The sequence below is a fragment of the Enoplosus armatus genome, chromosome 7 (genome assembly GCF_043641665.1).
Source record: "Enoplosus armatus isolate fEnoArm2 chromosome 7, fEnoArm2.hap1, whole genome shotgun sequence".
NCBI classification, from domain to species: domain Eukaryota; kingdom Metazoa; phylum Chordata; class Actinopteri; order Centrarchiformes; family Enoplosidae; genus Enoplosus; species Enoplosus armatus.
This window is the reverse complement of record NC_092186.1, coordinates 23,492,975-23,550,776: the sequence shown is the minus strand read 5'-3', so window position 1 is coordinate 23,550,776 and position 57,802 is coordinate 23,492,975. Positions and strand designations below refer to the sequence as shown.

The 57,802-nt window shown below is 42.8% G+C and overlaps 6 protein-coding genes across 7 annotated transcripts; 4 read left to right on the top strand and 2 right to left on the bottom strand.

The window, feature by feature from the left end:
- Window positions 1-1,414: 1,414 nt before the first annotated feature.
- slc25a24 (solute carrier family 25 member 24) lies at window positions 1,415-12,617 on the top strand. 2 transcript variants are annotated; one of them, XM_070908458.1, is made up of 10 exons: window positions 1,415-1,828; window positions 3,851-3,977; window positions 4,086-4,173; window positions 5,983-6,094; window positions 8,533-8,691; window positions 8,896-9,048; window positions 9,191-9,298; window positions 10,100-10,267; window positions 10,418-10,568; window positions 11,356-12,617. In XM_070908458.1, exons 1-10 carry the CDS (start codon window positions 1,649-1,651, stop codon window positions 11,535-11,537), a joined length of 1,428 nt encoding a protein of 475 aa, XP_070764559.1. In that variant the 5' UTR covers window positions 1,415-1,648; the 3' UTR covers window positions 11,538-12,617. The 2 variants fall into 2 exon arrangements, with proteins under 2 accessions (XP_070764559.1, XP_070764558.1); XM_070908457.1 differs by having other exon boundaries at window positions 1,530-1,822.
- On the bottom strand, window positions 12,599-14,930 carry LOC139287437 (transmembrane protein 69-like). Its single transcript, XM_070908460.1, has 3 exons — window positions 14,854-14,930; window positions 14,556-14,600; window positions 12,599-14,442 (listed from the first exon to the last, which is right to left on the bottom strand). Exons 2-3 carry the CDS (start codon window positions 14,598-14,600, stop codon window positions 13,681-13,683), a joined length of 807 nt encoding a protein of 268 aa, XP_070764561.1. The 5' UTR covers window positions 14,854-14,930; the 3' UTR covers window positions 12,599-13,680.
- A 2,672-nt stretch (window positions 14,931-17,602) lies between these two features.
- tm4sf4 (transmembrane 4 L six family member 4) lies at window positions 17,603-21,606 on the bottom strand. Its single transcript, XM_070909182.1, has 5 exons — window positions 21,436-21,606; window positions 20,405-20,494; window positions 18,799-18,944; window positions 18,096-18,282; window positions 17,603-17,620 (listed from the first exon to the last, which is right to left on the bottom strand). The coding sequence occupies exons 1-5, from the start codon at window positions 21,604-21,606 to the stop codon at window positions 17,603-17,605; spliced, it is 612 nt and encodes a 203-aa protein (XP_070765283.1).
- Window positions 21,607-22,919: 1,313 nt separating this feature from the next.
- LOC139287885 (glutathione hydrolase-like YwrD proenzyme) lies at window positions 22,920-33,624 on the top strand. Its single transcript, XM_070909093.1, has 12 exons — window positions 22,920-23,030; window positions 23,870-24,023; window positions 24,102-24,255; window positions 25,214-25,420; window positions 27,084-27,236; window positions 27,323-27,410; window positions 28,504-28,675; window positions 30,293-30,449; window positions 30,938-31,120; window positions 31,286-31,370; window positions 31,688-31,783; window positions 32,790-33,624. The coding sequence occupies exons 1-12, from the start codon at window positions 22,931-22,933 to the stop codon at window positions 32,933-32,935; spliced, it is 1,695 nt and encodes a 564-aa protein (XP_070765194.1). The 5' UTR covers window positions 22,920-22,930; the 3' UTR covers window positions 32,936-33,624.
- Window positions 33,625-36,424: 2,800 nt separating this feature from the next.
- On the top strand, window positions 36,425-43,017 carry tm4sf18 (transmembrane 4 L six family member 18). Its single transcript, XM_070909094.1, has 4 exons — window positions 36,425-36,604; window positions 40,021-40,089; window positions 40,777-40,919; window positions 42,265-43,017. The coding sequence occupies exons 1-4, from the start codon at window positions 36,425-36,427 to the stop codon at window positions 42,461-42,463; spliced, it is 591 nt and encodes a 196-aa protein (XP_070765195.1). The 3' UTR covers window positions 42,464-43,017.
- Window positions 43,018-44,274: 1,257 nt separating this feature from the next.
- Window positions 44,275-55,946, top strand: cp (ceruloplasmin). The gene is made up of 24 exons (XM_070908462.1): window positions 44,275-44,435; window positions 45,977-46,221; window positions 46,312-46,524; window positions 47,699-47,872; window positions 47,957-48,048; window positions 48,578-48,740; window positions 48,824-48,962; window positions 49,091-49,230; window positions 49,720-49,860; window positions 49,971-50,015; window positions 50,113-50,327; window positions 51,289-51,439; window positions 51,556-51,768; window positions 52,522-52,726; window positions 53,246-53,385; window positions 53,557-53,685; window positions 53,769-53,875; window positions 53,965-54,020; window positions 54,188-54,259; window positions 54,598-54,689; window positions 54,820-54,959; window positions 55,051-55,107; window positions 55,684-55,789; window positions 55,898-55,946. Exons 1-24 carry the CDS (start codon window positions 44,275-44,277, stop codon window positions 55,921-55,923), a joined length of 3,222 nt encoding a protein of 1,073 aa, XP_070764563.1. The 3' UTR covers window positions 55,924-55,946.
- Window positions 55,947-57,802: the final 1,856 nt, after the last annotated feature.

Genomic DNA, 57,802 nt, shown 5'->3' with positions numbered 1-57,802 from the left:
ACTGGGATTTGTTACTTTGGGAGTTAAAAAGTTAAATTTAGTAGTGACTGAGAACACAACACAGAACACCTTATGTGTAACCTTCTCCGGCTACACAAGTATAAAAATATCTGTAAACACATATCAAAAATCCACAAAAATCCAAAAATATAAACAAGGTTAACGCCAATGATCATAAGTTGCTCATATCTCAAGTTCACGACTCATAACTGCCGTGTCACTATAGGACACACTAAATACAGTACTGTGTTTGTTAACCTAAAAGTTAGCAATTAACGCGCTTTTTAATGTACTAGTCCAGTAAAGTCCAATTCTAATGCCTCTGTCATTTACTTTTTAATGTATTAATAAATGCAGACATATTAGCTTCAAGTATCCCCTGCTTTTATTTTGTAGTAAGCATGGATTAAACGGATGTACAGTGATGACAGCTGTGAGTTTGACGGGAGTTCAAAGAAGCCCGCCTCGTCTCTCCGTCGCCCCCTGGCGGTCAGGCAGGACAACAGCAGCACTGATTGGACAGATTACAACAACAAAGTGAAACCAGCTGCTGTTATGTAACATTTGTCGCCACCCCGTGGTGCATTCTAGGTCCTGCCATGACACTAATTTTGAACTGGACAAACCAGTTTCTTTTACTCTTCAATTCATTTTTTTTTTTTCTTCGAAAGAAAACCCCATGACAGTTTATTCACCTATTTGCTACAACTGTATTGAACATTGAGCCCACATGACTCTTAGATATTAGATATATATCCAAGATAAAAATAGAAATATTCAACATAAAACATAAACCTGCAGAATTCTCTCCCTTAGAGTTTCAAAAAGTTATTGGGGAACAACACGAGTTTAAAGAGATCGTCGATTGAAAAACACAAGTTATTATAGAAGTTAATCTGACGTTCACTTCTGCAGATTTCCAATTGTCCAAAATGCCAACTTCACCAAAGCGCCCCCCCCCCCCTCTCTCTCTCCATATTCATTTCTTTGTCTCTTTCGTCTTCAAAGCAAGGGGCCCTGAATTAAAAAGTTTTGCCTGGACCAGATGTCAGATTCCTGTGGGTATGACTCACTGAAGTGAGTCCCCACTATGGGGGCAGGAACTATACTGGTACTGGTATGAATCTGCATAAGACAGTTTGAAAAAGCAGAAACGGAGGGCTTGGGGGGAAATGCGCGAGGAAAGGAACGCCATTTGAAGGGAAATAAAGGCAATTTAGGATTAAAGCAGCTTTCTCCCGCAGGCCTACTGTCTTGACGCTCATATATGGAAACGTAGGCCGTGAAATGATATGCGGTCTAGCGTGATCCCGCTGAAGGGTGTGTCTCTGTGATGTGTGTGTATGCGCAGTAAAAGCGGAGGTTGTCTCAGGCAATCTGAACCGACTCTCCCCACCCTTCTGCCCAGCGCCGCCAACCTACCTCATCCGCAAACAGCCTCTCTACACCGAGTTACTGGGACTTTACTGCGACTCCCCCCCTCTCTCTGAAATCACACGGGAATCTTCCGACTGCCCCCGAACCAGAAGTGCCGTCCACAGGACTCGCTTTCTTTGCCCGTTTTTATTGTTGTTGTTGTTGTTGTTGTTGTTGTTGTTCGTCCGTGCGGAGCTTGACAGGCCAAGACTCTCCGTTCTTCGGTTCAACAATGTATCAAGTCGTGAGGAAGCTGTTTCTCACGGACTGCCGGTGCGCCGAAGACGCGTCTGCAGCGTACGAAGATCTGTTCGCCAAGCTGGACGCCAACAAGGATGGCAAAGTGGACGTGTCCGAGCTGAGGGCGGGCCTGGCCGCTATGGGCATCAAAACTGGGAAAGGAGCAGCTCAGGTACAGGATACACAGTACACAGCACACACGGAGGCCCTGCAGGGGGAGAAAGTACTCACAAATACTTCATGTAGTACTGCACTCCTGAAGGAACTTGGCAGGCTGCGGCATTAACCCGAAGTAACCCTATCTCTAAATTACAGGCCTCAGGGAGAGTAATTAAGTGTATTAACCTTCTCCTAAGTACAGTTTTGAGAGAACTGGTACTTTATTGTTTGTTTTACTTCAGGACTGCAAGCTGACAAGTATTACCATCATTGGTTCTTCTGTCGATTTGTGCTTTTGGTTGATCGATTCATCGTTTATTCCATAAAATGTCAGGCAGTGGTTAAAAGGGCCTGAGATGACATCTTCAGGTGTCTTGTTCGGTCCAACCAGCGGCCCAAAACCTTCAGACATTCAGTCTGAACAGAGAGAGAGAGGCAGCAGGTCCAAACATCTGAGATGTCGGAATCAGTAAATACTGGCCCCTTGTCATGATTTCAGTTCCATGTTAGCGTAAAGGTTTCGGTTCAAAGTTCATTCTTGACTTTGGGTTGTTTCCAAAGAATGCACTTTGGAACTTTGAACCTGAACCTCTCACCACAAGGTCCATTTGGAAGCTGCTCTGGAGCCCTCGATCACATATCGTCACTGTGAGATTTAGCATGCCACCCTTCATTATATATCCAATTTCACTTTCTCCAACTTCCAGGATTTTCACTGGTGCAGTAAAATTTTGAATGCAGGACTTTCTTCTGAGCGGGGGGGATGAAGGAGCCGTGTTTGGCCCTCCCTAATTGCCAACGTTGAGATGCCCTGAAGCAAAGCGCCCAACCCCAAATTGCTGCATAGTGTCTGTTCACTGTCAGACCAGACGGTGGTGAATCTGGAGTATTTTATCCACCTGTGATGGGCCTAATCCCAAATTGAAACCCCAACTCTGGTCCTAAATCTTGATGATGGTGCCCAGGAAATGTCACACGTCCCCTCCCCCCCCCCCCCCCCCCCCATCTTACATCAACAAATCACCTGGAGCACACGTTTATCTCAACGATCTGGCTTCTCTAGAAATCTGGTTTCTCCACAAAAAACAACAGCATTCTCAGGCAGGTAGAGAGCCGCAGGGTGGGTGAAGACAAGGTGCACCGGGACGCCTCTGAAAAGCGTCTCAAAGTTCAAACTGCCGGTGCAGGTGAGCTTTTTATTGTGGGCTGCGACTTTGAGAGGAAGGTCCCACCTTTGCTGATCAAACAGTCTCGCATTCCTCACGCTCATCAGCGAGCCCGGTAGCTTTGAAAGTTCGAGTCAGGAAAAGAGGTCGCTGCTGTGTGTGTGACCAGGAGTTGTAAAACAGGAGCTCCCCCCCCCCCCCCCCCCCCCAATCCATGCAGGTGGATGTGATAATGATATGATAAAGAGGTAATAAACATGCGAGCTGGCTGCTTTTCAAACTGCCTCCTTCGGCCAAGTGGTGTCCTCAATTCAGCACAACAATTCATCTCTTCATCTTACCCTTTGCTATAATTTGGACAGAGATGCTATTTAAGTCAGATTGTTTTATTAATTTCCATGTGGATTACACCTATCTGCATGGCTTGGATCACCCTTGAGCTTTGAAACTGTTCAATAGTAACATTGAGGCTCAGGTTTCAGCTTCTGAGGAACTGACCTTGAATCGTCATGTGCACCCGCAGTGTAGCACGACAACTGAACGAAATTCTCTCTCGATCTAGGACGATCCCTTTACAAACAGGGATAGTTTTCCGTCACCATAAAAAGTGATCAAATTCAGATGTAAATGGATGAAGGCAAAGCTGGAAATATTAAAGATTGACGGACAGCATAGACCATGAAAGGGTAAGAAAATGACAGATAGTTTGACCAATTAAAGGACGGCTCTTCATGCTGCAGAATCAAGCAGCATGAAGAGGAGGTGGCAGACTTACTTCTAAAAACCTCCCCCACCGTCCAGTGAGGAGGTCAGACGCCCAGCGGCCATTGCTAATATTCTGTGGGGGGTTTTTTTTTTTTTTTTTTCAGAAAATAGTTTCCTCTGGGGACCAAGACAAAGATGACGGGCTCGACTTCAGCGAGTTCTCCAAGTATCTAAAGGAGCACGAGAAGAAGTTACGACTGACCTTCAAGAGCCTGGACAAAAACAATGACGGTATGGTGTAATGACCACACCGAACGACAAGTAATTGTGACGTGTAATAGTAATAATCTATCATGTTAGTGGCAGAGAATTTACTGTGTCCCCCCCCCCCCCCAACAGGTCGAGTAGACTTTCTGGAGATAAAGCAATCACTTGCCGATCTGGGACTGGACATCAGCAAAGAGGAGGCGCAGAAGATCCTTCAAAGGTATTTCTGCTCTCTTATTTGCAGCTGCTGTCGACTTAGGAAGGCCACTCTGCAGCACTTGGTGTGCTCTCAAGAGTCGGCCGAGGGTTAGACGTACTTATTTCTGGAAGAAGGGCTCGTGAGAATAATGCGTTCCTCTTACTTGTGGACGCGAGCAGCACCCTCACGGACTCGCACTGAAAGTGAAAGAGAGATGTCAAAGGTGGGGACCAGTGTGAGGGGACTGATAACCAGTTCAGTCTGTATTCTGGCTCGGAGGCGGGCTGATGGCGCATGATAAAGAGCTGGTGGTCTGAGTGCGCAAACATGTAGGAATAAGATCATCAATGGGGGAGTTTTCTCTTAGGCTTGGTTAAAAAGGAAGTGGCCAGTAAACTCGCTTCAGCTGGCTTTGGTTAAGAATCATGTACGTTTTGTATAAAGTATCTTCCGAGTGAATATGTAAAATGTAGTATAAGAGAAAATGATTACCACCATGAACATTGTCAGAGCTTAGGACCCAAAAGGCACACACACACATATAAATGTGGTGGTGTGTGGAAGTGAAGGGCTGTAAGTATTATAGCATTGTGAAAGAACTGCCTATTATGGCTTAGTGGCTTCATTCGTACGCTGTGTGTGTGTGCAAAACCTGTTTGAAATGAACGCCGAGTTGGACCCTGTTCAAAACCTTGCTCCGCTTCGAGACAGGTTTTATATGCAGTGAGCTCTCTCGACGCGTTCGTGTGTTTGCATATCCGAAAAAGTTTGAAGCAACAGGAGCGCGCCCGGCGGTGGGACCTCGAAAGGGAAGTAAAGCAGGATGTGCGTGACTGTGACTCAGACAGGGAGATTTGAAAACCGCCGAGAGTCATTGAGTGCTTCAGAGGAAGGAAATATAATGTAAGATGAGCACCGAGGAAATCAAAATATACACCAATAAGCTCAGGAATATATCCAGTCTTTTGTCCACTTATATATATATTCTGTATTCTATATTCAATCTTTATGACTTGTGACCTAATTCTTGTTTGCATGCTCCCTCTCCACTGTCTGTTGCCATTAGGCAAATATCTCTCTCTCTCTCTCTCTCTCTCTCTCTCTCTCTGTCTCTCTCTCTGTCTCTCTCTCTGTCTCTCTCTCTCTCTCTCTCTCTCTGTCTCTCTCTGTCTCTCTCTCTGACTGAGCAGAAGTAAGGAGGTACTTAATGAGTCTAAAAAGAATAATAAATCAGCATACTTTCCCATCCAGTCGTTTTTCTTTGGTGGAGGGCTCGATTATATGACGTAGGGTACAGGATAAATTGTGACTTTTGTCTTGATAAATCCAGTGCTAATTATTTAAAAAAACTAATTATTTCTTATTTCAGACACTTTGTTTATTAAAATTTGCTAAATTTGTCCTGGTGCCTAAGAGTTTGGTCCCCAGTTTACGTCCAGCTAAAGGCCTTTCTGTTTCACGTCATCCCCCGTCTCTCTCGCCCCCCCTCAGTTCCTGCCAGCTCTCGTCTACATTTTATCTAACAAGGCAGAAATGGCCCCAAAAAAAAAAATATTGAGGAATGAATAAAACATTCATACGTGTGATTTATTGTCTGGCCCTTGTTGGCAGTGTTTGCTTTTGTGCTTCCAGTAGGTGTCCCCCAGTTGTCTCCCTTCAACACCAAAATACAAAACCAACCATTTAATGCAAATGGGGGAAAAAAAAAAAGAAAAAAAAAGTCATGCCTAGCCAATGTGATCCTGTAAGTCCCAGTTACTTGATTCTTAATGGATAAAACTGACGTAAGATTTAAGATAATTGTCATTGTCTTCTGTGCTCGTTGTACAGTATCGATGTGGACGGCACCATGACTGTGGACTGGAATGAATGGAGGGAGCATTTCCTGTTTAACCCAGCCACCAACCTGCAGGAGATTATCCGCTACTGGAAGCACTCCACGGTAAGGAGGAGGGCATGACTCAGTAACTGCACTGTCAGTGTCCATATGTTAGTGTGTGTGTGTGTGTGTGTGTGTGTGTGAGGGAGAGCACAGAGACCATAATGATGGATTTATTATAGTCAACATGGTTATACACAGACCAAAATTATTGCCACTTAAGACCAAAGATGGCATCAGGAAATGATTTTAGTATCAGTGTAAGTTTTGATTAATGATAGAAATAACGTTTTCAGTTTTCATGGTGTGGACCAACTTTAAAGCTGAGTATTTTTAACGTATTGTTAGTGTCCCTTTCTGGTTTGATGAGGTTACCATGAATGAATAGATGTTAGTTTCCAGTTTAAGAGAGAGTAGCATGTTGCGTCTTCATTTCGGCCTGGCGCCGAGGCCGGCCTGAGCAGGTCGAGGATGCTCCCACACAGAAGGCGAAATCACTCGAGACTTGGGGGCGAAACAGTCAGCTGTCCAACTTGTGCCTCCAACGTCCTTTTGACCGTCTCAGACCTCACTCTGAGAACGAGATGCGCTGAAGGGGAAAGTTGTGAATGAGAGTTGACGGCCGATGCCGGATTTGGTCGAGGACCTTGGCAACAGGTCGGCTCCTCTACGTCAACAGACGGGACTCATTCACTTCCTGAGACGGGGGGGGGGGGGGGGGGGGGGGGGCATGAAGAGTGACAAACTTTTCTTGGAAACAGAGATTGTTTAGAGGTGGCAAGAAGCAATATTGCACGAGTCAGTTCATTTATCACAACGTAGAGGGAGACTGCTACCGCCGTAATTGAGAGCCCTCTGGTCCGGTTCTAGAGATTGAGTCTTAACTGTTGACGAACGTCAGTAGCGAACGCAGTATTTCATTACTATTGTCCAAGTGTAGAAATATGCTGTGACTTGTACTACGGTTGCATGCTAGAGACACAGCCAGCTCCAGTCACTGGCTAATCCCTGACGTTTGCTGCCTCTGTTCACTGGCACAACCTCAGAGGTCAAGTAAACCTGTGGCTGCTAAACTGAGGCAGAGATGAGCTAATTTCAGTCCGACCTACAGGAGGATTAGCCCGCCAGTGGGATTGTGACAGGATCGATGAGGGAGGACGCGAGTCTAGAACAGGACAGGACAGGAGAGAGAGAGAGAGAGAGAGAGAGGCAGCTGAGATGAGGCGCCGGTGGTAACATCTACGGCAGCGGGAGCTTCCCACCATCTCCAGTGTTCACGCCGATGGTTACCTGGAGACCTGCAGACCTTCGATATCTGACAGTCAGAATTGCCTAAGAGGATCCTGATCAGTGTGAGAATTGGCGTTCAGGAGACTCCATTGTACTGGATCAGCAGCTTTATCAAGGGCTGGAGATGGCCATGGCTCTGCTGCAGCCTCAGCAGCAGCAACAACAGAATAACTGGTTTTTCATCGACTTTGAAGACGACGGGGTGATCTATGAGGTGGATGTGGACATGGTAGGTTCGTGTGTTCAGTCCAGGTTGGCCCTGGTCGTGAGTGAAACCTTGGTCGTCTTCATGGTGGAGGCCCTTTGATACGCCAGCAGTTTTAGCCTCTAACAGATACTGACTTTTGGTATCAGCATGTACAGTACAAAAGCCAAAGATGTGTTTACAAACAGTGTTGCCATAATGTGCTTTGTCCACCAGAGAGCGCTCACAAGCTTGTTTTTTTTTTTTAACTGTAAAACCACTCAGTACATATCTTGGTCACGGTTCTGTTTTATCCAAAAATTGAGGGCGTCGATAGGCTTAGATATTGTTATTGACACACGTTCATGTTGTTTTTGTGCTGCGTCTAAATGAGGACGGCAAGCTGTAGCAGTCGCCTCAAAGTGTTTTATTTGAGGTTTGACTGGGAAGACTTACCATTATGTTACTATAAATGAATCACTGGTTTCAATACAAGCCTTCATATCACACGTTGATTTGTTTTTTTGTTTTTTTGTCCATATGAGATTGCTGCAGCCGTAAGTGACACAGAACTGAAATTTCCCATTTGATGTTACCGAAACAGCCGGTTAGATAAAGTGGCGTGCCACGATGTAATTGATCTCGCAGCATGGAGCTGAGGTTATGTAACATTTTGGAAAGGACGCGGCGTTTGTCTGGTCCTGTCAGGCATTAACCTCGAGGTGAAGCTGGGAGTCGTGTGGTTTTGAAGCTGTGTGAGTCACTTAAAAGGAATCTCAGGAGCAGACTTCATGGGTTTGAAGTGACGTTTGAAATGACACAAAGCTCTAGCGGAAGTTCAGATTCCCACGGATCTGGTCAATTTGAGAGTGTGTAGGGCCTTGAGAAGTTTACGCTTTGGTTTGAATCTGAATTTGAAGAACTCTCTCTTCCTTTTAGCTCCTGTTTCGAAACTAAACACGGTTTCACACAGCACTTGAAATGTGTCTTTGACTGTGATGTAATTCAATATTGTGCGGGCGTGTAGGTGCTGGACATTGGTGACAGCCTCGCCATCCCAGACGAGTTCACGGAGGAGGAGAAGACGACCGGGATATGGTGGAAGCAGCTGTCAGCGGGCGCCATGGCGGGCGCCGTGTCCCGCACGGGAACCGCCCCGCTGGACAGGATGAAGGTGTTCATGCAGGTGTGTCAAAACTTGGACATTTCATGGGATGTCTGTCATACATACCCCCCCCCCCTCTTTCGGATGTTCTTCCTAAATCACATTTTGAATATTATGTGTACTCCTTAAAGGCCGACGTAACTTTCAGACGCAGCCTTTACTACTACATACATGTATGTGCTTACAATTTCAAGGTGTTTTTATTTTTGTTTGTTTTATTTGCAGGTGCATGCCTCCAAGAGCAACAAAATCAGCCTGGTTGGTGGTTTTAAGCAAATGGTAAAAGAAGGAGGCTTGACGTCTCTGTGGAGAGGAAACGGTATCAACGTACTGAAGATTGCCCCTGAGACTGCCATCAAGTTCACGGCCTACGAGAATGTACATCCACTATTATTATTATTATTATTATTATTTCACATTACAGATTACATACACCTCACGCCTCTTTGTGCTAGAAACATTCAAACGCCGTATATCGATAGTCTTCATGCAACGCTCCCTTGTCACTGTGTTTCATCAGTATAAGAAGCTGCTGGCCAGTGAACCGGGGAAGATCAAGACCCACGAGAGGTTCATGGCTGGATCGCTGGCCGGAGCCACAGCACAAACCGCCATCTACCCCATGGAGGTGAGCAGAGGTGGAGGCATTTACAGGTGTCATCTGTGTTTGAGCATTAAGAGCGCCATCCGCTTCGAGGACGTGCATTTTCACATACTTACGAGGATGGTAGTCATCCCTGTTGTGATTGGGTCTGCATGAATTGTCCTGTCCTAAGTAATCCCAAATCCAGCCTCTTTCGGTCTAACCTGAGAACGACTTTACAGTCGATAATGCAGATTTCTGTCCTTGATTGTTAAGGTTAAGTGACGATATGTGCATTAATGTTGTCGTTTGTCCCCTATTGTCTTACGTATGTGAAAAGTTGAGGCTAGAAACTTAAAGCTCTTAAGTGACAACATCTCAGAGGACCTTAAGGAACTACAGTATAGGACCGTGATCTTCATCCAAGAGCTGTGTTTTTGAATAGCAAACACTAATCTGCATGTAGGCTTGATGGGTGGCTGTAAAAAGTTTGGTCCATCAAAGTCAGGCTGCGGTAAGTTTCAGATTCAGTCTGGTTACAGTGCACTCCAATACTGACCATTTTTCACGGCTTGAAATGTCCATAAAAACGTCATCAAACCACGACTGCAGCATATTGATGTTTTGAACCTGCTGTGCTGCTCAAACCTTATCTCCGTGAATAAATGTTTGGTAGAGAATTGTGATCCAAAGCGGACTTTCAGCTTAATAAGATGAGTGACGAAGTGGAATAATGTGGAGTAACTACCTCCTTATTGCTGCGCCTCAGCTGCTGGCGGCTACAGAGTCTCAGTAAAAGTGCTGCCTGGGAAAGAACGTCCTCACTGATGATCTTCGTCCCCGCAGGTGATGAAAACCCGCCTCACCCTGAGGAAGACCGGACAGTACTCGGGAATGTTTGACTGTGCCAAGAAAATCCTGAAGAAGGAGGGAGTGAAGGCTTTCTACAAGGGCTACCTTCCTAATATTCTGGGCATCATCCCCTACGCCGGCATAGATCTGGCAGTGTACGAGGTGCGTGGTGATGAATCGTCCTCGTGTGGAAAATGTAGATGCAAAGCTCTACGTCCATATGCAGCATCATCTGTCATTAAAATTCTATACTGATTTTGTGAAATGTGACTCAACTAATGTTCCACACAAACTCTTCCCTGTCCTCACCAGAGCTTGAAGAACCTCTGGTTGTCCCGCTACGCCAAAGACACCGCCAACCCCGGTATTCTGGTGCTACTTGGCTGTGGTACCATGTCCAGCACGTGTGGCCAGCTGGCCAGCTACCCCCTGGCTCTGATCCGCACCAGGATGCAGGCACAAGGTACAGAGAACCAAACCTCATTTAAAATTCTGTCAACTTTCAATTTAGCACTGTTGGCATTTTCCCGGTGCTTCCATAGTCTCACCCAGAGGGACTTACATGAAGCGTAGTAAATCATTTCGAAATCTTTCACAGCTGGTGGATGATTTTCTTCAAAATTAAGAACAATATATAGACAGAAGTAAATCAATTGAGCAGTTAATGTTATATTATTGGTAGAGAAATAACCATTGAAAGGCACATACTGTAGCAAAAGTAAAGATTGAGCAAACATTACATTACAGCAGCTATGATTAAGATTTTTATATTGATAACGCATCGCTTGACTACTTATATGTGCTGCCCAGCACCAAACAACAGTCAAGCAGCAAACAGTTGTCATATCAACTTTATTAGGTGAAAAAGTGTCAATGTTGTGTTTACAGCTTGTTTCTGCTGCCCCCAAGTGGCCAAAACTCAGTTATTGCAGGTTTAATCCAAAGGCTCATGAGTATTTTCTTCTGACAGTGTTTTGGGACAGCAGTCTGGGGTGTGTTTCATTACTGCCCGCATTTATGGGTTCATAAGCTTTGAGAGAAATGATTGTGATTATTAAATGGGGACAAAGACGAATGGGGAAAAAAACTTTTGCATTGCCTGGGTGTTTACTCCTGGACGAATGAGTACTTGTATATTCAGTTAAAGGACTGACGCTGGTATGTTTCCCTTTGTGAATACTCCAGTGGTTTCTTAAAACGTGCAGCTCTTTCACGTTGGTTTTTTTGTCTCCCTTATTTCTTTTTCTCAGCTTCTTTAGAGGGCTCTGAGCAGCTGCCCATGAACCTGATGGTGAAGAAGATTGTGGAAAAGGAAGGCTTCTTTGGACTTTACCGTGGCATCCTGCCCAACTTCATGAAGGTCATACCGGCGGTCAGCATCAGCTACGTGGTGTATGAGTACATGCGGTCCGGCCTGGGTATCCAAAAGTAGGCGGCGGAGAGTGTGAGAGGGTGTGCAGCAATTTGTTTTCAAACTGTCATGTAAAGAACTTGTTTACCTGTAGGTCTCCAAAGTCTGGACTCAAGCTGCTGCAGATGGAGTCACTGTAGAAGTTCTTAAAGTGATTGCAGGACGTTTGCTAAACTGTTGAGCCATTACTAAAAAAAAAATAAATAAAAAGAAAGTTTACAAAATCCTGCTGTACTCACAAAGGGCTCATAATGATGAATAAGACTTCTGCAGTGTTTCCAACTGTGTGTTGTTTGTCCAGCCTGCGTTGCGGATGCACCCACAGATTGAGGTCAGTCTCGGGGGGCCCAGTTTTGGGTCATCTGGCTTTCAGTTGAATCAACCAAAGAGATGGATTTTAAGAATTTCAAAACCAAAAACACTCGTAGAGGGTTATGTTTGACTTCAATACATTTTTTTGTTTGTTTGTTTGTTTGTTGACTTGGGTAGCAATGTTTTTTACATCAGTCATTTTAAAGTATGGGTCCTGTTATATCACTGCACCAGAAATATGTCACATGTTCCTCTAATGTTGGACCAAAAGGCACCTTATTGAACTAATCCAAAAAGTAGAAAACACTTGCTGAAGTGGAATACGATTTTTTTTTTTTTTTGTTCATTTTGTTTGCCATCTTTATATAAAAAAAAAAAAGTAGACAAACATTCACAGACACTCGTTCAGTTTTATGTAGTTTCCCAAAGTGTTGTGCAAGATGTCCCTTGAGAGTGGAGACCTGTTTCACCAAGAAATCTGAGGAAACCTTTGAAGTGCAATACTGTATTTACTCTCCGGTGATTCACATTCTGGCATGCTTGAGACACGGTATGTCCTTCTGGGGACGGATTTCGCCATCACCGCCAGTGTTTTTGGTCTCTTTTATATTGGACATCATTGTTGCACCTTTTCAGCATGTTTGGTGAACAGGGGAGTAATGTGCCTTATGCGTTTGTTCTCAGATATCCGTGGACTTCTCCACCCTCCATCCTTTTCTCGCCTTTCTTTCCAATATTTGGTTAATTAGATGCTGGTGTTTACATAAATAAAAACATTTGAATACAAAAGTGAGACTTTTTTTTTTATTGTATTTTCAGCTTACTATGGTTGAAAGGTATTTGAATTGGAGTGAACACATTTGGTGTTTGTCAGAGGTGTGTGGCACAACGTATGGAGGCAAATAATGAGCCCGTTACGACCTCAAAAGCTCCTAAATTTGAACACTTGCTCTGTAAACCTCGACGTATCCTCCGCAGAGTGCTAGCTTTCACTCGAGCCTCGTCAGTTGTGCCGTTTGATGGTGTGCCGTTTGATGGTGTGCATTTGCCCCCCCCCGAGGGTTTAAGTACAGATTACTCCAGTTTAGATCTTACGTAATACCCCTTTCCCCCAGTGATGTTTAATACTCCTGACTTAAGCTGTCTGATCCTGGCCACGTAAAGGGACGCAGTAACAGCGGCTCTGCTAATTTGTCGAAATTGCTCTAGAGAAAGGACCGAAAGAAAACCCCCCCGCCTGCTTAAAAACTGCAAACTTAACTTGCGTTTCATAATGATTTGGATTCATGAATAATCACTGAAGTCAAGCCCTTTGATATCACAAATGGAAGACCTCCGGTTTTCTTGACTGTTGTTCAGACAAAATGGACACATTTATGACATCAGTTTCTGGCAGCTTGAGACTTTATACTCTAAAATGTTATAAATAGTAAAAGATCAGCTCAAGTAAAACAAAAAAGTGCAAAAGTGCATTTGATATTCATTGAGCAAGACCTTGTTCCACATTTTCAGCCTATTTTGTTCAGTTCTTTTGATGTGTGGCTTGACTCGTAGTGGTCGTGCCAAAGAAGTCAATGACAAAAACTCCTACACAGAGGCTTTAAAGTAAGGGCCTGATGAAGAAAACCAAATGTTAAGAGGAAACATACTGTATGTCCCTCTATGCAAACAGGATTGTGATTTCAATACACCCTGCTTATGAAAGATGAATGCACATTACATCTGTTGTGCTTCTACAGAAGCCGGTTTTGGCGGGATCTATAAACCAGGCAGGACCGTCATTAAGAAACGCGATCACCAAAATAGAAACACGGTGGCTTTTACAGTTTAATATTTTCATACTATTTAAAATTTAAAATAGCTTATTTTCTGGGTATATTCCATTCGCTATGAGCGTACCAACGAGAGAAAAAAACGCCACGATGGTCAGGATGGAGCGCAGGGCTTTGAACCAGCTGGGGTACGTGGGCAGCAGAGACAGATCATAGTGCAGTGAGATTCCAAGTCCCATGATGACCATGGTGGCTGCAGAAACAATGCTGTCGCTCATCACCATGGCCACCCAGGCTAACAGCGAGGGAACCACACTGTTGGCCAGGTTTATCCAGTCAGGTTTGGCCGGGCTGCTCTCAGGAAGAGCGAATCCCCAGCGAGCGCCACCCAGGAAGGACGCAATGGAGGCACCGTAAGCCACCTGAGCATAGGCCAACTCTGGAAAGTAGCTCTCAGTCACAGCCATGAGCAGCGTGGGGGTGACAAAGGGGATCAGCCCTGCAAACCCCAGGTACAGGGCAGGTTTGGGACTTTTCCACAAGTCCTTCATGTCATAGCGCAGCAGATCCAGCTCTCTGGGAGGGGGCTCAAGCTGTGGTCGCTTCTTCATCCTCGCACCAGAAGAGTGGAAATGTTGCTTCCTCGCTAAAAATGAATCAGCATGAGTCTGGGTCCTCTGGAGGAGGACAGCAGGAGGTTTTACTCGTCCGTCGTCCCTTTCTGGAAACGGAAGCCTCGCTGTTGAGGCCACGCAGGTCTGCAGGGATCTGGATCCACCATCAGAAGCTCCGCTCAGGGCTGATGTCCAGCATCCTCGTGGAGGACCTGCCCAATGCCACCCCTAAAAAGACACACACGTTACAATTTAAAATACGTTTTAGTTTAAAAATAATAAATCATTAGAAATATGTGCAAAAGCGCTTTTAAAGCAAGGAAATCACAAATGGCTGTTACCTTCTGGGCTGCTAAGGTGCTTCTTCTCAGTATAACAGAGAGCATCTGATAAAAAATGATCAGGTTAGACAGAGTAGAAACACACAATAAAGGCGGATTCATTCACACAATAAAGGCAGATAAAGAAACCAGGAAAACCAGTCTGTCTTCGCTGTCGCGACTGGGCACCATTGCTGCTTCATACTGTAACGTTACAGGCCGGCTAACAACGTTACTGAGTTAGCTAACAGCGAACGTTCCACTTGGCACTTACTTACAATATGAAACCATATTCCTGAAACACAAACACGATAATTACCTCTGTATCAAGATGACAACCTCATACTACAGACAGTTATTACCCTTGGGGTCAGCCAGTCGGGTGGAAACACGTCGGTACGCGGTTTAATCCTTCCGTGTTCGACCAGGGCCGTCGTTGAACTTCAGTTCCACTAGAATGCGGCGAGTCTCAATAGAAGAAAGCTAGTCTAATAAATTAATAATAATAATATGACAAAAATTGAACTTGCTAAAAAAAAAAAAACGTGTACAGATGTGTGCGCTACTTGTTTTAAACTGGCCGCTTTGGTCTTGTTCTTTTTTTGTTAACATCACTGAAACCACTCAGTCATCGATTAGCAGGACTGATTTCCGAGTGCATCGTTCACTTCGTCAAATTCAAAATAAATTTGATTTAATTTAATTTAAATAAAACTTATTTATACAGAAATGTACCATCTTACAGGCCTGCGGTTTAGTGCAGTTTACCTTGGTACAGTTTTTGTCACCAATAAATCTAAAGGCTAATAGGCTCAAAGTTGAAATAAAAACACAGCATGTATGAATATAAAATAAATAAGCGTTTATGGGGGAATAAATATAATAATATAACAAGAGACAAAGTATAAAGGATATAAATCCTATTCTGAGATTATTTAAATACATGAAAATCGGGTTCTGAGTTTGAAATCCCCCAACATTCCCCTCAGACACCAAAGAGAAAGTCTATATATATATATATATATATATATATATATATATATATATATATATATCCCGTAAATATATATTGATTTAATAAGTTCCTGCATGATTTATTTAAATGGGGCAGTTATTTCAAAGAAATTACTCTCGATGTCAACAACTGCGTCTTCGGGACCTATAAACTCGGGCTCAACACTAAAATAAAGTGTTTTATTTCCCCACATGAATACTGAAATACTGAGGCTATTATGTATTCATTTTGTTAGCCTAAAAGTAATCATAATCACTCTAAAAATATCTGAATAAGTTACCCAGCGCAAGGACATAGAGTGCTATAAATGGGTTGGCATGTTGTTTTAAAATATGATCCATATTCATTTGGACAGGGTCTAAAAATAAACCATTCAGTTACCCCTGAAATCGCCTCTAAATGTGAGTGTTTTCCAGGCATGAAATGCTTAAGGGCAGCAATAGAACAGAAAGAGAAGAGATTTCTGAGTGCTGGAGATACAGTATGTCTGTGAGTTTAGACTAAATAGGTCTGCCACACATAGAACAAGAAGTTTTTCCACCATGCCATTGAGCCTGAAGGCGAAGCCCTTGATTAATCAGTCAAGATATATACGTTCCAGCCCTCATGTATGATCAATAGCTCTGCCACACGACGGAATGAGATGGCAGACTTAAGTAAACAGCTCCTCACAGTGTCTGGGCCCACCCTCAGGGCCAGGGTGAGGAGCTCAGATCATATGGAGGGAGCGCAGAGTAGAACTACTGCTCCTTCAAGTTAAAAGGAGTTAGTCAAGGCAGTTGGAGGAATGCTTGACAGCCCCAGCGGGAGACCTAAATTATGCAGGAGGGATTATGTATAAGTCATTTTTAACAGTTTTATATAATTACACAAAATCTACCACCACACTTGTATGGCCTCTGATATATGTGCATTAGTCTGAGCTCAACCTCCTCCAACCCCTTCTTCTTCTGCAGGTCACCTTTCAGCCTTTCACTTCTCTCCTTTTAATCTATTCTCCTCCCATTGCTATCCAATGCTGTAATTGCTGCTGGCAGATGTTAGTAAAAAATGACTGATTCCGTAGTAAAGCCTGGAAGCACTAACTAAGCATCAGATCAGTCATTCACAGACTTACAGAAAGATATAATTATAGCACATCAGACACGTTAGTGCCTCATGAGAAGGCGTACATATGTAAGTGTCAAGAGAAGTGAAAAAAAAACCCAATGACAGTTACATCCATGCCCACAGTGAGTAAATTTGGCAAAAAAAACAAACAAGTAAACATAGTGTTAACGTTTAACATATTTACCTGTGATACAACCCCCCCCCCCCCCCCCCAATCTTCCAGTAACACTGAGCATTTATTTATTGCATTTTGAAATAAAAGCATTCTGTTTCATTACTTTTGATTCCAATAGCAACCTTTGTCAGTGAGAAGTACAAGTTGTTATTGATGGCGTAGATACAGGACATGCAGGTCCGTCTCTATGACCTTTGAACCCCCATCAGACTCGTGCTTGCAACACCAGAATTCCCAGCAGGGGGGAGTCACGCAACAGAAATATCTGAAGAGAGAAACTCGACGCTTATGAGAGAGGACAATTTATTTCTCTACCTTTGTTTAAGTTTGATTAGATATTAAAATAAAATATATATTTGAAGCAATAGCATCCTGTCCCATGTGATTTTTATACGTACATCAAAAATAGGAACTTTTTAAGTTGATTTGGCTGAATGGGCAACTGATACAAATACATACAGCAGGTGGAAAATCATTAACTAGTTAGTGTTGCAAGTGAGTTAGAGCCAAAGAAAATGGCAGCAGATGCACATACAGGTTTAATAATGAGAAGATGGAGTAATTAGCGTTTGCTAGAGACTAAATGGGAAACCCTTCAAATTGGAGCTCTGTCATTTCACAGGTGTTGTTCGATAGTACACACACAATGTAATCAATGAGCTTGTAAACGTATAGCTATGGATATAAAGCAAGAAACGACTGTCATCCTCTAAAAACAGAATAAATACGGGAAACAGCCGCCTTCAGACTCTCAGCTGTAGGAAGCGCTCAGACGGCTCCATCGCTCTGAAAGACAAACATGATCAACATTTATACATCATCTCATAACATGTGATTTATGTTATCCATCTCCGTTTACCAACACCAGTCCTCGAGCCATAAGCAGTTGCATAATTCACTGGATCCCAGTTAATGAGTTATTGTCAGCTAACTTCCATTTAGATGGGAAATATACAGTATATTAATTTTTGATTGTGATTATTAGAAAAGTGTCTTTGAGTTGTGCCATTTTTTTTTTACTTCCTGTCTAATCCTCACACATCAACAAGCCTGTTATAGTTTTTGTATATTTTTTGTATTAATATTTCCCTAATATTTCTATAATATTATTTTTTGCTATAGTAAGTATACTATTGCTAAGTACAATAATAATAATAATAATAATGTCAGAAATTTGGGTTGAATTCACATTTCCCTTCAAATGTATCCAATTCTGCTCATAAACAGACTCAACTGAACTCATCTCAGACTAGATACTGACCCCTCCACAGCAGCCACAGCAGTCCCCGCACAGAAATCCCAGCAGGCCGTTCACCACCTGCACAGCACACAGCGCCATCTGGATCAAACCCATGGCCAGCAGCACGGAGAACAGAGAGAGATGCCAGGACACCACGCCGACCGGCTCTAAACAAACCGACCAGGCAGTGGTGTTGGACAGGTAGTCACTGGAAAGGGACGGCGAAGCAGAGACTGATTAGTGAGTGAGCACACTTTAATAGTCTGGTGCTCCAAGCTCCAAGTTCTTATGAGGCTGAACTGCAGCAAAGGTGGCACCAGTAAAAACAATCTTAAAGTGAGCTACTTAAAATGTAGTTAAGGGACTTCAATGGATTTAAATGTTCAGTTTAAAGAGTTAATGAATAAATCATAAAGAAATCAATCTCACATATTTCTGCCCCTTCCTCAACACAATGGGAGTGAATGGAAATCTGTTCGTTTAGTCGAAAACACCCAAACATTTTGTGTGAAAGGTTATTCTCAACCATGGAAATGGCAGTTTGACAAAATAATCTTGACTCAAGGTCCATTTACAAGTTTTTAAGAGTTTATTGTATCGTATTAAATGGGGTTTACATTTTTGACTGAAAGAAACTACATGCCCATCTTTGCATTGGTGTTTGTGCAGGTAATTTAGAATAAGAAGTATGTGTTTTGATACTTCATATGGTCGTGTGTCTCACCCATTCGAGAAGGGAAATGTCCACGACATGTGCGTGCCGTTACTAACCAGACACTCAGGTCCGTGGTTTATCGCCACGGCAGAAACTATAACTGAGTAACCAGCGCCCAAAACGCCCACAGCTGCAAACAGTATGGAACTCAACATCTGTACAGAGAGAGAGAGAGAGAAAGAGTTACTCATATTGGGAATCAATACCATTAACAATCTCCCTTTGAACTTCTGTGACAACAAAGAAGTTATTCTCTCGGTGTGCAGAGAACAGGCCGAGGGTCACCAACAGAGCACGGCCAACACAGAGCTATTGAGATGGTGTGTGTCTGTGTGTGTGTGTGTGTGTGTGTGACAGACTTTTGTTTGCTGATTCTTCCCTGGACCCCACGCACACTCACACACCTACACATTCCTGAGGTATCGATCAGTATGTGTGTCTGTACCGGAACAATACGCACTCTGTGTGATAGAGTCATGTGAAACTCCCATCAGAGGAATTTCTTGCTGCAGTGATCGAAATCTCATCAATTTGTGTGTGTGTGAGTGTGCTTTGGCATTTATTGCTGTGTAAATGGTGGAGGGTGTGTATATAGGGCCATTGTATCTGTTTTACACACTCAGAATGATTAGACAGGTGGCATACAGTAGACGTGGTCAAAAAATATAAACAGCAGTGGGTTGACGCCCTGCAAGCCTTAAAGCTCGATTCTCTCTTATTTGTTTTTTTGGTAAGCCATTCATAATGCATTCATTTTGTGCTGCAAGTGGTGTTTCACGGTCCGATCTCCACCTACATTCGATGTTTTTTTAATCAGAGTTTCACTAGTTCATTTTTTTTTTTTTAATTCAAATTGAGCATCAGTTCATTGCAAGAACTCAAGATAACAAGTTCAGTTCAATTCAGTTCTATGTATATAGCACCAAGTCACAGCAAAGGTTATCTCATGACACTTTACATATAGAGCAGGCCTAGAGCGTACAACAATAGTTGCCATAGCCGTTCACATTATGTTCTCGGTGGCAAACACAAGATACCACTCTCAAACAATGACGTGTACAAACATAGAAGTCCTTTCACTCCAATTAAGGCTGTTTAAGCAGTTCTTCTTCCTGTGCAGGTGTTGTTCTCTGGCTGACTGTCTGTGCGCATCAGCGGCTGTTTTAAATTGACGGCCTAGACTGTGGCCATTACACTTTAATTTGCCGCAGAGCCTGATCCGCATGAGCAACAGGCCGCTTTAATAGATGAAGACATTTTGACCTGTCACAGTAGGAAAAGCACAATTAGTTCAGTTTCCGCGTCCTGGTATTGGTGCATGCTGGTACACTGTCATGGCTCCCGGGGAAAGAAAAGATTAATGTTTATTAATTCATTATTAATATAACATGCTATAACAATCCCAATTCCAGCATACTGGGATATGTAAATACATGAGTGCCCCCCCCCCCCCCAACCAAAATAAAACACCAGTTTCTGCAGAATTATTGCTATTATATGCTAATCTTCCTGTCCTGTGAGCTTACTTAGGCTCCTCGCCCGACTTTTGATATATACTATATACTAATAATCATTTCATTAAGGCAGGAAGTTAAACAGTGAAACGTCTCCTCACCGCAAATCTCCGCCCACAGCTTTCGTTGCCACAGCAACCGCAGCAGTCATTGTTCTTCAGACCCAGGAAGACCAGAGCTGGGAAGATCATCTGTCGCCCAAACACACCCCAAGTTCACACACACACACACACACACACACACACAAAACAGTTGAGCAGACGATGACTGTCCCATATAACTAGTTCCTAAACTTGCCATTCATTAAAGCTGCACCAACTTTCACCAGAATTGACAACAATTTCTACAAATATGCCATCAGAATAATTGATGATGCTAAATTATATCACATATATTTAATTCTACTCATAGTGGCTTTAAAATGATTCACAAATGATTGAAAAAAAGCGTTTCTATGATAATATTCTGTTGTATTTCCAGTATTTCTAATGTGAACTACTGTACAGGATGAGTTCATGAGATCATTAACTCTTTCAGGTTAAGTAACAATTAGTTAATTAGATTAGATAATTAGATTAATTGATCAGTTAATGCAATTCTTTTTTTCAGTCAATTCCAACCTCTCAAAGGCGGGTATTTTCTTTTTTTTTTTCTTCTTTGTTATATGTGATAGTAAACTTAATGTCTTTAGGTTCTGGACTGTTGATCAGACAAAACAAGCAATCTGAAGACCTGATTGCCTTTGCATCTGGAATATTGCAATGGGCATTTTCTTGCTATTTTATGACATTTTATAGAATAAACAATTAATCGATTAATAGAGGAAATAATTGGCTGACTAATTCATAATGAAAATAACCGTTAGTTGCAGCCCGAATGAATTTTCGTTGTGTTATTTGTAATTTACTGTGATCATGAGTCTACGCAGACGCACGGATGCCATCATGATGACAAGATGCCCCATGTATCGTGTGCTCACACATCCAGAGAAGAATCCAGAGAAGTTGTCTTCAGTGATGATAAAAGCAGCGGATGTCACTCATCTTCTACTCTGTGATAAATGTGATCTGATAGTGGCATCGTGGATTTCACCCGCTATTACTGTCAGTGTTGTAATTTTAAACGTACTCACCAGCACTCCAGATCCCAGAATGCCTCCAAAGTACCAGACATGATCTGTGATTTGATCTCTGTCCACAGACTTTCCACCGGGGAAGAAGAGCAGGATGTTACACAGCACACACACAATGGCCAGAGGGATCAGTGTGATCCCCAGACACTTGGCAAAGCTGCCGGAACACATTCTGACACTGATGCTTCAGCCTCCCCTTCTAGAAACAACTCCTTGGGTTTTAAAAGTATCTTGTGGCCTCCAAAACTCCACTTACGCTGATGTCTCAATTGAATTATCTGTAACTGACAAAGCAAGGATGTCTTGTAATTCAAACTTAAATCTGGTCCAGTTTTTGTCCACTCCAAGTTGGTCAGATGTTGGAATTTGAGACGCCAGTGAATTATAACAGTCCACCTGTTGGCGTTAAATCTATCTACAACTGCAGCTTCCCAACAACTCCTGACAAATTCTCCTCACACCTCCTAAGTTTGGTTGTTCTTCTGAATCTTCTGAATGGCACTGTCTGCCTCACCTGTCCTGTTTCTTGATGATTGTTGATGGTTGATGCTGTAGTTGAGCCTTTATACCCCCCACACCCCCACCCCGCCTGTCTCTCTGAGTGATGTCAGTGCTTCACTTTTACTGCTGTAGTATGGCAGGATCACACACACACACACACACACACACACACACACACTTTTGACCACATGCAAACACACACACAGCAATTAATGAAGGACTGCATACCCGTGTGTGCACACACAGACACACTGGTGAAGACACTGGTTAATGTTCTACCATGTGTTTTGTATACATGGAGACAGAAGAGGAAGTGGCAGAGAGTTGGTCGATACAGCAGAGCCCTCATGGCTGATCTGCACCTACCTCTGGTTTAGTCAGTAACAAGGGTTAGGGTTAGGGATGGAATGACACATCTAAACTTGAAGTGAACTTGAACTTGAAGGTTTGCACATGTGAGTTAGGGTTTCCTAAGAATTTCTGCTATGCATCCCACACCACTAGTGTGCTTAGCCTACGGGGCAGGCGAGCGTTTCATCCAAACACATTAATGCCATCTTGGTTTCCAATCCACACCTCTGACCGTGGTTGTTAGTGTTTTACAAAACAAAAACCACCAAGAGTAACAGATGACAAACTGCAAGATTCTGGTGGTTCCCCATGTGACATATATAGCCTATATCTTATCCCACCGTGATCCCTCTTTATTATTTATGGCTTTAAGATAAAATGGGAATACTAACCTAAAATGAAAAAAGAAAAAAAAAACAGGCTGCAGGATTGAGATTATTTCAATCTGTCAAGTGAAATGTAGCTTTAACATTAATTTCTGCTGCTGAAACATCAGCATCCATCGATGTGATCTGCCATCCGCTTCCGTCCTAGTTGAGCCAATCCCAATCGATGCCCGAGTAACCGATCATAAATTGTGAGTCCAATACGGTTTAATTTTGTCCCGTTACTTAACCCAGTTGTTACCGACGGTCACAGGGGGATGGATACCGACTTGACTTTCTCCTCTCGTCGGTCTCCTGTAGTGTGTTTACACGGCTGTGTGGCGTCCAGCCAGCCGTTAGCTTCAAGTATAGGACTGGGTGAGTGGAAACAACTGTTGCCATGGAGATTTAAAGTTAGAATATTAGGCAGCAAAATGATAATCTCCACATTTTCTCCATGTTTTCAGATAAGAAATTTGTTTAATTTTTAAAAAATATGGACTCTGTAAAAATCCACCAAGAACACCAAGGACAGACATAGAGAAGTGGGAGCAGCAGTTAGTTAGACCAGTAAGAGCTACCTTAATGCTAACGAACTAGCTAGTTGCCAAACTATTCTAGTTAGCTAGCTCACAACAACTGCCATGAAGGAGAACTGGAGGACCAGAAACACTGAACATGACAAAAAAGAGGGGGTTTTAAAGTTTATAGTTTTAGGTGGGCATCGATTCATCGGTTTGTCTGTAAAATGTCAGAGGAAAGTGAAACAGAAACCTTCTCCTTGAGCCCAGGGTGACATAGCTTGTTTTGTCCAACCAACAGTGTAAAACACAAATACATTAAGTTCACTGCCATATAAGAGAAATATAAGCAGCAGTACTTCATCTTTGAGAGCCTGGAACCAGGGACTTTAGAGCAATTTTGCTAAAGTAGTTGCTGATTAATTTTCTGACAGTTGATTAATCATTTAATCTTTTCAGCCAACATTTTTCAATTTATGCTGTAGTTTTTTTGAATATATTAACCCCACATTCAAGGTAGCCAATGGTTCCCTTTCATGGTAAAAAAAAAAAAAAAAATGATGAAAATCAGTGTGTACTTGCTTGCATACTTGTAGTGCAGATTGTTTAAAAAAGGCTTCACCTCACTAGTGGGCATTACATATTCATATTCGGGTCTGTGATGATGGTGCTGAAGATGTATTTTGTTGTCTCCAGACATCTTGAATCGTGGTGGTAATGCGGCAGATGCTGCGGTTGCCATAGCAGCAGCGCTGGCGGTGACAGAGCCGTGCAGCACCGGTCCGGGTGGAGACGCCTTCTGCTTGTTCTACAACGAAAACACTGGAGAGATCAGAGGAATCAATGGCAGGTGGCGACTCCTCTCTCGCTGCTTTTGCTGTCTTCATAACGCAGAATGATTAGCTGAGCCTCTCTTCTGTGTCCTCAGTGGTCGTTCGCCCAGAGGTCAAACCCTGGACTTCCTGGAAGGACGTGGGTATACCGCAGACGCCCCTCCTCCACCTTTTGATGCCTTGAATGTCACAGTACCAGGGGCCCCTTCATGCTGGTGTGATACCGTACAGCTGTTTGGTAGTCACAAGGTTGGACTGTGTGTGTGTGTTTGTGTGTGTGTGTGTGTGTTTCCATCTGTGTAGAACTGTGTGTGCCGGGAAGTGTTTTATGCAACACCCTTGTAGCCAAAAGTCCACCTAACATAATCATTTACATGACATAAACATCCTAAACGTAAACACTCCAAAAGGAACCGTACTGACACACACCACCAACACACACAAACATACCTGGAAGTAGGACTCTTGAATCCTGTGTGTGTGGTGTTGAGGGTGAATCAAGGAGATCTAAACAACAAGTGGACAAACTATCATTGGGCTCTATGGATATTCCTTTTCTTTTGGTCAAAACAGCCGTAAGTTAGCCTTCTATGGTAGGGTTTCTACAGGAGTTGCCTATAACATGAGCAGTAAAGTTAGAGCTCTTGTGTCAGTCCCTCAAAATCAGACAAAAGTTTTGCAAACCAGCATTTAACAATGATAGAGGGAGAAATCAGCAAAAAATAATGTTTGCAAAAACTGGCATCAGCAGATCTGAATGCAGCGTACTCACTAGGAAAGTTTTGAATTAGAGGTTTGACTCAGTTTAACGTTCAATTTAAAATACTCTCACCACACTTCTGTCACAACGGCTGTGCCTGCTCGCACACAAATTAAGGAAGGAGCTGAATGCAACAAGTTCACTACTGTTTGTTTTGCGTTGTCAGAATGCGTCTTGAAAACTGGAACTAAAGTAGAAGTGAGTAGTGAGAGAATTTTTAAGTGAATAACACCTCGTCATAAAGTGACCACTGAGGTGTCCTCTCGTTCGCACAGAATGAAAACAATTATTAGAGTTCTTTTTTTTCTTCGTGGAAATCCCTCAGAGGAAATTACAAACCAGTTTTAGAGTCCACATATTTCTTCCCAAAACAATGACTCACACTTCCTGCACAGTGAGGTTTCCCGTGAAGTAATAAGCGTGTGTTTCCTCTGCCTGTTTCCCTAGCTGTCCTTGCAGGAGGTGCTGAGCGGGGCGGTGGGGCTTGCAGAGGTGGGGTTTCCTGTTGCCGAGGTAACAGCTCACCACTGGGCCAACTGGGTGGCTGCTCTGAGAGATGCTGGGAAGGAACTAGGTGGAGACCTGCTGACTGATGGTCATGCGCCCAAATGTGGACAAGTATTCAGAAACCCTGCCCTGGCCCAGACCCTGAAGGTGAATCCTTGAAACTATAACACTAAAACACACATGTTCATAGGTCATGTGAGGAGCACTCTGATCTCATGTCATTTAGACAAGAAGGAAAGAGAACAATGTACAACCCTAGAGAAACTGCTGTGCTGGTTCCACGTCCTCCCAGAGGCTTGTTTGCATTTTTTATACTTGCCTTAGCCTTCTATATGGGAAGACCTTGGATGAACCCAGGGGCATACTGGGTGATTAACTCTGAACTCATGAGTGTTTTGGACTCAATATGGAAGAAAAACAAGATAGATAGAGGGAGGGAGGAATATAGATTAAGCTGGGGTGGGCGAGGTAGGAAGGACATTAAATTAGGAAACTAGAGAGGGAAGGATGGAGGGGAGGGAGTGAAAAGGCAGACACGGAGATGATAGAGATGCAAAGGTGAAACGGTCAGAAGAGAGAGAGGGAGGGATGGATGGAAAAGGAAGAGAGGGAGCACAGAGAAGGAGAGAAGTGGAAATTATAAAAATTAGAACATAGATGAAATTGAAAACTCAATCAAACGCAACAAATCGCAATGTGTTCCACTGTTGTGTGTGCGCAGCACAAGTCAAACTGAGGTCAGGCAGCCTGCACATCTGGCCAGCAGAGTTCACATAGTTTAGTGCACTTGAAAATGTTGACCAGACTCCACGGTGGAAAAAGGAGGAAAACATCAACAGACCACTCCCGCAGCGCAAAACCATTTCTCCACTGCCATCTGTGATTAAAGTGTACCCAACAGTGGCTGAATACAGTGCCTCTCTTTGTACCTAGCACCGTTAGCCGCTTATGACAAACAAACAAACAAACAAACAAACAAACAAACAAACAGACAAACAATGGTGGTCTGTGCTGCGGGAATAGTTTGAAAAGTTTCCATGGACACATCTTTCCCACCATAAAAGCTTTTGAAACTTTGAAACGTAATTTCGATGTTTCGATGTGACAAACTTTTTTTTCAAGTCTTCTACTTTCCTGCACATTATGTTAATGTGCGATCATGATTGTTTGTGTGTGTGTGTGTGTGGACAATGTAATATTCATAACTCCCCACTCATTCTGTAGTTTCCTGTCAGTGAGACTTCACTAGATGGTGGATGACCCCACTGTGTGTGTGTTTGTGTGTGTGTGTGTGTGTTTGTCTGCTTGTGTGTCACCATTAAAGCATGCACTGATTGATGCTCTTCTGTATTACAACATCAAACACTCAGTCTTTAGTAATGCAATATTTCAGGAACACTGCCAAGTACACCCATACATCCCTACACACACACACACACACACACACACACACACCCACTCCTGAGACAGTACAAACAATAGTAGTGACCTCATCCCCATTGATGAATGGTTTCCATGGCATCATAACGGTCATTCCTCAGCGATGGCGGTGTGTGTGTCACTTCCTTGTGGTGAAAAATCACACATTCACACACACGCCATCCTGTTCATTTGATAACATTGATTGGACTGGTAGATATACACAATAGTGGACACGTCACATGAATATCTTTCAAGCTAGACTCATGTGTGGCATTACATCATGCAAAACATCACATTCTTGTGTTTTGTACTGTGGTTTTGAAACCCGTAGATGGACGGCAGAATAAACTCTAATGGTTGATTGATTGATGGGCTGATGTATCGACAGGATCTCGGTGAGCGGGGCAAACCAGCTTTCTACCGGGGCAGAGTGGCCCAAGCCATCGTTGATATCATCAGCCGAAATGGAGGAGTCATGACCCTGGATGACCTCAGCAGCCATGACAGTGAGGTCATCACCCCTATAAGCACAGAATACAAGGTGAGGTCAGCGACCGCAGACGCTCATTGTATCTGTATTTGGATAATATGGTCGGCGTGAGTGAATGACTCCGACTGTGTGTTCAGGGTGTGCGTCTGTGGGAGCCTCCTCCTAACAGTCAGGGATTGGCTGCCCTGCTGCTACTCAACATCCTGGACAACTTCCCTCTCAAAGGTATTCACTTGCATGCTGATGCAACGCAGAATCTCAAATATAGACATTAGTCTGGTGATGTGGGTGTTAAAGTATTAATAAAGCATTAGCATACTCGTATTTAGAAAAAGACTGCATACAATTTACTTTGAACAGTTTTCTTAGGGACTATTTCTTTGGTAGAAAGTAGTTCCAGTGAAAACTGTTCACAGTCTGTGGATTATATAAGGCTGTTGAGATTGCTGTTGTGAAGTCCATTCACCCTATTACATACCCTACAACACTAACCACAGGCAGTTTTCAGCAGTAGACATTTTGACTTGTCATGGTTGGAAACAGGTGACATTTATCATCATTATTATATTGACAATTAAACATTAATGATGGCTCCTTTCTTTTAAAGAGTCCCCGTGAGCCATGACAGTGTAACAGTGAGCCAGCACGCACCATACCAGGACCCTGAAACTGAAGCAGCTAAATGGAATTCAGCCATCGTTAATTTTATTATTTACACCTGTGGCTTTTCTACTGTGACGTGTCAAAATATGTCTTCTGTGGGAAAAAGCCTATTCAGCCACGAAAGCTCTCATCATCGGCACTATTACGGCAAATATAGTTGACTTTGGCGTGATGGCTATTTTCGAAGCATCCTTCATCCTCAATCGGAAAGAACAGCCCTGGACGTCTCACACACCAAACAAACTACTCGCATCTACAGCAAAAGAAGCTGTTTCTTCTGTCTGTTTTGATATTTTTGCCACGCACCATTGCACGCTTGAGCAATGAGGGTGTACCTGCCTCTGCATGGATGGTTCTTGTAGTTTGCCACTGTTGAAGGAATAACTCCCAAAATGTCAAATATCTTGTGACAGCAAGTCAAAAGAAATGTAATGAAAATGACAATGACAGGTTTGATTTTGGAAATGACACGAGATGTGTCCATTGTTTATATTTATTTATCTATCACCTGTATTTGTCTGAAGTTCCTGTCATCCTTTCTTCTACTCTGTCAAGGGAACAAAACAAGAAGTCAAGACAAATGTTTGTGAATTTGATTTGCAGCTCTGAAAATTCAAGCATCGTTGCGTGTGTATGTGTGTGTGTGTGTGTGTAGCTGCAGGCCATAACAGCTCTGACTACGTCCATGTTCTGGTTGAGGCTGTGTGTTTGGCGCTGACAGACGCTCTGTGTTACCTGGGCGACCCAGACCATGTGACCATCCCTCTAGAAACCTTACTGGACAAGAGCTACAGCCAGCAGCGAGCGCAGCGCATCAGGATGGACAGGTGTGTGTCCCTGTGTGTCTGTGTCTGTTAGTACCAGTGTGTACCAGTCGTGCTCTGTTGACTTTAGATAAGACTGTAGACTTTTACTTCCCTCCCTGACCTTAACGTCCATCCCTTCATGCCCTCCTCCACTGATCCGTCTGCTGTGTGTGTGTGTGTGTGTGTGTGTGTGTGTGTGTGTGTGTGTGTGTGTATTTTGGCGACAATGTGTATTTTCAGCACTGTAGACTTTGAACTTTAGGTCTTCATCAGTTGTAAGACAAATAGACAAACAGACTATAAAGGTATAAAACAACATAATGATCTCTGAACACACACACATATTGTGTGGCACTAAATCCTGCTGTTGTTGTTTTATATTCTAATAAATTTAAATTACTCAGGGCATGTTACTGCATTAGGCAACACGTACAAATACAGAAATACATACACCAACCCTACACCTTCTGTTCATTCAGTACCACCTCACTCAAGCTTAAAGATTCAACCAATCCTGGATTAATTGTCTTGTGAAAGTGTCTTCACGTTATGTTTACTTTTACATAATAAACCAGGTAACAGAGAGAAATCAGGTGAAAGCAGGAAATTACAGGTCATGTTTACGTGCGCTGCATGCAGCCTGTCGCCAATCAGATTTCTCAGCCAACACCCTGCAATATTTTTTAACCAAGGCTGGTTTATTAGTGATACATGACGCTATAGGCTGAAGCGTGCTTTTTTTTTTTTTGTGTTCTGGTTGGAACATTAGGACCTCACAGCGCTGTGAGGGGACAGGTTGCGGGGAATGACTGAATTATTATACAGATTATTATACAGATTATCTAAGTTGTTGCCGGTTCTTCCAGTGTGCGAGGATGGCAGTTGGGGCCTTGTGCTTCTGCTATATTTTCCTATATTTGATGAAAATGTTTTATTTATATTCCTATTAAAAATAAATTTGCATTCAGTGGTTACCACCATTGCCTTCATTATTTATCTTTCAGTGCATTTCAAAACTCTAAGGAATTCTTAAAAGTTGTTTTTTTTTGCTGCACAAACATGCTTAGCAAAGGAAAACACTTGAAGGGACAGATCAACATTTTGGGAAATATCCCAGTAGATGGCAAGATTGATACGCACTCTCATGTGTGGAAACGGGGCGATACAGCTTGCCTGGCTCTGTCAAAAGTTCAAAAATGAAATTAGTGGTACCTCTAAAGCTTACTAATTAACATGTTATACACGTGTTTATTTAATTTACGCAGACCAGTGTAAAAACAACAAGTTGTGGTTTTCCACTTTCCCCGTGCTTCCAGTCTTTATGTTAAGCTAAGTTGACTGCCTGCTTGATAGTGATGTCGACCTTCTTATCTAACTCTTGTCAAAAATGCCAAAATGTTGAACTTTTCCTTTAAGATATCCTCAGTTATGAGTTGACAAACTGAGTGAAAATGTGCTAAGAAAAGTGCTTTGAAACGGGGAAAGCCCTGCATGTGTTTTATCTTGTCCACTATTTCTGGCCACATTACTCCCTTTTTTCAAGATACTTTTAATGTCCACAGTAAAAAAAAAGTATATGTGTCATGTGTATGTATGTTATGTATGTTTTTTAATTGTTGTTTGTGTGTGTATCTGTAGGGTCATGGAAAAAGTGGAGCCTGAGCTGACGACAGGAAGTGACACAGTCTATTTCTGTGTGATTGACGGTCAGGGCAACGCCTGCTCATTTGTCAACAGCACCTATATGGGCTTTGGAAGTGGGCTGGTCCCCAAGGATTGTGGATTCTCTCTGCAGGTCTGAGGGGTCAGAGAGATGGAATTAGTGTGTGTGCATGTGAGGTAGATAAAAATTGACTCTTGCCTCTGCAGAGTAGGTGGCAACATCAGTGGATTTGATGAAAATAACATGTAGAGCACCAGGCGTGAATGAAGAGGTTGCACATTTTCATATTTTTGCATTACATTACAAGAACAGGAACGTATAGTGTGCTTGTTCTTGTAAGCACACTATACTTGTGCTTGTTGTGTGTCTATGTAAATATCAGTGTGATGCTAAGCTGGAAACCTTTTTTAAGAAACCATGGACCAGATCCATGAAGACATATTGCTGTAGTCACACATGGTAACATGCAATGAACGTCATTTCCATAGAACTTGTCGACTGTGAAAGCAGAATTGCCAGACTGCTTTCACGAAACACACTAAGACAAAACAACACAGAGCTGAATGAGGAGACTGAAAAGGTTGATTTCGGTGCATGAAATCTCTTGTTCCCTCCCTCAGAATCGCGGTGCCAGCTTTTCCCTGCGTCGCACCCACGTCAACTGCGTTGCTGGGGGGAAGCGGCCGTATCACACCATAATACCTGCACTCCTCACTGACTCTGCGACCAAATCACAAAAACCACGACTCCTCGCTGCACTGGGGGTGATGGGGGCTTTTATGCAACCGCAAGGACACGTCCAGGTACGCTGGTGAAGTGAAGAAAGTTAACTTTGAAGTACAGTATGTAAGATATGTCCCTAACATCGCTCTTATTTTATCTCTCATTTTTTGAACATTACTTTTGATTTATAAATACGTGTAATGTGTTAATGAGTTATTAACTGATGCTATTGCTATTGTGTTTAGGTGTTGTTGAACATGATGGAGTTTGGGATGAATCCTCAACAAGCTCTGGACGCTCCAAGAGTCTATGTGCAGTATGACCAGAAAAGTACGCCCCGCCCCAACACACACACACACACACACACATAAAAGATGGAGTTGTATCCCTCATCATATGGTAGGGCGGTGGTCAGACGAACTCTACTCTCTCTACTGTAAACTGTTACTACGTTTTATACAAGATGAGTACTCAGTACTCCCGTCTTTGAATTCGGCTCTCAATTTGACCTCAGCTACACATCGTGCATCAAGTTGTGTCTGTCGCACCTGATAATTCTGATAATTTTATGAAAGAAGGCTGTATGTTTCTATAAAGCACCTTTTTAAATCAAAATCAGATTCTGAGTAAACGTTGTGCGTGTCTAGCTGATCAGTGGTTGGTTAATCTGGAGGAGGGGGTCGACCAGGAGGTGGCCAGGGAGCTGAGAAGACGGGGCCACAAAGTCAACTGGCCAATCACAGGTACCCTTTTTTCTTTACACAATTACTGTTTGCAGTGGCTGCATGGTATTCTTTGAATTTTTTTATTTACAGGATAAGTATGCCATGGTTCCAGAAAATAGACCATTTCAAAAACAGTGCAAAAAAAAAGACCTTCACAAAGGCGCAAGATGTCACTAAAACTGTTGTGTTTGCACTCAGGCACCCTTAAGTCAAGGTTTAATGGGTTTTTTTTTTGTTTCATTGATGACAAATTTTATAATAAATAGGTGCTACATGTTGAAGCAGATGGGTCTCTCATGGGACCGGGCCCAAGCTGTGGGCCGAAGACAGACTCCAGTGGCAGAAAAATATTTATGCGGCCTTATGTCCCACCCGGGACAAAGAGGATTAACCTAACCTGACATGTAGCCGACTCAAAAGTTAATGTGTTACATGAATGGTTATATTGATGTATAGTAGTAGCAATAAACAAACAAAGAGACCATGGCTGAAACAACTGGTAGTGCCAAATCAGTGGTATTAGACTGCAGTTCCCATAAACAGTGTTGCTTCCTGTTGCAAACAGGATGTTTTTGTTTGTTCCTCTTTCCACCATCATTCTGGGTGAAGTGGCTTGCTCTTTTCCTAACTGCCTTCATCTATTTATATTTTACTACTTTTTTATTTTCTAACTAGCCTGTATACAAACATCTGGCCTATGTGTGGACTGAAGACTTATGGTCTCATGTGGGCTTTAACGTCATTCATTCATTAACAAACAAATCAACCAAACGTGCTAACTGCTCATCACTTAGATTAAAAAAAACAACAAAAAAAACTGTATGCGTCTTCCTTGCTGCCTAACTGTCACCTTCATCTCCTCACATAGACAGATTATGACTATTGTAAGGCGCTACAGTAACTGGACATTCTGTTAGCACATGATCTGAGCATGCTAATGAGACATGGGATGTTTAGGGTTATGATGTGTAATAGTGACAGGTAGGAAATAGATTGCCATTTGTCTTCTCATTCAAACACACAGGCCACAAGAGGTCTCAGTTCGGGCGGGGACAGATCATCACAGTGGGGGATTGGTGGAACCCATCTGCCAGTCAAGCCGATCATCCATCCAGGGTGCTGTGGGCGGGATCAGACCCCAGATCAGATGGATGTGCTCAGGGATACTAGACAAACGTGACCTCCTCTCTTCTTCCCTGTAGATGTTGCATTCAGAGGAATTGATCACAAGGCTTTCTGAAGGCAAATGAATACACGTGGGACGTAGAGCAGAGAATTTTTGGCTGCGACATAATTCGCAGGACACATTGAACTTTTTTCCTTTGGCTTCATTAGTTAGCCGATTGATTTTGTGAAAGGTTTATAACTCAGCATTATATCAGTGTTCGTCTGATGTTTCTGTTGTATGTTTACAGCCCTCAGGCATTTACCGTGTGTAATCTGTAACATACAGCAGCAGCAGCAGAACACGGCGTCAGATTATGAAGTCAAAATGCAAAAATTTAAAAGGCCAAAACAGTTTGAATTGAAACTGTGCGGCATATTTCATAGTTTGTGATCTTTGTGTCCTGCCACATCCTTGTGATATCAAGCCACATTTATGGGCCAGTGCACTATTTAGTTTGCTCTAAAATGTAGAACAACGAATGACAGTTGACTGCCTCAACTCTGTCTTTTGGTTGAGATAATTATCTGTTTCAATCGCTTTACTTAGTTGCTGTTGATCTGAACAATATCATCTCAGTGGATGCTGGTTGCATCTTTACTCTCTCATTTTACAAAACAAATTAAGTGTAGCTAATGCAATAATATGATGTGAATCAGTGCTATAGCTCCATTTAAATTCCTTTTGCATAATTGTCCTGCACTTCAAAGTGAACTATATTTTTATGCTGTTGTTGGAAATGAAAATGATTTAATAGTCTGTATTTCAAATGATCTACGAAATACTCTGGATCTCTTCATGATTTTGTATATTTTTTACAAAGGACAAATAAATGTAATTATTTTTTTAAGTGATGCTTAGTCCTCAAGGTTCTCTGTTCATGAGCTCATAATCCTCCTGATGAAGAGCTGATTTGGGCTCAAACTGTCTTCTTCATCACACAAAGAAACGTTTTTACAGGAGTGGTCAATACTCTTGGGGAATTATAGTTCAGGTACATTTCGTTTTTTGGAGTCAGCACCGGGACAAGATAAAGTTCATCCCTCTATCTAGCACCACTAATGGACACGTTGCTGTTAAATTTACTGAGCACCGTCATGTAGCCCCGGAGGGCAAACCATTTCTATTTCGGCACCTCCAAACCAAAATGTCAGCTGTGCACAAAATAAATCCCGCAGTATGCAGGTTACCATGAAATTAGCGGAGTGCGTTCCAGCTCCCCAAGTGTTTTTTTTTTTTTTTTTTGATGACCACATGGCCTTTCCCACTGGCACAACTCTTGGGACACATGATCATGATGTGGTACATGCATAATATACTTCTACAGCATGTTTTCAAGCAGGCTGGAAGAAGTGGGTGTTTTGCCATTGTGTATTTATCTTTTAGTGAATTTATAGCGGTCAAGAAACGCCCTGCTGCCCCTCAACGTACCACACAGACAGGATAAATACAGACCGACAGGGTAAATTATATTACATTGTGTGAAAAAGGATGTCGAGTCGGTAAACAGCTCGCAAACCACTTGCACCCTGGAGCAGCAGAGCTCAAACATCGTTGATCTCCTTACAGCTCCAAACGCCACCTGGTACCAACCGTTACCAGCTCCTATAAAAGAGCCATGTGTTCTGTCACCCAAACACACGGGCCCGTTTTTACACAATCGGCCTTAATTAACACTGGTTGAAACAGCTTGTCAGAGCAGGTCGTGAGAGGCCGGCTCCAGTTTACGGCGCAGTTTATCTGGATGTGGTGCATTCCATTCGGATTACGAAGCAGCTCACAACATGCTGGGCCTCTGAAACACACATGTATACAGACAGAGTCTGACTGACACAGCACTATTGGGAGTCATGTTTTGCCCTATTGCCCTACATAGACCTGCTTAACTGTTGTATCATTCTGACCTAGAAAGAGGCGGCTCTACCTATGGGCACTGTGCTGGATTTGGGAACGTCTGTGAAGCATTTTGGATCGGATTGGTCCTTGTAAAACTGATCGACAGTGCTGCTGAAAACAGACATACAGTCGTAAATCTTTGGGGCGTATATCCTATAATCCAGATTTAAAGCAACATGATGCAAGAATTGTTTTTTTTTTTTTTTGCAACTTGGCACCCCTACGCTTTTTGTAGTGCAGCTCAAACCTCACGGACAGCTGTACGCGTGCATTTGTTGACAGGCTGAAGGATTTGGATTTCAGTGGCCTCAGTGGATCAAAAAAAACAGCGAGGCGGCAACTTTGCTAACACAGCCAAACATGAAGGAAGTGTAACAGCACAAGACATAGCAGGCCATCTAATATTACTTACTAGTCCAACAGCAAGAAGGCCAGCCAGGCGTCTTGTCTCGCAGCCTTTTATTTGGCGAGGCTCTCGCCAATGGCCAAAAGCCAGTCCGAGATCTACTCTTGCTCGGCCACTCTCTCTGGTATAAAATATGTTATATGTATATTATATGTATATAATATATGGGTCTAGTACATTTTGTTGCTAATACTTCTGTACTTTTACTTAAGTATGCAGTATTTTTATGAACTGGAATTGTTATTTTTAACAGGGAATGATCTGATTACTTCTTCTGCTCCTGGCTCGTGTCCACTGTAAAGACCAGAAACGTGAAATATGCTGGCTTTCTCGTTCCTTTTCTTCATCTAGTAAATGAAATGACACTGTGATATACTAATATGGGTATAGTGCAGATTAGTGTTGAAACTACCAGTTTCTTTTGGTGTCTTTTTGACTAACCAGCTCTAGTTGACTAACTTACGGTCTTCGGACTGTTGGTTGGACGAAACAGGCAAGCTGAAGATGTCGCCTTGGCTCTTGGAAATTGTGATAGACCTCTTGAAAATAACTTTCCGACATCATATAGAGAAAATGATCAATAAGCCATCATGTAAGTAATTGCTAGCTGCAGCCCTACTACAGATATATCATTTACACATAATGGGGTACATACACTGTCCGAATGTGTGCACCATGTGGGGATTAAGAATAAACACACCGATTATGTACTTAAACATGGCAACCTTTTGTTGTGACTCAGCCATTCTGAGGGAAATTAATTCTTTAGAGTGCTGTGTGAGGCCTTGCAGAGGATGTGGGAATCACACACACACACACACACACACACACACACACACACACACACACACACACACACACACACACACACAGACTCTTGTGGGATTTTTCATATTTCTGTTCTGAGCTCTGTGCAGCCATTGGTCAGCTGCCTTCCTGTGAGTGTGAGTGTGCTTCCTGGCGCACGTTGTATCATGGCACAACTCCCTCTGTAAGGAAGGAGAATGTGTTCAACACTTACACACTAACACACACACACACACACACACACACTCGTCACTTGTTTTTGTTTCCTGGCTCCCCAGCTGCTCTGAACCTTCCCTCCCCTCTTTCTCTCTTTCTCTGCTCTCCTCGGCCCAGTCCAGTGCTCTCCTCTCCTCCCGGCGGCTGTGAGTGTGTTTTTGGGTGAGCGATGTGTTGTTCGGTGGGTTTCGCCAGGTCTCTGGGTCTGGCCCTGTTGCCTCTGGCCCTCTGCTGTATCCTGGCCAACCTGCTGCTGCTGTTTCCTATGGGAGAAATCACCTACATCCAGCAGGACCGCCTGGCCAGCTACATCTGGTACTTTGGTGGACTAGGAGGAGGGGGACTGCTGGTGAGTAAAAAACGGTGCTCATGTTCTAATTAGATGATGAAGCCCTCAGGTTAGTCTGTTCTGACGAAAGGACAACCACACACTAAGGTCCCATTATTTTATTTTATCATCAAAGTTTCGACTGCACTTGGGCTGAAACAAAGTGTGGTGTGGTTAGCCTCTCTTTAAAATCTCAACTTTTGTATCATGGGATACGTTTCCGTTAACTTTATACAGTCCAAATGTATTTTTATAGTTTTGCAAAATGTGTTTACCAACTTTAAAACTTTTTTACGCCAATCAAAAATCAAAACAATTTTTTTTCCCTTGCGTGTCTTTTCTCATGTACTGCACACCCTTCCATCCATTTTCTCCCGCTTAAATGGGAGTCGGATCACAGTTGCCGCAGTATGAAAAGATATTTAAATATTATATTTATTCAAAGTTTAGAATCTGGATTTGTGGCAGGTTTTTGCCATTTATTTCCACGTGTTATGAGTGTGGAAAGTTCATAGAAATATGAGAGGTCAGGTGTCCATTTAACCAGACCATAACTACCGTGTGTGCTTCCTCATGTCATGCAATATATGATTAGTTTAACCTTTGTGGCCATTCACCATAACGACTGAAGAGAAGGCAAGATTACAAGAGTGGGAACTTTTGGTATGGGAGCATCTTTCCAAATAAACGATAATAAATGATAAGTGATTGGATTATTTTGCCTGGCAGAGGAGGCTAAAACAATGTGAACGACGGTTTAAATGAGGTCACTGGTACCACGAGGTGGAACTCAACACTATTAGTCGCAGTGGAGAGAGAGAGCGAGAGAGAGAGAAATTCACTGAAACCAAAAAAGATTGCCTTTTTATCTGGAACCAAAGCGGGTAACATGTTTTTGACCGCCATTTGAGCCATGTGACTCTAAAACTCTCCACTAGCACTTTCAAATCTTTAAAGAAGCGCTATGATGTGTGAAGATGAAGCGTCACCTCCCTTTCTCCCTTATTCAGTGGTAGCAGAGACAGACGCTGGTACATGTAGATTGAGTGCGTGCTGTCATGTAAGACGGAAGCCTTTTTTCCCTCCGGTTTGTGTTTATCAAATACGGCTGATGCTGCTTTTTGCTTGCACTTCCCGCCCATTTCATTCATTGATTGGCCAGTTGTAGTCATGTGTACGCTTAAAAACATGATTTTGTTTTACACCCGAAAAGGTTATCAAATGTCACTTGTCTCCCCTTCAACACCATTCAGTCCGAGTGTGTTTGCAGTTGTTCATTGAGAACAAAGGAGTGTTGTGTGAATTCACAGTTAATCCGTCTGCACTACATGCTGCTGATCTGATGGGTTTATGCTCCGACTGAGCAGAAAAGGAGCTGTTCTTTTGGTTTGGTTTTAAGGAGGAACAGAGCAGAGATTGTATTTTCCAAAACAAGATTAACCTTGTTGACCAGCGGAGGACTTGTGTTGGGTACATAAAGCGACACTCTTTCAAATATTTCGATCTGTCTGTCCAGGAGAGAAAAAAAATAGCTTAGAACCTTTTAGCATGTAATTGAAATAGATACTGTATTTTACACAACAACAGAGCTGCGATGAAAATGCTAGATGAAAAAGTACATTACATGGCCAAGCATGTGCCCTTTTCCACTATAACAGTAGGTCTTGTAGTGTGTTGTTGTTTGGGTTTTTGATTTCTGCAGAACTTAAGTGTAAAACTGTGAAAACAAGCCAAAGGTTCAACAGGTTTTGAACCCTCTGGAGTCACAGCGTCTCTTTGTCAGAACACTTCACTCACAAAGGCGATGAATCAGCACAGAAATGGGAGGCCAAGCACCGGAAGAGGACGCCGAACAAGTCTGAGCCTTAAAATGTTTCCTTCACATGCTGTAAATGACACTTGTAATGTTTCACAATGAAAGTGAGGGGACTATGCCCGTTGAACTGCTGGATGGTTCTTAATTTGAACTTTGGAGGTAGTTTTGTTTGTGATAATGACAGATCACTAAAGAGTCAAAGAGCAAACTGAACCCCTCTGAGAGAAATCTATCTTTAGCTCTCACCCTTCCTCTCCCTCGCTCTTCCTCCCTCCTTTTTCCTCCTGTCCTTTCTCGCTGTGCACCCCCCCCCCTGCATTGTCAGTCTCCCTCTCTGCCTCTGCTAAAGGACGGCAGTTTAGGAGGACATCCAGGATGTGTATGCAACGGTGCCTATGATCTCTCTCTCTCTCTCTCTGTGAATCTTGGGAACTTCCCTCCCTCTGTTAGGATGTGATTTAAAGCACAGGAAAGGGGAAGAGAGGAAAAAGGGGGAGGGAGGGATAGTAAAAGAGCAGAATGCTGAAACCAACAGATGAAGGATTGCCATTGTTTCGCTCTTTCTCCTGCAGTTCTCTTGCAGCAAGGCCCTCCACACAGCTACGCTGCCCCTGAGCTGTTGGTATACAGCACAGACTGCACCGTTTGTGTGGCCACTGCTCTTGTGTGACCACTTGTATTGTCAGGACTCAGAGTTAGAAATATCTGCACCTGCACGCCGTGTCCAGACGTAATGGCCATAAGCTATAGTGGTTTTAGCCAGGGAGTTAGTTGGTCCAACATTTTGGACCAGAGTATATTAATATTTGGTTCATCCCAAGAGACTTACGGAACACTATGGTTCAGGACGCCTTTAATCTCATTTTTATGTTACTGTGTCCAAAACACAACCTCTCCCCTTCCTTCCGTTTACTGTATAGTGCACTATACTTACCCTCCTTCATGTTATTTGACATGTTACATACTATGTCAGCATGTGCTAGCATTCTGTTCAAAGCACAGCTAGGCCTAAGTACTGCTGAGACTGCTGAAAGTTGAGTCAGGTCTGACGATGTAACGCTGAACCTGACTGAGTCTAAAATGTCACACTGGCCCCCATGCAGAGAATCAACCCCATCTGATTTCGATCGCAATATCCTCAGGCCAAACTTTACGTTAATATCACACAATATCACACATAGAAAAGTTGTTTTAATCTATCCAACATTTGATTCCAGCGTGTCATGAGCATTATGGCCTCGCGTCGCTAGTGTCACTTGTTTGCTTCCTAGGTGATTGGTCTTCCCGGTAATATCCATAAAAAAAGAATACCGCTTTCAGCATGGATGGTGATTGACAGGCGGGACAAGGTACAGATGGTTGTAGAATTACTGTGGAAGCATTGATGTGAAATGCTCCCAGTAACTGCCGGCAAAGAGAAGCAGGTCAGATCAATGATCTTTCACGTAGTGACGTATTATTCATCCTACGTAGGATTAATATCATCATTAACTATTGTATTAACTGTTGCCGTTTTACTATCTTAAACGCTTCCATGTGCAGACTAAAAATGAAACAGCAACAACAAAAACTGTTATTGTGTTATTGTGTTATTCAGCAATGTTGTTTTCTGTGCTTCCAGATGCTGGTTCCAGCTGTGGTCTTCATCACTCTGGGGAAATGTAGCTGCTGCTGGAATGAGAGCTTAATGGTAAGGGACTTACCAGCAAGACTTACCAGACTATCAATAATACTCACACTATGATAAACTAGCCCTGCTACAAAACCTGATTATGCAGTCTGGCTACAGTCTACTGCGTTTATGCTGGAAGAGTACGATGCTAACTGACGTGTCTCAAACAGGTCCGTGTATTTAAGAAAATCCTAGATATACATCCAAGAGTTCATTTTATGTTCGTATATTTCTGTTTGCTACACACAGATTATTATTAATGAACTGTTTTCCTTTTTCATAAATCAAAATTGAACTACTACTATTTTACTTTTTGGCCTAAAACTGTCTTTCGTAGTGTTCCCATTTTCCTGTTGTTGTTTTTTTTTCTTTCTCACCAGTTGGAGAATAATAGTGTACAGTTGTCATAAAGCCAGCTAACACTGTGTCCTTATGAAGTGGAATGCTAATGCTAATCCAGCTATGACACTTCAACAAGGGTCGCATTGTTAGTTAACACTCAACAAAGTAAGCTTGGCCCACACCACTCAAGCCACATGCACAGCTGCAGTTGTGTGTGTGTGTGTGTGTGTGTGTGGCAGCTGCCTCTGTGACATTTATGCAGACAGACAGTCACGCACACACATTCACAAAGGCATCCAAACACGTGCACGCTTGTCTTTAAAATCGCTTGGTGTGTGTGTGTGTGTGTGTGCTGCTCTCCAGATGTGCGGGTCAGTGCTGGCAGCTGTGGTCGGCCTGGTGGGGTCTGGCTACTGTTTCGTCATATCAGGGTTCGCCTTGATGCAGGGTCCCCAGTGCTTCACCTCTTTCGGATGGTCGTATCCCTTTGCAGACCAGGGGGGCAGGTAGGGAGATACCATGTGTGTGGTGGCATTGGGGTGTATAAACAAATGAGAATGTGCGCATGCAATATGTTGGTCTTCTAGGGCTGCAATTAATGATTATTCTCATTGCCTAATGTCTTTTTTGTCATGAATTTATCGATCATTTAGTCCATTAAATGTCGTTAGATAGTGACAAATCTCCATCACAATTTCTCGAGCCCCATGTGACATCTTGAAATTGCTTGTCGTGTCCAACCAACAGTCCAAAACCCAAAGTGATTCCATTTTCAATCATATAATACAGAGAAAAGGAGGAAATCCTCACATTTGAGGAGCTGGAACCAGTGAATTTATGTTCTTAAAGGCTATATTTTAATACTAACAATACTTTAACATTGACAATACTGTAAATAAAGAATGGAGTCTTCACAATGCAGGTTTTGTACAAAGGACAAACATTGTAGAACTCACTACACTAGTTACGCAGCCTTACTGCTGAACCTAACAATTCCTAACATCACAGGCACAGTCACGACAAAGGTGGGAAAACTGAAAGCCAGCGTCTTCATTGAATGCAACCCCTAACAAATGGCCCATTTCAGTCCTGCTAAAAGGACCGTAGCATTAACCAATTTTTCAGTTAGATTTTTTTGTTTTTCATTTGTTTTGTTTTCACGCGCATTTCAAACGTAGATTACTGTCAGTTCTAAATGAGTGTGCGAAGTCTATTAAACTGTGCATGACCACAGCAACAACACCTCATTGGTCTATGCTGTGTTACCATTTCACTTTCACTGGTGAGACAGATCTAACCATGGGTAAAACTGACTACAAGCAAACAGTTTCTCCTTGTGGTGAATGACCGTGGAATAAGCGTGATAATACACAACAAGAATCAGAATCAGAAGAATCAGAAACTGTTTATTGCAAAGTAACACACATTACAAGGAATTTGCCGTGGTCTGAAGGTGCTATTGTTTTGACAACAAATATGTAGAATATAAAAGGTAAAATAAGAATAAAAATGAAAAATAAGATAAGATAAGATAAATAACAAACAGTGCAGTGACCAAAATAAAGTAAAGTGTCCAGATAAAGTGTCCAGTAGGGGGTGGGTGCGTTATTGTAACGCAGGGGGGGACAGGGGTGATGTACGTTAATATAACGTATAACTTGTGTTTGTGTTGGGGGGGTCAATGTAAGTTTGTCAGGTTGACTGCAGAGGGGAAGGTGCCCTAATATAGGAAACAATGGACTTTGCCTTGTTTGTTTGTTATTTTTGTATATCAGGACACCTTGTCATGCATTGTTATTTACTCAGGTCATCACCGATCTCTCTCTCTCTCTCTCTCTCTCTGTGTTCCAGGTATCTCTTACAACCAGAGTCTTGGTCGCGGTGTCTTCAGCCGGTTCATATCGTAGAGTGGAACGTGACCCTGCTGTGCGTGTTGTTGGGCCTGGCTGTGCTGGAGTTCATCGTGTGTCTCTTACAGCTGGGAAACGGTTTAGTCAACGCTGTCTGCCGGCCTTGTTGCTATAAGCAGGAGTACAGTCTTAACGCTTAGATGGACACACGCGCACACACGCGTATGCAGACTCATGCGCATGTGCACACATAAGAATTCACACCCTCAACATGTATGCACACAGGCAGGACATTAACGGACACATGCGTACGTCTGCACACACAGCCTCATTGCCCAGCACCATGTGTATGTGTGCGTGCGTGTGTGTGTGTGTGTGTGTGTGTGTGTGTGTGTGAGTACAACACAACCACTTAGACACACCCCCACTATATTTCCAAGCTTTTAATTTGCACTGTTGAAGTGGCAAAAATCACTATGCAGTCATCGATGAAGTGTCCTTTCTGTCCAGTTTTAGTCCTGTGGTTCCAACATTTATACGCCGTGTTGGATCACTTAAGGATTACGAGCAGATTTGTGTGTGTGTGTGTGTGTGTGTGTGTGTGTGTTTGTTTGTTTGTTTGTACATTTGTTTCCATTTTCAGAGCATTTTGTTGTAAATTGTTTTCTTTGCGTCTTCTTGACGCTTCGATCAGTGTTAACGGACATTTTATATATATTTTAGTGACATATTTTTATAATGTATGTTTGTTTGTGCTGCCTTGAATAAAAAAAAAAAAAAGAATAAATAACTATTTCCATTTTAAGCATCCAGTGAGATCTTTGTCCGCCCCGAAACACAGGTTCAAATTCATAGTCCGGACGTTCAGCTGAACACTGAAATCCCCAAAGACGTCAGTGATAAACAGCGATACAGTATGTGTGTGTGTGTGTGTGTGTGCATGCTTGACTTCCCTCCTGCGCCGCCTCTTCCAAACTGTTACTGTAAATGAAATGTTTCCATCAACTTATCTAATATCCTCTTTTTAGTTCTTATTGCTCTTGGCCCCACTCACTCTTACAGAGGAGCGTTACCGGCTCAAATGCAATATTACAGTTTATGTGTAGCCAACCAAATGTGGGTTTGTGCGTATGTGTGTGTGTGTGTGTGTGTGTGTGCATGCAGCCCGCCCAGTGTGTTGTAATCAATTCCTGGACTAAAGTTTCTGCCCTGGAGTTTCCAGAGTTGCCTGTTATTGATCCATATCAGGACCCCGAACTGATTAAATGTGGCCTCTGACCCTGTGAGTCACCAAGTCACGTCTCTGTCCCCGTCACGTGTCCTCTTCTGTACGTGTGAATAAAATTGCTGAACAAACCGTAAAAACAAAGATAAACCACCAGTCTTGAAAGTAGAATTAATTGGCCTTAATTTACTTTAGAAGTAGATGGAGGTAACTCAAATAAGGTGTATGCAAATTCAGGGGATTCAGAGTGTCTTTCTCAACTTTCTGCCGTTAACATTGGACAACAGCATTGCCTGTGAGTGTTTTCATCATTGCCTGAACGTGACTACACTAGATCTAGATTACACATCTGGTTTATTTATGTTCCTGCTGAAAGGAGATAAACAACATGAAGTCTGATGCAAATGTAACTTAAATCTGATCCCTTCATGTTGGGACAATCCCATGTGGATGACGCAGACTGAAACATTTTCTGTTCTTATGCAAGTCTAACCTTTTGATCAAACAGGGTGACAGTGAGTTCGCTCTCTCGCCTCCCTGATAGGCTGCTTCAAGCCCTGTCTGTTGGTCGGTGACCCCTACGGCCCCGCTTGGCTGCTCCCAGCTGTCAGTCAGCCGAGCGAGTATAAAGACACACGGAGGGTCTAAAGTCTCTCAGACAGACTGACTGATAAACAGCTGTTTGTCTTCATCATTTGAATCCGCTGGATCACTGAACAGGAACAAAGGCTCATTTCACTGTGGGACTTGTGGTTGAAGGTGAAGTCCCAGCGCTGTGTCTTCAGAATGCATCTGTCAGGGTTGAGAAGAGTGTTGCTGCTGTGTTGTGCAGCAGTGTGTGTGTCTGGGATGAGGAGAGAGTACTTCCTCAGGATAGAGGAGGTGTCTTGGAACTACGCCCCAAGTGGGATGAACGTCATTCAGAACCGCTCGCTGGAGGACGATGAGTGAGTACATGCACGGTGTCTTGATTATGTCGGAGTCAGTCAGTCAGCCCTGACCCACCGGGAGTTCATCCAAAACAGAGCAACGTATCTCTCCTGTATTGACCTCCCTTTGAACTTGAGCGGTTCTGCATTTTAAGATTTGTATTTAAAACAGTGCATGGATTGGCAAACTATGATAATCTCCAATTCCTTCAATCCCTACTCCACCTTAACTCCAGTAGCCACTCCGCCTCCAGACTCAGACATGCTGACCAATTACAGCTCTCTGTTGCATGCTCTCAATTCAAATCATGGACGTTTGATTTCTGCCCCACAGTTTACCCCTCAAATATCAAGTCCTCCCCATCTATCCATCCTCCCCATCCATGTGTCGACAATTGCTCTTTAGCCTACACTAATATTATTAAGACCACAGTCATCGCTGTTGTGTCCAAACCACGTATCTCCAAAACGTTTAACTTTTAATGACATACGAAAAAGAGCCTTATTTTTTAAGCTAATCCGATGAGTTTTTCAAATGGTTTATGTAGCTTCACAAGTGGGATAATTTCCTGAGCATGTAAAGGAGCAGTTTATTTCATCATCCATATCAAAGAAATTCAATTTAGAGACACATGGGTTTCTATTCTTTCAGTGCAAAAGGCCTTTTACGTGTTTTACATTTACCTGTTTAATCGATTGCTTAGGTTTGAAAGCACAAATAAGCTATTCGAACAAAACATGTCTGTAAAAGCACTTTGGTCAGCATGCTTTTTAGGCATTTCAAATTTACTTTCAAGCAAACTGGCTCGATTTGAAACATGCAAGAACACAGATGAATATCTAAGTTTTTGCACAATAACCAAAATATAAGGACCCACAGAAAACAGCAGCAGCAGGCACATTCCTTTGTTCACACATGTACAGCACAAACATGCAGAATTCAGGAAGCACATGAAGGCCTCAGAAAAAAACTAAACAAAACAAATATTGGTTAAGCACACTGACACAAGACAGCACACACACATTAGACCAGCAAAACACGACGCAATATGAAGTCTTTGATTGGTAATAATTGTGAGTTTGTATTCATCAAAGTTATAAATTGTGTAAAAAATGATTTATCTAAATAATCTAGACCAGGAGGGGTCTTCCTACCTGAGGAACCTACCTGAAGTCACAGTAGGAAAAGAACAGGTGTTAAATGATAAAATGAATCATGGCTGAATTCCATTTAGATTCTTCACTTCCAGGGTGTTGGTAGAGACCTTTTCCACAGCATACATTTTGGCATGCCATAGCAGCAAAAGCACAGGCGTAATTGTTTACATTAACTTGATGGAACTGAGCCACTGTTGCCTACGTGTCAAAAGTCAAAATGTCTGCCATGAAAAAGGCCTATTGTACATGCTGACTCACTGTCGCCCTGTCGTGGCTTACTGGGACACCATTTACATTATGATTGCTGTGTTTTTTTCAGTAGCTTTCGCCGATGACCAATCCATAATAGGAACACACACACCTCATTCTCTCTCTCTCTGTCTGCCCGGATGTCTCCTCAGAGAAGCCTCAGTCTTTTTAAAGAGAGGCCCCCAGCGTATCGGCTCTACCTACAAGAAGGCTGTGTATAAGCAGTACATCGACGCCACCTACAGGACAGAGGTGAAGAAGTCGGACTGGCTGGGCTACCTGGGACCCCTGCTGATGGCCGAGGAGGGCGACACAGTGATCGTCCAGCTGAGGAACGCAGCATCCAGACCTTACAGCATCCACCCACATGGACTGAACTACAGCAAGGGCAATGAGGGTGAGGACTTCGTGAATTGAAATTAGGGCAGACTCAACAGGCCGACAGTTGCAAGCACACAAACACAAAGTCACACGTCTGTCTCTTCAGGAGCCCTGTACCCAGACGGCACTGGTCCAGAGCTGAAGCGTGATGACTCGGTGGCTCCTGGTGCAACAGTGGTCTATGAGTGGACCCTCCCAGAGACCCACAGCCCAACGTCAGTGGACAGCAACTGCATGACCAGATTCTACCACTCGCACGTCTGCCCACCAAAAGACATCAACTCAGGACTGATAGGACCCCTCATCGTCTGTAAGAGAGGTATAGTGTCCACTAGTGGAACTCATTACATTTACTCAAGTACAATTCTGAGGTACTTGTACTTTACTTTAATTTCCCTTTGCTGCTACAATATACCTGTGCGCCACAATTTAAAGGGAAATGTTGCTCGTTTTATTCCACAAAATACATATAACAGCAATAGGTACGTTATAGATGAAGATTTTACATTAAAAAAACATGTGATCTTCTTATTGAATATGATGCATTGTTATATATGAAGCAGCCCAAAAGTAGTAGAAATAGCAGTAGTTAAAATTAGCGGCACCTTGACCAGCTACAACATAAAAAAATGCTGCTTCCATGTTAGTGCATCAGCAATGATAATTGATGTAATATACTATACTAACAGTGGTAGACGCCATTCTGCTGCATAAGGAGTAGTTTCACTTTCAACCCTTCAAGTACAGTTTGCTGAAAATACTTCTCTACTGTTCCTGGTATTGCCAATTTTACTTAGATGAAAGATCTGAATATTTCTTCCACAGCTGATCTCACAGATTTGACCTGAATTCAGCAACAAAAAAATGTTAATGCTGACTAACTAAACTCGGCTTTACATCCGAGCTGTGTAGTAGAGGCCATTTGTCATTTTAAGAGCCAACATGGATGGAACAATCGTTTTTGATGCACACCCCCACAGTGATCAATGAATGTTACGAGTGTAAACAACAAAATAAATAGCAATACCAACAAAAATTCATCATAACATTTGTTTAGTTCCATTAAAAGGCTATACCAGTTGGCAACTTACATGATGCATTTATTACAGTGAATTTCACACCATTAACTTTCATGACAAACTGAAGCCGCTGGAAATAATTATAACATTGAATATTCATGGCTGGATAAGCAGCGATCAAAGTAAAATAAAATAAAAAACAAAGCATTTAGGAATTATTTATCAAGAGCTTAACACTCAGTCTAATCTAATAATGTGTTTTTTCCAGGGCTCTGTGGGAGTGGTTCGATCAGATTTGATTGATTGATCAGATCCCGGTTCAAATGTCAAATGTAAATCCTGATTGGTGCATAACAGCATGCGTCGTCTTCTTCAGTTAGTCAATTGAGAAAATGAGTTGTCAGTGGGCCTTTAAGTGGGCTTACCCTTCAGCACGTCAACGCACATCATCCTCAAATGCCCTCTCCTCTGTAGGAACTCTGGACGTACATGGAGACAGCTCAGGAGACTACCTGTATGCTCTGCTGTTCATGGTGTCAGACGAGAACTTCAGCTGGTACCTGGACGAAAACATCAGGACGTACATCACGAACCCCGCCAGAGGCCTGAAGGAGGACGAGGATTTCGTGGAGAGCAACAAAATGCACGGTGCGGGGGGAGAATCCATGCCCACACACACATACACATACACATACACTTCCAAACACCTCTAACTCTGTGTGTGGATTTCAGGTATAAATGGTTTTCTGTACGGTAACCTACCTGGACTGAGCATGTGCCAAGGCAACAAGATCCACTGGCATATGTTTGGCTTAGGCAATGAGGTAACTATTGTATTATTATTATTATTATTATTATTACTACTACTACTACTTCTAGCCAGAATATCTGACAGTACAGGGATCTTTTGAATTGTTTTTGTAATGTTCAACATTTCTTGTATTTTAGAAACAAAAGCCTCCTAAGTTTTCAGAACATTGCTCATTTAAACCAGTTTAGAGTTTATGACCGAAATTCATCGAACCCTTTAATCCTTAGAAATGTTGCATTATTATCTGTTTTGTCTTTTTAAGTGCATTTAGAAGAGGCTAAGTGTATTTGGAAAACTTTGTCAGTCTGAGTGGGCCGAGATATTGAAATTATGCTAAAGTATATTAACTAGACCAAGATCAAGTCCCTTTAGACACAGGCATCACAGTTGCTGTTCAAAATTAAGTGCTTTTTTTTTTTTTTTCTTTTTTTACATACAATTACTTCTTGCCAGTAAGTCTATTGCTGGTATTTCATGTCATCATGTTAGCTACAAGCAACAATGCAGGTCTAAACCCAGTTTAAATGTAATTTATCCACCAGGTGGACATGCATTCAGTTCATTTCCATGGCCAGATCCTGACCACTCAGAACCACCACACAGACACAGTCAGTCTTTTCCCCGCCTCCAGCATTACGGCTGAGATGGTGGCCGACAACCCCGGACACTGGCTGCTCACGTGCACCGTCAATGACCATTTGATGGGTGAGGCCACGTCCTCCATTCTTGGATAATTGTTTCATTTGTTTGGTGCTGTTTGGGAGTTGTTGTTCTGTGGTTTTGTCCAGCTGGAATGCAGGCCATATTTGAGATCAAGAAGTGTTTCCCCAACGTCCATAAACCCCGGCCTCACGGTGAGCTCAGACAGTACTTCATTGCTGCTGAAGAAGAAGTGTGGGACTACGCTCCTACGCTGCCTAATGATGGGTTGGTTACTGTACACACACACACACACACACACCCATACATATTCACAGAAATGGTCCGGTCCGGTCCTGATGTTTCCTGTAGATCTATTCCCTTAACAATTCACACTTGTGTGTGTGTGTTTGTAGTGAAGCAGAAATGTTTGTAACCAGAGGTCGAAACCGTATTGGAAGCCGCTATAAGAAGGTTCGCTATGTGGAATACACTGACAACACCTTCACAACAAAGATGCTACGCAGCCCAGAGGAGCAACACCTTGGAATTCTGGGTAATACAGGCTGGGCTGGGGTTGGTACCACTTTTACCAGAGTCAAGAGATGCTCTGGAGGCGGAAATACAGTTAGTACAGCCAAGTGCTCTTGTTACTAAATGAAAAATGCAATTTATCAATGGTGTCATATGCAACTAATTAGCTAATCGGTTAGTTTGTCTTTGTCCCCTTTCAAGTTTAAACTAGCCACACGACTCTGTGAGGACTGAAACAAATATTTTCATCTGCGATTAATCTGCCGATTATTCTTTGGCTTTGTTTGTTAAATGTCAGAAAACAAAGGAAGATGCACATCACAAGCTCCTAGGCATCTTCAAATTGCTTGATTAGTCCAACCAACTCTCTCAAACCCAAAGCAGAAGCTGGAATGTCAAATGAAATTCTGAGACGTCTCCCAATAAAATGTCCTCCGATGCTGATCCGCTGTCCTAACTTCCCGACAAATCAACCACTCCGTGTGTGTTTGTGGTCCGCCCGTGTCTCCAGGTCCTGTGCTGCGAGCTGAAGAGAAGGACACGATCAAGGTGGTGTTTAAGAACAAAGCCAGCCGGCCTTACACTATTCAACCACATGGTGTTCAGTACAGCGTAGAACAGGATGGGACGCTCTACCACAACGAACTGGAAGGTTAATACACGCACGTACACACGCACCGTTATCAATGTGCTAGATTTTGCATGAAAAGAACATCCGTCTTTATGTCTCCGTCTTTCCTCCGCCACGTTTCCTCTCCTCAGAGACCCATACGGCAAAGAAACTGCGGGAGTTAAGGAGGGAACCAAGTGAGTTCAAATCTGAATTATGGTTCCAGTCTAGTCTGCGTGAATTAATGGAAATAATGTAATAATTCTCTTTCTTTATATGAATGTGTGTATTCAGGAGTGGTGACCCCTCCCCCAGCCGCTCTGGTGAGACCTGGGACGGTGTACACCTATGAGTGGACGGTGCCAGTGGGTGCCGGTCCAGTACAGGGGGAGGCTGACTGTCTGACCTATATGTACTACTCTGGAGTGGACCCCGTTAAAGACACCAACTCTGGACTGGTTGGCCCGCTCCTTGTCTGTCGACTTGGATCCCTGAAGAAAGGAGTTCAGGTGAGAAGAGTCGGAAACTAAACTTCAATCATGTGTGACTCCGATTTTTAAAACGGAGAGGGGTCACATATTACAAATCAGGTCACATCCCACTGAGTGTGGTATTTTCTGCTTATACTCTACTGTATTTCAGAGGGAAATACCTTTTAATAAATATAAAAAAACTACATTTATCCAACAGCTGGCATGATAGGCTTATAAAATACATGAATAAAACCAGTGGTTTCCCAAAGGTTTTTTGGCTAGTGACCACTCACAAAAAAAGCAGCGTCTGGTTGAGGCTCCTTGTCATGTTTCAGATGTCTATGGTTTTGTTAGCGACAGTTCCACCAAAGAGTCATTTCCCCTCAAAACTCCTCTGGTGGTTTCATTTAAATAAACCAAGATTGAGGCTTAAAGAAATAAAATTTTCCAGTATTTCACACAAAAAAAAGAAAGAAGCAGAGATTAAAATGAAAGTAGACTTTGTTTGTTCTTCATCCCACGACCCCTCAGGTTTATCTTGTGACCGCTGGAGGGTGCTTGACCCATAGGTTGGGAACCACTGGACTAAACTGTTTATAAGGTAGTTAAAAGTAGCTCCATCTCAACCAACTACGACAGTAAAATGCAGTGATAACAAGCTAATAACATCATATAAGTTAAGGGGCCATAATGAGTATTTTCTACTTTTGATACTCTAAGTATATTTTGCTGATAATACTACGACAATTTTACTTAATTAGGATTTTGAATGCAGTCCTTTTACTTGTAATTAAGTATTTTTAGATTCCTGAAGTGGTACTTTTATATTGTATCTACTGAGGTTCTTTACTGTGTGCCTGTTCAAGAGCTATAAAGACTATAGATCCTGTTTGGAGATCATACAAAAGTACTATAAGCAGTTTGTAAGTCAAAATGTATTCATGAAACCACAATTTGACACCTTTGCTCGTCTTTTGCCTCTCTTCTCCTCGTGTAGAAAAACTACGATAAAGAGTTCCACCTCATGGCCACAGTGTTTGATGAGAACCTGAGCTGGTATCTGGACGACAACATTAGGACCTTCACCACGGCTCCCACCACTGTGAACAAGGAGGATGAGGGCTTTATGGAAAGCAACAAGATGCACGGTGTGTAGGAGCGCCCGCTAAAGACGGGAAGCCTTCATGCTGAGTGGTTTGAATAGTTTTATAATCACTGTATGTTTTGTGTTTTTTTTTTGTATTTCTGTGGCTCTCTCTTTCAGCCATCAATGGGTTTGTGTATAGGAACCTCCCAGGCCTGACCATGTGTAAGGGGGATAAAGTAACGTGGCACCTGTCGGGACTGGGATCAGAGACGGACATGAACAGCCTTTACTTCCAGGGAAACCGCTTCATCTACCGCCAGAACAGACGAGACACCATCACCGTCTTCCCTCATATCTCACACACTGTCACTATGGACCCAGACAGCATGGGTACGCGTCTCCATCACACACACACACATGCACACACTCACACACACGATTGGCCCGTTCCTTACCTTACACACCCTAACCCTTTCTGTAATCTTGACCATTATAACCCCAGCCCTTTGATTAGTCCGTTTAGCTTCTATTAGTACGTTTAGTCTGTCTGATGTGGATGCTGTTTATTTGTGTGTAGATAGTCGTATTGGTAGTCTTGCAAAATGTTGTGTGCTCAGCGGTGGAATACCTTTAGGCAAGGATAACTTCACTTCAGTTTCAGTTCAAGGAAAAGCGGCGAGAGAAGGCCAAATATTAAGCTTAAGCTCAAGCTATAAAATAACCTGTAGTTTTGTAATGAAATGACCATGTTTGACCAGTACATCTGCACTTCTGGTGTCTTGCAAACCCCCGGAGGGTTGGGCACTTTGTGTGCATGACAAGGAAATAAAAGAAAATCAATCAAAATCACACATCACACACACACGCACACACACACACACACACACACACACACACACACACACACACACACACACACACACAGTGAAATAACCTGATTTTAAGCGTCAAATACGTTTTGGCCAAACCTTCACAGTGGCATGTGGATCCGGATTTGAATTGCAGGTTTTGTTATTTGCAGTCAAAGTCGGTTTTATGAAGCAGAAAAATAACTGGCGGCGGGTTGGCTAGAAGAAGAAAGAAGCCAACATGCATTTGCCTGATGTCTGGAGTTAACATTATGTGCATTTGTGGGTGTCTCAGGTCAGTTCGAAGTGGTGTCGCCTACAGTGACCCATTATCGCGGTGGGATGAGAGCCAACTACATGGTACAGAAGTGCAGCCTGTTACAGCGCCAGGGTGAGATCATGCTCCATTCTAAAACCTACTATATCGCTGCCATGGAGACAGACTGGGACTACTCTCCAAACCGCACCTGGGAGGCGGAGATGTTCCGCGGTCAGGAGAGGTACAACGCCAGCCTGCACATGTACAGCATGAACACCACAGACTGAGCTGATTCACCCGTTGGACATTTAAATAAGTGTTTCTTTTTCTTTTGGTGTCCATGATAATAATGGTCATTTGCAAAATATCGGTACAAAATATTAGCAGCAAATGTTGAAACTGGCCTTCAAAAATAATTGATAACAGTGGAGCATGAACCTGTATTTACATTCATGCAGTATATTATATATCACACAACTTGTATTTTTCTTATAGAAAATCCCATGAAATTACCAAAATCCATTAACAAGTATTATATCTATATATTTTAGACCTCCTTTTTTTTTTTCTACCCAAAAACGATCAGAAACACTGTTGCACCGGGTAACATGTCCCCTGCACCAGATGTGCTCTAGTGAGATCAATCCGCTGCTACAAATAGTCCCCAACAAGTCTATTATCTACTCCTGGTTAAGTAACGTTTGCTGAAAAAACAGCTGTTGTAGAGAATGGAGCCTTTTTTTTTTCTCTCCCTCTGCAGTCCTGCTTCCGTCTTCCTGGACCAGCAGGGTGGGTTTATAGGCTCCCGTTACAAGAAGGTGGTCTACCGCCAGTTCACCAATGACAAGTTCACCAAGCAGGTGGAGAGAACAGCCGATTTGGAACACCTCGGCATTATGGGTAGGCTTTCAGGACAGCAGAAATGTACAAACTGTGATTGTAAAGCAAAAGCCACAAATGATACTATATGTGAAACATTATGGATTTGTGTTTTACCTCTTATGTTTTAACGTTTAGTTAAGCTCCAGCTTGATTGGTCTTGCAATTAGAACACGCCTTCCCTTCGTGCAGGTCCAATGATTCATGCGGATGTGGGAGACAAGGTGAAGGTGGTTTTTAAAAACATGGCCTCCAGGCCTTATTCTATCCACGCCCATGGAGTCAAGACAGAAACCCCCGACGTCCACCTCACGCAACCAGGTACAGACAGACCAGCAGAATATCAGCTGACAGGGAGGCAGACAATCAAGAAACAGTGGAAATAAATATAATGTCTTTCCCAGGTGAGTCTCACACTTACTACTGGTACGTTACAAAGAATACAGGACCAACCACAGAGCAAGAGGAGTGCTCTGTGTCTGCATACTACTCCACTGCTGATGTTACCAAGGTATGCAAATACAGATGGAACACACACACACGCACACACACACACACACACACACATTCACATGCTTGTGTTGTCTCCCTGCCTGCCAGGACCTGTACAGTGGTCTGATTGGTCCGTTGGTGATCTGTCGCCGTAGCTGGGCCAGGTGAGTGTTTCTGCATCTGTGCGTTAATACAGAACTAATCAAATGAGTTAATAGTTACTAATGATATGCAGTATACAGTGCGCTTGTGCGATCTCCTGGTCTGACAAGGGTGGGTGGGTGATGGATAATAACCCAATAAATGGTTTTATAAACTGTGTTTCTTCCAGGACTTTTGGCGCAAAGAAGGAAGTAGAAGAGTTTGCGCTGCTTTTCCTGGTTTTCGATGAGAATGAGAGCTGGTAGGTAAAGAGAGTCTCAATACTCAACAGTTTCAGAAATTGCTGAAACAATGTCAGTTAGTCCGGATCATTCAAAGAAGAACTAAAGTGAAACATGTTGACAGTGAGATGTACAACTAGAGCCAATTATAAATTCACAGGGTCCCACCTCATGCCTTCCAATCCATTTTTTAGTTCACATGTTCTCCTTATCCCTCATTTATCCAGTTTGGTTGAATAAGAGCACCATTTTTGGCCTCATGAGACACACATACTGTACGCACTGTCAGTTCTGTCAAGAGCACAATCTGCTGTACAGTAATTAATTGGAAATATTATTACTGTTTTCATCATTTCAGGTATCTGGACGAAAATATCAGGACCCACATCAGGAACCCTCGCGCAAACTTGAAGGATGATGAAACCTTTATAGAGAGCAACAAGATGCACGGTGAGATGAACGAAAACGAACTGCAGTCATTTTGACAGATGGGATGATTTTTCTTGTTGCTTCATCCAAAGAAACGTCCTAATGTTTCCTTTCCAATATATGTGGGGCTTTTTTTTTCCCGTGTATGCAGCCATCAATGGTTATATGTATGGAAATCTGAATGGTTTGAACATGGAGGTGGGTGACAAGGTGTACTGGTACCTGATGGGAATGGGCAATGATGTGGACATACACACCGCACACTGGCACGGACACAGTGTGGAGTATAAGGTACGTGAGACATGCACGACACGCCCACGCAGTCACACATTATACAAACATACCCCGGTACGCAAAAACACCAACCCTCCTCTCTCTCCAGCTGGGTGGAGGTCCTCATCGCACTGACGTGTATGAGCTGTTTCCGGCCACCTTCCAGGTAAAAGCTCCAAACTGACTTCAACTGATTTTATTTGTCTTTTGCAATAACAACATGCTGCATGCTGCATTGCATCAACGTCAATAAATTCTCACTTATGCGTGTAACTTCTAGGCATCAGTGTAACCACCGAGGGGGCAAGAAACAAGAAATAGAAACAATAAAAGTAGAAAATTAATATTAACAATAGACACAGCTAATACAGATTAACTTTTAATTAATAATTAATCACTTTTAAGAAAGAAAAGACAGCAGGCAACTGAGGGAACTGTATTGGTAAAATGATGAGATGCTACCCGTGTGACTAATACATTATATAAAGCTTTAAAAAGGTGTTCCTTTGCCAATCCTACCATCCTTAACGGCAAATGAATACAAAATATTAAAACGTTTAAATCTTTAAAATGTAAAAAACGTAAAAGAAAGTTAAAATCTAGCATAATAAGAAAATGTTGCATCAGTAAGTTACAGGAAAACTAGACTCTCTCTGTTGGCTTGACAGTGCTGTGGAACATTAATAAAAATGAAACCAGTGAATTACGTGGCGTTCATCTTCGTCATCTTCTTCCTGCTCAGACAGTAAAGATGCGCCCTCAGTATCCTGGTACCTGGCTGCTCCACTGTCACGTCACTGACCACATCAAAGCAGGCATGGAGGCGATGTACACTGTTACTGAGAAAGGTAAAGAAGCGAGCTGAGGCCGGGAGACAAATTCAGACTAAGAGAAATAGCAATGGGGGATGATGAGGATGCTGTGTAGGAAATAACATGTTTGTTTCTCTTCGACAGCAAAGAGGAGGGGACTCTTTGGCTGAACAGCCGAGAAACATGGATCCAGAAAGAAGAAAATTTTATTTCAGTACCCAATCCACTAACCTCTTTTGCAAAGTCGAGATAATTACAGCTCGGAATAAAACATCACACCCCAAGAGTCATTTTATATTAAAATGTGCAATTGTATTAGTGTCTGACTGCTTTGATATGTTCCAAATGATAGTGAAGACTGTAAGACTACTGTAAAAAAAAACAACAACCCTGAATTTAACAGTGTTACATGACGCTCATGTGTGACCTGTAGTCAGGCAGCAGGGGGCACTGTAGCCTGACAGTACATTGTCATTGCATTGCGTGCGGAGCTGCTGGACTTTCAAGAAACAAAAATCATTTGTCCCACTTGAGAACATTGTTGTTTTCAGTGATGTAACTATCAACCTAAAGAGATCTGTAGGGGAACACCGTATCCTGTCAGAAGAGCCTCCGACCGATTACAGTCAGACAGGGATGTCCCGACCAAGATGGAGAAATGTTCCCCTAGATGTTGATTAAATATGTACCTGACACACTGAAGTTTTGGCACACCTCTTTTTTTCTTTTCTTTACAAACTTCTTGATCCAATTATTGGAGGTCCCGGTTCAAAACTGTAAAGATAAGCTTAAATTATTGATATGATATGAATAAACGTTAAGTCCTAAGGCTGGATTACTGCCCTGGGGCCCCAGACTCCCAGAGCCCCTCCAAAAGCACAAGTTCACTGGCTGTCAATTGGTTTGGGCAGTTCGATTAATTGTAGTTGTTGGGAAATTTGCACGACTGAAGAGCAATATCAGCTAAAGCAGCATTTTACACCATCTTTAGGCCCTGTCTCAAGGAGTGTTCAAATCGAGTTTTAGGACTTTATGTTAGTTTAGATCGTTGTCACATTAATATCACTAAATAAAAGTTGTGTTAAATCAAATTGCCTGAAAATAATCGACACAGAAAAGGCTGGGGATAGGTAGCAAAGGTGGACTGGCTGGTTTTTGGTCTTTGTGTACGCTTTACTTGATGAGAACTTGGAGGGGAAGTTTTCCTTTGCATCATTTGTGACTGAAAAACCTTTGCGGGCTGATTAACATGTCACTGAAGGAGTCGTGTGATAGGTTCTCGATTAGGGTTACAAAGAGACGACTGGGGGATTGAACAAATGTTAGCCTGCTGACATTAATCGCGGTTGGGTTTCACAGGCATGTACAAGTGGAAGCTTCACTTTAATGGACTCAGGAATTTAGCAGCGGCAGCAGTCTGTGACCTGCAAGTCTTGATCACTACAGTCACGGATCAGCGTGTCTGCAGTGTGATGTGTCTGGCTTTCTACAAACATGCACACAATAACAGTACGCTGTCAGTGCGCTGTGTGGATGCAGGGGCTGCACGACAATGATCTGTGGTTTAGACGCAGAGCTCGCCCTGTGTGATGCAGCGTGGACGCTGAAGACTATCTCAGGCTGCCACAGAGCTGACAGTTCCTCTGTTCTTCCAGCTGGTGGCGCTGCGAACAAGGCAGTTTGGATCCAGAATCACCTCAGGTACACTTACTTGTGGGGCTTCTTCAAGGCGATGCAACTATGAAGACTTTGAGTCTGTCAGTGTCCCACAGAGGGACCTTTACGGGGGGGGGGTTAGGGGTTAGGGGTTGGTAAATCCGCAAGTACTGATGAGACACTGAATTTCTTCCGTCACTCATACCATTCGTGTGAAGGTCGACACACATCCTACAAGTCTTTCATGCTCCGTCTGCGGTTCCCGGAGTCTAGTGTCACGAGGAAAGTGCTTGACAATGCAGTTTAGTATTCTGCAAATAGTTCCATAAATCGAAGAAGCGATGAGTCACTTTAGATGTCCCCGACTCAGATAAAAGCTACATTTTGAAAATA

Bases quoted from the DNA above. Each gene is read 5' to 3' on its own strand.
- tm4sf18 (XM_070909094.1), top strand. From the start codon at position 36,425: ATGTGTTGTTCGGTGGGTTTCGCCAGGTCTCTGGGTCTGGCCCTGTTG. The intron at 36,605-40,020 runs GTGAGTAAAAAA...CTGTGCTTCCAG, and splicing joins TAGGAGGAGGGGGACTGCTG to ATGCTGGTTCCAGCTGTGGT. The intron at 40,090-40,776 runs GTAAGGGACTTA...GCTGCTCTCCAG, and splicing joins GCTGGAATGAGAGCTTAATG to ATGTGCGGGTCAGTGCTGGC.
- LOC139287885 (XM_070909093.1), top strand. From the start codon at position 22,931: ATGGATACCGACTTGACTTTCTCCTCTCGTCGGTCTCCTGTAGTGTGT. The intron at 24,256-25,213 runs GTTGGACTGTGT...CTGTTTCCCTAG, and splicing joins AGCTGTTTGGTAGTCACAAG to CTGTCCTTGCAGGAGGTGCT. The intron at 28,676-30,292 runs GTGTGTGTCCCT...GTGTATCTGTAG, and splicing joins CAGCGCATCAGGATGGACAG to GGTCATGGAAAAAGTGGAGC.
- slc25a24 (XM_070908458.1), top strand. From the start codon at position 1,649: ATGTATCAAGTCGTGAGGAAGCTGTTTCTCACGGACTGCCGGTGCGCC. The intron at 8,692-8,895 runs GTGTGTCAAAAC...TTTTATTTGCAG, and splicing joins GGATGAAGGTGTTCATGCAG to GTGCATGCCTCCAAGAGCAA. The intron at 9,299-10,099 runs GTGAGCAGAGGT...TCGTCCCCGCAG, and splicing joins CCGCCATCTACCCCATGGAG to GTGATGAAAACCCGCCTCAC.
- cp (XM_070908462.1), top strand. From the start codon at position 44,275: ATGCATCTGTCAGGGTTGAGAAGAGTGTTGCTGCTGTGTTGTGCAGCA. The intron at 49,231-49,719 runs GTAATACAGGCT...CCGTGTCTCCAG, and splicing joins GCAACACCTTGGAATTCTGG to GTCCTGTGCTGCGAGCTGAA. The intron at 51,440-51,555 runs GTGTGTAGGAGC...TCTCTCTTTCAG, and splicing joins GGAAAGCAACAAGATGCACG to CCATCAATGGGTTTGTGTAT.
- tm4sf4 (XM_070909182.1), bottom strand. From the start codon at position 21,606: ATGTGTTCCGGCAGCTTTGCCAAGTGTCTGGGGATCACACTGATCCCT. The intron at 20,495-21,435 runs GTGAGTACGTTT...TTTGGGCGACAG, and splicing joins TTCTGGGATCTGGAGTGCTG to ATGATCTTCCCAGCTCTGGT. The intron at 18,283-18,798 runs GTGAGACACACG...GTCCCTTTCCAG, and splicing joins ACATTTCCCTTCTCGAATGG to TGACTACCTGTCCAACACCA.
- LOC139287437 (XM_070908460.1), bottom strand. From the start codon at position 14,600: ATGCTCTCTGTTATACTGAGAAGAAGCACCTTAGCAGCCCAGAAG. The intron at 14,443-14,555 runs GTAACAGCCATT...GTGTCTTTTTAG, and splicing joins GCACCTTAGCAGCCCAGAAG to GGGTGGCATTGGGCAGGTCC.